At 40.2% G+C, this 72,089-nt stretch overlaps 4 protein-coding genes and 1 long non-coding RNA gene across 5 annotated transcripts in view; 1 reads left to right on the top strand and 4 right to left on the bottom strand.

Moving 5' to 3' along the window:
- Nucleotides 1-9,812: 9,812 nt before the first annotated feature.
- Nucleotides 9,813-17,709, top strand: LOC100888222. The gene is made up of 5 exons (XM_003728235.3): nt 9,813-11,051; nt 11,726-11,924; nt 12,906-13,088; nt 15,874-16,016; nt 16,844-17,709. The coding sequence occupies exons 1-5, from the start codon at nt 9,847-9,849 to the stop codon at nt 16,968-16,970; spliced, it is 1,857 nt and encodes a 618-aa protein (XP_003728283.2). The 5' UTR covers nt 9,813-9,846; the 3' UTR covers nt 16,971-17,709.
- A 5,521-nt stretch (nt 17,710-23,230) lies between these two features.
- On the bottom strand, nt 23,231-32,783 carry LOC100888799 (phospholipid phosphatase 6). Its single transcript, XM_030997914.1, has 4 exons — nt 32,725-32,783; nt 25,836-26,037; nt 24,586-24,703; nt 23,231-24,042 (listed from the first exon to the last, which is right to left on the bottom strand). The coding sequence occupies exons 2-4, from the start codon at nt 26,010-26,012 to the stop codon at nt 23,690-23,692; spliced, it is 648 nt and encodes a 215-aa protein (XP_030853774.1). The 5' UTR covers nt 26,013-26,037; nt 32,725-32,783; the 3' UTR covers nt 23,231-23,689.
- A 2,720-nt stretch (nt 32,784-35,503) lies between these two features.
- Nucleotides 35,504-39,013, bottom strand: LOC115929320. Its single transcript, XR_004066420.1, has 3 exons — nt 38,747-39,013; nt 37,392-37,541; nt 35,504-36,268 (listed from the first exon to the last, which is right to left on the bottom strand). It is a non-coding gene; the product is annotated as an uncharacterized LOC115929320 (long non-coding RNA).
- Nucleotides 39,014-40,858: 1,845 nt separating this feature from the next.
- Nucleotides 40,859-44,558, bottom strand: LOC105440913 (36.4 kDa proline-rich protein-like). The gene is made up of 2 exons (XM_030997340.1): nt 44,487-44,558; nt 40,859-41,863 (listed from the first exon to the last, which is right to left on the bottom strand). Exons 1-2 carry the CDS (start codon nt 44,556-44,558, stop codon nt 40,859-40,861), a joined length of 1,077 nt encoding a protein of 358 aa, XP_030853200.1.
- Nucleotides 44,559-70,192: 25,634 nt separating this feature from the next.
- LOC105447632 overlaps nt 70,193-72,089 on the bottom strand; it is a 3,198-nt gene continuing 1,301 nt past the window's right edge. Inside the window, exons 4-5 of the mRNA XM_030998032.1 lie at nt 70,932-71,177; nt 70,193-70,550 (exon numbers count right to left, since the gene is read on the bottom strand). The gene's annotated coding sequence lies outside the window, so the exon portion shown is untranslated. The remainder of the gene's footprint in view (nt 70,551-70,931; nt 71,178-72,089) is intronic.

Genomic DNA, 72,089 nt, shown 5'->3' on the forward strand with positions numbered 1-72,089 from the left:
TATGTTGTGCTATTTAATATGCCATACTTTCTCATTGGTTTAAGCTGCAATCATGAATGTACTAGTATTTGTATTCAATATAGCCAATCAGATGGGTTTACAATGTCATCATTTAATGTCATCATTTTGTGATGTTTTTCTTCCTTTTCAGAGCTCAGTTCCTTGATGGAAAAAGCTCATCAAATATTAATACAAAATTCCTATGCTGATAGTTTTCATGTTACCTCTGAATTAAATCTTGGGTGTTACTTCAAATGTAATTTTTGAATATGAAATACAAGCCATTTCAGTATTGAAAGCAACTGGAGTGCAGTTTGAATTAATGACAGTCATTTATATATCAATACAAATGATAACAAGATACGTAATTTCCCATGAACCAAATAACATCTTTATTTTGGGTGTTTATAAAGTCTTTTTATATTCATTGTGATGGGTAGAAAATTGTTTTTGTCATTTATTTTCACAGATAAAATTTATGGTTGACACATATTTTGAACTATTTCAAGGGAGGATTCATCGTCTATGGAGAATTATATTGTGATGATGATGATGATAATGAGTATGTTGGTAATGCTTATGATGATTATGATGATATTGTTGATGAGGATGATGATTATAATGGTAATGATGATGATGCTGGTGATGATAGTGATTTATATAAAAATGTGAGGGGGAGGGGCTATATGCGAGAAAACAGGATATCTTTGTAATTTATGATGCATCTAAACTCCAAAAAGTTGTATAGTGATGCCACTTTTAAAAATTAAGAATGACATGAACATTTCAAGAGCATTCTATAAAAAGGAGATAGGAATATGGGAAAAGGTAGTGTTTAAAAATGAATAGAAACTTTATATAGTATTCTGTTTAACACATGCAGACCCTAATGTAAATCATCTGCACATTTTTCTAATCGATCTGACTGCACGTACTACAGGGCTGAACTTTAATCACTTTTATTGTTTTATTATATGTACACAGGCATTCTATGTTTTTCTCTTTCTCATCTCCATATCGTATAGACTATAAAGGCACTCCCATAATCAGGGGAAAAATTACTTTATACATTTTGGGGGCTACTTTTCAAGCTTGCTTGCATGAAAATAACTCTCTTTGTTTTGTTTTGCATTGAAGTCTTGGGGGGGGGGGGGGCTCTTTTACAACTTTCGGGGGCTCCAAGGCATTTTCATCACAGTAGGGGTAATAGGGTTATGACTGTGTTTTAGGCGAAGAATTAGTGTTAAGATTAGGAATAGGCATGAGTTTGGGTTTGATTGTTTTATTATGTCTTTATTAATTGCAACCAAAACTTGGGGTTGGATTTCAAATACAAATAAAATACAGACGGACAGATAACAATGATAGAAAAAATGTATACAAGGTCAAATGAACTAGTTGTCGAGTCTATACCTATATTCATGGGTGACAAAACATGTGGATAGTGTAGGAAATTGATTGCAAAATAATTGTCTCTGAAGAGTGTATTGTACGACCTATATGCATTATCCGCTCAGGCAAGTATACTTACCTGACATGAACTATGGCGCCGATTGCCGTCCATATGTATCCATAATTGATGTCAGGTACTATCAATTTAATCTATTTAATTAGTTTATGTTCACCTTTACGTTCGGTACGGGCTTATCGCGAAAGATGACTGTCGTGTTAAAATGATCAGGGGACGACAGCACGGTGTATATAATCAAGCATCCATATTATTCTAAACATGGATTGACTTGGGGGGGGGGGGGCGAAAATACCCTCCCGTGCCGAAATCGACTAAATTAATTTTTGATATCACCGTTGAACTCTAGAAATGAAAAACCAAAATATTGCTGTCTTTGATGGGATAAAATTCGAAAAATTCGAAAAAGTGCACATACAAAATAATTTATAGCAAATACTCGCTAAAGACTGAAACAATAAGCTCTTGAGGGCCCAAGAGCACAGCGTTTAGACTAATAAAAATGCAAAAAAAATCTTTTCGCTCGGTCGCTAGCATCACTCGCATAATATCCTTCAAAACATACAAGTAAAATATTGTAGAAAATCTGTATTCAAGTGGTATCATGTAAGCACAGTTTACACTGTATATTTACAAGATCAGTGCTACAACAAAATGACTATTCCGCTTGCTCTTTTCAGTATTAAAGGAGTAACTACAACAAAGTGTATACATATTTGCCAGGCTGATATTTGCCATTTCAACTCCCATAGCGATATTCATACACACGTATATGACAGAGGCCTAGAGTGGAAAATAGAAATCCCATCCATGCCCAAGCTCCCTGCTAATACTAAAATTTACCTACTAAACTGATATTAACAACCCTTCGGACTGCAGACTAATTTCCAGCAAAGTAAAAGTGAAGTGTAAAAAAAAGGTATATTGCTTGGTTTTATACTATAGTTTTGCTAGGGAAAGTAATTTTCAATACAACAAAACTTCAAAAACAAGTGAGGGGGTAGCATAGAGCTATATAATAAGACTTATACTATAGCTTTATAGCAGGGTATTTATATGCCTACAATAATTTCCATGCGAATATAATTATACGAGATTGTCATGCATTCAAAGAGCGTGGGAAAGGAAAAAGTTCATCGATTTTTACAATCCAAGGAATGTTTACACTTACGTAGTAAGCCAACGAAGGGAGGCAGTTTTGTTTATGTCCTGTATAGAATAAGATCAATATTTCTCTTTTTAAAGCTATAGATGTCCCGGGCAGCACAATAGTAAACGTATCTTATACGCGGGAGAAATAGTAAAGTCTCAATTGGAAAACGTGTTTTGTACAAGGCATAATAATTGCGTTGTTTTCCGGCTATTACCCTCCACATTTTTAATTGAAAAAAAAAAGGTTATCCATATCCTATCATCCCACGCATTCTGAATCCCCAATTTGAAAAATTATTTCAACCGTCATTAATAACACATGAAAATGAAGAGTCCATTTAATAACTCCATTTCATGCTCTCCAATTATCCTAATGTAATGATCTCTCTCTCTCTCTCTCTCTCTCTCTCTCTCTCTCTCTCTCCCCTCTCTCTCTCTCCCCCTCCCCCTCTCTCTCTCTCTCTCTCTCCCCCTCCCCCCTCTCTCTCTCTCTCTCTCTCTCTCCCCCCTCTCTCTCTCTCTCTCACTTTCTGAATACACATATCACTCAGTCATTTAGGGCAGTATTGTCCCTGCTCTAGTCTTGTTCATCTTACACATTTGTGTTTCTCCTATTATCCTAGAATTTCCATTGTTTCATACTATCATTTATGTTAACATTTTTTTTTACTCTAAAATATACACGAAATCATCTTGCATATAAGTTTCATGCTTATTGAGTTGTCACCTTGTTTCATCTATCAACCATGTGATATTTGGTATGTAAAGTTTGTCTTCTTTGTGAAATAAAGAACACTGAAATGTGCAAATGTGTAGTTGAAAAACTTTCGAGTAATATTGGTGAACACAATTATATACCTTGATTATCATCAATTTTACCACCGTGGATTGCAGTGAGAATACACTGATTCTGTGTATATAATTATGAGCTCACTCTTTTTAATCTCACATCTTGCTACCGTGATGGAGCGCTTTAAGCACGAGCACGTACGAGATGTTGCTATGGAAACGGCTGACGCTCTAGTGTTTGCTATTCGTTTAATCCGAATGCTCTAAAAAGTCTCTCCGCATGCATGCATACGTGAATAGCAATATTATAGCAGTTCCCTCGAAATGATATCCTTTGAAAGGAAATTAAGTAATCCATATTCACCGTCACAAAGTCGGTTTGCAATGCATTATTCGCGTGTACAAATATTATAGGCCAATTATTCAATAAATCATTTTGGGGGCAATTTTCCTTATTCTATTGTACTGCCTTTAGAAATTACGTCTGGATTACGTACCATGCCACTGTTGTGTACTCACGTTTTCACATTTCAGTAGGTGACACCTCGGGATGATTTTTTAGAAAGTCTTAGCGATCGTATTATGATAGATTTACAATCTTTTTATATATGAACCTATAGGTTCATATATAAAAAGATTGTAAATCTTTGATTGAAGCAGATAGATTGCAGATAGATAGATTGTAGCAGGGCTCAAATTAATTTTTTGTCCACGGGGGCTCTTCCAACAAAAAAAGAGCCCACGTGAGTCTTCTCACGGGGGCTCTTTTAGTGCTGACGGGGGCTCTTATTTTAAAACAAATTTCCATTGAATTGGTACCCATGAAACTCCTAAATTCCTTGGTATTTTATCATTAATAATAATCAAATAATCCGTTTTTTATATAGCGCTCAATACACCGATCCAACGATGTGCCTAAGCGCTTTACAGATATATTATTACCCCGGTCATCGGATTCAGGCTTAGTACCCGCATACAATGTGTGCACATTTTCCACTCCCTGGGGAGCATTCTCATTTATTTAAGTCGGCATTTTCACTCTTTGAAATTTACTTGTTACATAGCTGAGAAGGGAAAAAAGAAGGAGAGAAAAAAGGGGAAAGATATATATATATTTTTTAAAGTGTTCCTTTCCCACTTGTATCACAGAGAAACAACAGTTTAAGTTAAGTCTAACATTAAAGTTAATTTGTTATTAAAATGTAGAGTACAGCCTTTGGCCTTAGGCCTAATTTAGGTCGTAACTGTTACTGTTTTTAAATCTAAAGTAAAATTAGACGGTTTTCATGGTTAGACCAAGTAATTCAGAATTATTTTTTTTTACCCGTCACTGAGACCAGGTCAATCAATCTTCTAGATCCATTATTAGGGTCTAACGTTAGTAGATAAGGTAGATGCAGGCGCGGATCCAGCGGGGGTGAGCGGGCCTTGCCTCCCCCCCCCCCCTTTCTGCAAGATAGAGAGAGAGAGAGAGAGAGAGAGAGAGAGAAGGAAAATAAGGGAAAGGGAAAGAGGAGAGAAAGGGAAAGAAAGAAGAGGAAGAAGAAAAGAAAAGGAGGAAGGAGGAAATCGGGGGGGGGGGGGCGAAAGGGCCTTGCCTCCCCCCCCCCCCCCAATAAAACAAAATAAGAGAGAAGGGAGGAAGGAAACGGAAAGAAAAAAGAAAAAGAGGAGATAAAGGGAAGGAAAATTGAGAAAGAAGTAAAGAAAAGAAATTTTCCCGCCAACAAGTTGCGGATGGGACTGGGGCAAAAGGCCTTTGCCTCCCCCCGCCCCCGCTAAAAAAAAGAGAGAGAAGAAAGGAAAAGGAAAAAAGAAGAGCTAAAAGGGACCAAAAAAAGAGGAAGAAGAAAAAAAAGGGTGAAAAGAATTTCGATGCGGTGTTCGAGTAGAATTCTGTGAGATGATGATATACTTTCTGACTCGTAGCTTGAATTGTCTCTATCCAGATATCTGTTGATAGTATTATAGAATATAGAAGCCTGAAATGACCTTCTGCTCGTAACCGACAAGTCACCGCATTATAAATTGCAAATAGTGTTCTACAACATGATGGTGGATGAAACTTTCTAATATTCGAAGATATATGACCTTCAGACCATATTTTTTCATTATTTTTTATTCAATCAATCAACGTCAAAGAATTGATTGATCATCGCTCTTCAATTTATTATTTCACCTTTGTATGTACTTTCATTCGTATGCATCACGAAAGAACACTGAATTGGATTCTTCAATCTTTGTTTTGATTAATTTCCTCCCCTTTCCTTCTCCCTGTTTAATTCTGATACAATTTTCAATTTTTTTTTTAATCAAGGCAAAATATTATTTTCATATTTTCGTCTTCTTTCTCTACTGATTTAATGAAACGTCAAAGCTTCCGCGATTCGCGCGGACGGGGGGGGGGGGGGTAAAATGAATTCCGACGAGGATTATTTTCGAGAACGATACAACGAAACGTCCCTGCAACATCTTTGCTGATCTTCTTCTCAATATTTATTTGTTGGTCGAGTTACATTATTTGTTGTTCTTTATATTTCAGAGAATTCTTTTCACAACGAAAAACTTCTCAATGTTTCAGTCCTTGCGCGATCGACTCCAGCTCCAGCAGATATTGGGCGTCAGCGTGCCTATCGGTACTACCGGCGCAGTATAGTGTAACAAATCAGTGTTTTAGTATTGGACGAAGATTAAGCATTTTCTGTTGTACGAGCATGCGCTATAGCAATATGGTGCATCGTTGATTTAGCAATTACCAAACTGAAGGAAAATGAGCATAAATTACATATTTTGATCATGTTGGTGCAATTATCATGTTTCTTTTGGGGATATTACTTGTATAGTAGTGATCTAATCAGGAATAAGGGGTTATACTGAAGATTATATGTGAAGATTTTATGGGATTAGCAGAAATGTTAGGTTGAAGTGTTGTTTTACTAACGAAGACATAATATTGTCCTTTTATACGGTTATGTAAAGGGAAATTATTTGTAAGGGTAGAATTGTGTATCTAGGGCTTTCCACTGCACTGTATCCGATACAGGCCAGCCTCACCGAGGCTGGCCTGATAGGTGGCCTGATAGGTGGCCTGATAGTTGGCCTGATAGTTGGCCTGATAGTTGGCCTGGCCCTACCTTTACTTGAGTCTTACATCTAGTCTACTACCAGTCTTGTACTTGTGCTGAGTTTACCCTGTATGTTGATTGGATCGCATTAAAGGATTTCTACATACAACTCATGATTGGTTTGATTTCTTGGAGCAGTGAAACCGTAGTTAGACGAATGGACGAGAATCAGTGACAAGTATTGACAAAGCATGATTGACTGCTCGAGGGATGTTCAATTGATTGATGATGTGCTCAAGACGTTTTTAGGTGACCGATTGCAGTCGATGGACGAATGATTGTTGAGATACGTGTGAGCAGTAAAATAATAACTCCAGCCATTAAGCTACGGGCATATATTTTGTCCAAACGGACGGAGAGCGCCTGGCCAGACACGGGCATCCTGACAAATACTACGTGTCAAGCCAAGGTGGCAGAATCGTGTCCGCCACAATATAGCCACTGCTGACGGCCGCATTAGCTGCACTGCGAGCTTCCGTCGTTTGTATCGGTAATAGGGCGCTTTAGTAACGAGACGGAAGGCAAAGAGGACGGGAGAATTCACTCAACCGAGATCAAATAATGTATGCAGTTCGGATTCTGTCTATTGAAATACTATTATTCTTATCAGGTGAATGAAATAATTTGTATTGAGGCACTTCACAAAGACTTATGCATTAAATTTGGTTACATTACGAAAATGACGGAAGGCAAAGACGAGGGTAACCGAGCAAAATAATCAATCTGCGCATGTGCGAACCAGAATTGTCTCCGTCTTGTTGATTTTCACGACCTGTCTCGGCCATAATAGCGTTCGTTCCCTAAACTCGACGGAAGAGTTGTATCGCCGTACAATAGACCATTTTCGTAATGTAACCAAATTAAATGCATACGTCTCTGTGAAGTGCCTCAATACAAATTATTTCATTCACCTGATACGAATAATAGTATTTCAATAGACAGAATCTTAACTGCATACATTATTTGATCTCGGTTGAGTGATTTCTCCCGTCCTCTTTGCCTTCCGTCTCGTTACTAAAGCACCCTATTACATAGAGATGGGAGAGAAAGCGCCATCTAAGTTCCATTTCATTGGTTAAAGGTTTGAAAATTGATACCCATTTTGTGTTAAAGTTATATAAGAAAAGATAATCTTTATTTTATAATTCCACGGGGGTGACTTTTAATTTTGCAATCGCCCCCGTGGGCGACCTGACGGGGGTGATTATGGAGCTCACGGGGGCGAATTGCCCATCGCCCCCGTGTATTTTGGGCGCTGCTACATAGACTATCATAATAATTGCCGACAGCCTCATACAATAGCTACACAATTCAAAGCTATGGCTTAGCGGAAAAGCAGTGGTCTCGTAACCGGGAGGTTCCAGGTTCGAAACCAACTTGCCCTTTGGTCTCTGTATTTGTATCACACACTATTTTAGGTTTCGTCATCTTATTTTATAGCCCTATCAAGAAAGCGATAAAAACATCGATAGTGATGATGTAATAATTAATGCCTCATTGATAGGCATTCGTTTTTTAATTACTATGTTGACGCATTATTGGTAGGCATCTGTAATTTTTTTTCATTTTTCGTCATCTTTTTAAATATTCATAATTATTTGGGGAAAGAAACCGTTAATATTAATATGTCTATTTATGTGCATGCAGTTAGCATCATACACAAGTGCTCTCTCTCTCTCTCTCTCTCACTCTCTCTCTCTCTCTCACACACACACACACACTCTCTCTCTCTCTCTCTCTCTCTCTTTCTATTATAAAGACAATGCTACTGGTTTTAAGCCTGTCCCTTTCTTACTGAATGCAGTCGGATCCAGGGTTTTAAAAATGAAAATGGGGAGGGGGAGGGGGGGGGGGGATAAAATTAACCGATAGCTTTAGCGCGTGGCGTTACCATGGTAATTATCGAATGCTCCAATCTATTACAGAGTTCAACGCGAAGTTAGTCAGCATTATCAATTCTGTGGAGCGTTTTCAACAGTTTTCATCCATAATCCTAAGTCATATAAATTATCATAATTGTTTCAGAATCTCTTCTTTATTGCTATAAGTTTGCGTTGATTCCGTTAAAGAAAATGTTTCAACGTTTACTGTATCACTAGCGTATTTTGAAGGAGGGGGCAGGGGGGGGGGGCACTTGGCCCTCCTGACAGGTGTCCGACCTAGAAACATAAATCCAGACTTCCTAGTGTAGTTAACGGTTTAGGAAGAATATTACTGTTAATCAAGATATAGGCTACATGAATTGCGTACATTATCAAAGAAATTATTTTACCTAATTTCTTCCTCAAGTCATTTCGGCCTATTAGTGTATTTTAACTTCATGCATATTCCGGAGGCTTCAAAGGTGGTTTAAATTTAATTTCCATTTCCCGGCATTACCTTGTAATGTGTTGAAGTTGTTTTCCTCTCTTGAAATCACAACCCCCGCCTTCTCTTTCCCTCTAGGGATATGCCGGGCATCAGGAATATTCGAATATCAAGGATGAAGAGGCTCCACTGTGCACTGTTAGCGATAATAAACCAAAGAATGTTGCCCATTGTTGCCATGTCAGGAATGCTCTTTCAACCCCTTTGGTAATCCTGCACAGTGATTAAAATCTTTCCTTTTGAAAAAGAGTGATTTGATTTGATTTGATTTACCAATATGAAAACATATAAATATATTAAAAAAATACATGATAACATGAGAAAATAACATTGGATGGATCGCCCTGCTCAGCTGTGTCAGTGCAGCACAGCTGTTGTACCGAGGGTCCAGTTCACAATACAAAACAAAATCTTGAGAGAAAATGATATATCACAAATTAAATTCTTAACATATTGGTATAACATAAAGACAATATCGTTTACACAGTATCATGTCCCCACCCACCCAAGAGAAAAGCCTAGGACCCACACCCACCCTGTTAATGATCAATATTACAATTATTCTTCTATTTCACGGGGAGATAGTTTTCAACGTATGTTTATTTAATAACCTTATGAATTCATTGTAATTTCGGGATGATTTCAAGTAGAAGGTATAGGCCTAATCCAGGGGGTGTACGTAGTGCCATTACTTATCAAAATTAGGACAAGTCATATACAGCTGGCTGTGTTCGGGCTATATTGTAAGGTTGAAAGAGACAACAAAAAAACAGTGGTAAGTATTTAATAATTCCACGTGATTACAGATTTTAAGGCATCATTTTCAAAGTACGGCGCCAAGTGGATGGCAGGCATCTGTCTAGAATAGATGCCGCCACGTGTTTGCTGCCACCGCTCTCTAATCTTTGTGCAATTGCGCTTGCGCAGTGACACAAAGTTATAATCATGGCGGCTGCTACCGTTGGAAATAAATTTATCTCATTGTTTGCAATTTTTCTTCTCCTCCGTGACGCGGGTGGAATTTTGCCGACACTAACAACTGTTGATATCAGTAGGGAAGTGACAGAGAAATGCGTCATTGCTGTGTTTCCCTCAAAAAATGGTAATTTACTGGAGATTGCAGACGAAATCGGGCAGCTTTTTCTTCCAGCGCAGGTCCGCGCTAGGACGCAGGGAGTTTCGGGGCCAGGGGATGGCAACAAACCGAGCACTGCGAACGAAACTCGAGTGACTGTGGGTATAATTGAAGAGCCATTTGGTCAAAATGATGATCGTGTGAGAATAAAGAATTCATTCTCTGAGTCAGAAAATGATGTGGTAATTGCCTTTCCACAGATCAAGAAGGACCGTACATGCCTGATTCCTCCTCCCAAATCGTTCTTGATAGGGGAAGCATATCATGGTCCAATCTCTAAAACACACTTGTTAGAATTTATCAATATTCAATGCCTTACTTATGTGGATGTTAGTGGCGGGCTGAATATAGAGGGCCTTCACAGGCGGGGTATTCTAGACACGATGTTCTACATGCGTTATCTACCAGAAAGTATAGAAATGACAGAGCTTTCAAGCGGAAAAGAGGACGGTGGTTATTGTTCAGATAAAGGGATAAAAAGGGAAAGTGGCTCCATGTCGGAGGAAGAAAATTGCCACAAGAAATCGAACCCTTCGGATTCAGTCAATGATGATATCCATTATTCTGATGATAGCCTTCAAAATGACAAACGTGAGGCTTTTAATCATCATGCAACCAAGTACAGTGGGTCAAATGCCCCGATGGCCGAGTGTGAGCGAATTTCTAGTCCATCAAAAGAAGACTTCATCAACTACTACCTGAAGCGATCTCGCCCTGTTGTGATTCCCAACGGAGCAAGGAACTGGCCGGCATTCTCTAAGTGGACCATGGAGTACCTACGCGAGTTGTACGGCGACAAGATGGTCCACATCAAGCTGGCTCCCGATGGTGTCTTTGAAGGAGTGGAACCGGCCTCGCTTTGGGAAGATTTCAATCAGTTTTCTGTTCCTGAGCAAGTGAGCAGTCAACTCCTGTATCCTGATCTTGTTGTTGTCAGACCTGCCACACAAAACTTGAAGTTCTCAGAGTTCTTGGACCTGATCCAAAATGTCAGCGATACAAAGACAAAAAAAAGGTTAATAGTATTTTGGTAAACGAAATAATCATGTATCTTGCTTCAAATTTAGTTTTCTCTATGAATTTGTTAGAATGTAAACCAAAAACAATAATGCTTTTTAACATTTGTTTGTGTCATGAAAAAAAGTAATGGAAAGGAATAGAAATAAATGAAAAATGTTCAAAGTCAGAGAAACATTAGTGAAAGTTGGAAAGAAAGAGTTCCTTGAAGTTTGAAGATACAAAGAGATCCCAGGTAAGATAACTGCATGTTCATGTAGTTTAGACATTTGAGAATCTCAGTAGACTGCATATATTTCATGTATTGTGTTTATACATGTAGATCTGAATCATTCTGTGAATAGAAGGAAAAAAGAAGAATAACACTGAAGATTTTCAGAGCAAGAGAACTCTGGGAGGCTCTAAAAGGTTAGAGGATAAAACTAAAAGGAAATCTCACTTTTCCATTTTGAAAAAGCCTTTTTAAACTTTGAAAGATTTTTTGTTGTTGTAATAGTTCTGCAAAATAGTTGCTTTAGACCCAACCCCCAATGATTTAAATTGCATTTTGTAAATTATATACATATGTTCTAACTTCTCTCAAATAAGGACTATTAAATGTAATGGTAGCACACAAAAAAAGGGGAACCTTAAACTCCCTTCTCCTATCATTTCCTTGAATTCTCTTTACAGAGATGAAGATCAGGCAAGAGTCTCGGCCTATCTGGAGTATTCCTCCATCCTATCACACTTTCCCCAGTTGGAGGAGGACGTTGAAGAACCAGCCTTCATCCAGGATGTCCTTGAGCGCCGACATCTCAACATCTGGCTCAGCGACGGCGACACTCTTGGAAAACTTCACTTTGACCCCTTTGATAACTTCCTGTGTCAGGTGTGTTTATGTAGGTCAAAGTTCAAATGTACCACTCACTGTACGATCTGACTGCCATTACATATTTGAAGAAATCTCTTCTTCTTCTTCTTCAAAATAATCTGCCTCCTTCACTGCTGAAGATTCTTGCAGATGTGTGCAAGTGTGTGGCGACATAGGGATGCCCAGGTGTGCAGGTGAAAGGTGTATATAAACATAGTGCCAGTAAAAAAATCAGTCAGTTATGGAAATTTAAACAAACGTTATCTGCCTGATTCAGGTTCTGATTTATTATGATTTTTAACAATCCAAGTTTGATTGCATTCTAGGCAGTAGAGGTGAGTTTGGCTTTAAAGTGTAGACATTTCGCAAAAATTGTCTAATGCCCCAACAAGAACCATTTTGGTTTTTTCTCCTAAAAGAAAGCTTGCAATAGAAATGTTTATTTATTGTTCATATGGCTATTCAGAACTCAATCATTTTCTTTATTTTGCATACTTTTGAATGTATTGCTCACTATGAACATAACTGACAAAGAAAGCGGACAAAATATACAGTTCCTCAGGTAGACAAAGGAACATCCCTTCACTGCTATTATGTAAAAATGTGTAGAACAGGTGTCACATGCATATTCACCTTTTTACATAATAGCTGTGAAGGGATGTTCTTTTGTCTACCTGAGGAACTGTATATTTTGTCCGCTTTCTTTGTCAGTCATGTTCATAGTGGCTATTGTAAATTCTTCAATAATCTGAATGTTGTCGGATCTTATTATGTAAAGATTTTCATAGCCAGGGAGCTTTTTCCTCAAAAAAGAAGGGGGATACCAGTACAAGAAAAAGGGATGAATCGTGAAATGAGACGACAGCATAATCAGTGCATGCATGACTTGCCCCCCCTCCCATCCATTTTCAGAAATAAGCTACATGTATGGTGTTGCTTAATGGCTGAGTAGATTCACCAAACATTTATTTTATTTTTTATTTTTATTTTTTTGTTCAGCTGCGAGGCAGGAAGGAGCTGACACTCTTTGAACCTCATAACAACACCCAGCTCTATGAGGCCCACATTCCTGAGGCTCTGCTAGGTTTTGATCCAGGCTCTCAGAGATTCCGGCGTAAGAAGCTGATGGATAGTACCTCTATGGTGATGTCTCCAGTGGACATTCATGACCCTGATTATCAGGTTTGTAAAGCTTTGTCCAGGGGGTGTTTCATAAAAACTTGTCATCAGTGTCAAATGAAAGTTTTTGTTATAATCCAATCCAAAAGATATTTGATATAGCGCCTTTTCCTTGCAGTTACAAAGCGCTGCACACACGCTCCACAATGTTTGGGCCACTTAAAAAAAAAAGTTAGACACTTCTCAGAGATCAGTAGAGTATGGTAATAAAGTAATTTCTAACAGAATAGATGTGACTTGAGTAGTGAAATCCTTGCTTCTGATTGGTTATCAGCAGCTTTGTCACCGATTTTTGTCGTTTGTCATTGAAAAGGCTTTGTGAAACGGGTCCCTGATGTGACGTAGTTTTGTTCTGTACTAAACAAAATCATTACACTTTTATTTTCCCTCAATTTTCAATCATTCATGCATGTGTTTGATTGATCGCAACTTCAAAAATCATTACGATCGTATTCTTGATCAGAATTTGCTCAAACTTTCACCAACCTGTTCCTCTCATTCTTCTGCTTCTCTTATAACCAACTTAATATCAGGATGGACTTCCCCTTTAAAGCGTGAAGTGGTAGGTTGTACGCCATGTGCTATTGTGACATTTATATCAAATATACCTCTCTGAATCTCAGCACACCTAGGAGGTGTTTCACAAAGACTAAGATCGACTTTAAGTTGGACTTAACTATGGCAGGCTGTTCATTCCACTAGTTCCTCTTAACATTCCTGGCATTAGTTTCTCAAGGGACTTACAAATTGGGGTCACAAATCTTCAGAATTTACCTTTTTTGATAGTTCATTGTTGATTGAAAAAACATTATCTAAAGATCATAATTGAGAGACCAATGGTGATAGCAACTAGTGCATAAATGGCCTGCCATAGTTAAGTTCAACTAAAAGTTGATCTTAGTCTTTGTGAAACACTCCCCAGGTGCTCTATTTTGTGGGCATGCATATTGGTCGATTTACTGAGAAGGACCGTACCTCCAGCACAATTGCTCATGCACATCTTTGAAATTGATTGTAATTGACAACATTGTGATAGACACATTTATCGTAGCAAAAAGAATGTCTTTGCTGCATGAACGTCTTCGGAGTTGGCCATGGTGGTAGCTGAGTGGTTTGATCACTTGACTAGGAATGCAAAAGGTCATGGTTTTGAACCCTGGCACGGCACTTTCAAGGTTTCAAGGTTCCTTTATTTTTCCACATATTGTAACATAATCAAATGAATGTGCAATATGTACAAATTCAATAATATAATATTAAACAATAATTATACAATTATCCAAATAAATCATTTAAGATTGGCACAGTCCGGCTTGAAAACATAGTGGAGGAGGATATTAAAAAAGCATGGATTGTATTTTATAGACCCCTTGAGAATAAAAAAAATAAATAAAAAAGTTAAAAGTGCTCGTCAATATGAATAGAAAAATAAAGGTATAAGAATGCTTAGGTAATCCTACACCGCCGCCCCCCCCCCCCCAAGGCTACAAAACAAAAAGGTTGTCTTTAACATTAATGTATACGCATAATTTTTTACAGATATCGGAAATAATAAGAAACGATGACCTTTCTAGCAGAGACTAGAAGAGAGGGAGAGAGAGAGAAAGATAGAGAAAATGGAAGATGAAGCATGAAGGATGGGGACATTACACACTATGGTTACTTTTGCGGTGTTTTGATCTTGCATCCCTGAGGAAAGCATTTTATCTTCATTGCTTCTCTCCACCCAGGCGTTCAATGAGTACATGGTAGGATATCAATGAGCTCATGCGTGCCCTTGGTGATTGGCTGGAATGCTCCCTGGAATGGAGAGGGTGTAAGCATATAATTACCGTTGGTGAAGGTGATGGGACACACTATCACTTCCGAGGCGATGTGGATGTAGCTATCTTCCCGAAGCGAAGCTGAGGAAAGATAGCGTATACATTCAGATCGCTGAGGAAGTGATAGTTTGCCATCGCCTGAAACCAAAAGGTGATTATTTGCTTTATATTCCACATCAGAAACATTTCACTTCTTCCGTCATTTTAGAGCAACAAGTCTTCATAACAGCTAGCAAACGGTGTATGATACGTACAGTGTATGCAGTATGGTAGTGTGACCGTATAGTTCGCACGTGACGAAAGTTCGCGTACGAACACTAAAAGAGAGCAATACGTATACAAACGTATACAATTAAACAAACTTTAAACAAACTTTTTTTCTCCCATCAATGATGGGCGAACTATCTTTCGTCACGTGATTTACTTTAGACCAATCGTAGAGCAAGATTCTTAGTATGTGGAATATAATACTGCATAGCGCAGAATTGTAATCTAATCTAGTGACTGGTACCTAGGATGTGTGATGGCGATAAGTGATAGAGCATTGGTCTTATAACCGGGAGTTTCTGGGTTCCAAACCAAGAGGATGCGCTAGTGCCCTTTGGTAGGGCAGTACTAGTAGTACCTAAACCTAGCCCTAAACTTAGCATAAAATCCAGTTGCAATTAACCCTGACACAAACCTGAAACCTTTGATGAATAAAGTTGCTGGAGCATGTACCTTGGATACCAGAGTCATGTGAACAAGCCAAATCAATTCAATTCAAATCATTTTATTCTTGAACATCGAATAAAACATCAGATTGTACATTCGTAAATAACCACATTTGAACAAGAAAAGGAGGGCAACAAAAAGTATACACTTGAAAATAGGAAGCCTCCAGATTATTACATTGTGTGTACCGGTACATGTCAGATGAAAATTGCCTTAAATTGTGTTTTAAAATTACTTGTTTCATTGAACAGAGATTTCCTGAATTTGGTGGAGCTCGACCTTTAAACTGCACTCTGACAGAGGGCGACATTCTCTTCATGCCAGCGTTCTGGTGGCACGAGGTACAGTCCTATCCCAATCAAAGGGAAGGGAGAAATCTAGCGGTCAATTTCTGGTAAGTGGTTCAGTGATCTTTGACAATGTTTTCTTCTGAGATCTTTTTCTCTTTTGCTGTCTATTCAATTTTTGATTTAATTTTAATTTTTATATTTTAAATTTAAATTTCAAATTGTCAGTTCTCAATTTTCAATGATTTTCAATTTCCATTATAAATGCAATATTATTTTCATTCTCAATTCTTGTTTGCCTGAATGGAAATTTGCTTTGCTCACATTTGACAAAATGTGAGATTTTTGCCTTTGACGCAGCACCCTTTTTTTATTGCCCCCAATAAAAAGTTGGAAGATAACAGAGTTTTTAGAATACCACCAAAGTATATATACATTTAAGTGATAGAACTTTAAATGCATCATTTAACAACGTTGAATCTGAGATGCATGGCCCTACGTGTTATCAATGTCTGTGATATGGTGTAACATTGAAGCCATAAAAAATTGTGCTTCAAAATGATCAAGAAGTGCCTCAAAAGTAAAAATCTTTGAGTGACCGGTTTTACCATACTCGTTTTCCCCAATACAGGTAGACTGTAGTGTTATGAAAACTGTTAGGCAAATGCAAACATTTTGTTTTGATTTCCAATCATAAATATCTTAATAATCAGACAGGCGATCGGCTTGTAAAAATCATTGGGTTCCTGACTGACCTAAAGGTTTATAATTATCATTGCAGCATGAGCTAAATCCAGGATTTTGTTTCAGAATCTGAGACAAAGTTACCAGATCCCTTTAAGAAAAATATCTTGTTACCTTGATAACTTGAAAATAAATGTCTTTCTCATTAGATTTTATAATTTGATATATCTTTGTATTTATGATTTTGCAGGTACGAGCCATTCTTTACCAAAGAATTTCCCTGTGCAGAGTGCAAGCTGGATGTCAACCCATATTACAGACATCTACTACACGTTGAAAATGAGCCCTTTAGAGAAGATGATCATTTCGAAGACTAGATGAAAGTCTTTCTTCAAATTGGCAACACTGATATTTTTCCTTTCACTTTTACATCATTCTAATGAAAAGTCATATATGTGGGAAATTAATGATAATAATAATAGCTAGTTCTTATATAGAGCTTTTCAGGACCGAAGGCCCTCACAAAGCGCTTTACAGATATACATATTATTACCCTGGTCATCGGATTCAGGCTTACCCCCACACAATGTATGCACATTCTCCACTCCCTGGGGAGCTTTTCAGCTGGGCCTCATTTTTACAAGCACACACTTGCTAATCTAAGCACATTAGCTTTCGCATCCTACCAGGTACCCATTTAACACATGGGTGGAGAGTGGCAAATGTAGATCAATGTTTTGCCAAGTTGAGATACATTCACTTGAATTGTAAAAAAACTAAAGTTTAAAACATAATCTTTCATGGGAAGCCAATGTCATATTTTTGCCAATATGTTCCTAATTTGAAGATTTATAAGGATTTATATTCTCTTCAAACTCCTGCAATGAAATATCATTTGGAAGTGCTGCAAAAACAGACCATGCATAAGAAAAATAGAATCATAACCACAGTGCATGTGTATCTTTTTGTCATCAGTACTATTATACTGTTAAAATTGTGGTAAAATGAGGTAAAAATGAATTCCAATGTGTTTCTGCCTGTAGCCCTGTAGAGATTTTATGACATCATTCCATTTATGTTTACTTTTTATAAAATATCATATCATTAGCATGATGTCAAAAAAAAAATGTGTGTATGAATGGCAAATTGGGAGGAAAAAAAGGACCCTACCAGGATTCTTTGATCTGAGTGCTTTCAAATACAGAAAAGTTAAAAAATAATTGTGTCAGAATATTATGCAGATGGTTTCTAAAGACATTATACAGCATCAATCGAGAATGAGGCCTTTGATAAATATATATCTGAAATTTCTCTCTTACTTTTACAAACTTTATTTCCACGTAATGTACATGAGGATTGCGATATAAATTGTACTGAGTATAAAATGTAGGCATACTAGGTAGTCTTTCATTCAATATTTGTAAAATGCACTCCTTTTTTTTCACTTTTTTGCTATTTTGTAACATGGGGCATAACCCAATGAAGATGAAGCACAGATGGAAGCATGGTTTTGATTTAAGATTTGATGTTTTTTTGAAAGTTTTATTTTTTAGCCTTTCTGTTCTACCAAAGTATGTTGTAAATTTCTTTCTTTCTCTTTAAATAGACATAGAACAATGGGATTAATGCTAGAAATTCATGAACCCAAATTGACTTTAAGAAGAGAATTAAACTCATCTTATTTTTAAGCCAGTTGAATACAATTAACTAGTTGTGGTTGTTATTTTTTACCTGACTGCTAAGAAAGCGTAAATGCTTGTATTGCAAGTAAGCAACCAGACGGCCGACGGCTTAAGGTCCTCTCCGAGGGTCCTGGTAATGAGGATTAATGCCTTACCAAATGGTGGTGTTTCATTTTGGTCAAATGTTGTCTGCTGAATCGGTCAAGGCAGTCCAATGTTCAGTTATGTGTACGAGTTCCCACTGACTAACACTATGCCACTTTGGATTAAGACTCTATTGAAATATCAAATACTGGAACTACCTCGAAAAATCAGAGATCAACATCTAAAACTGACCAATATTTTTCTCATTTCATGTTCGATGTTGGATCATGAATTCAAGGAAAAATAAACATCAACACAAAACAGTAAAACTATTAGCATTAAATCACTAATTGTATACCAATGAATTGAAGAATAAATGCTATCTTTGATTTTTTTTCCCCCATTTTAATCTTTCCATGACATTTATCCACTAAATATCATGTTAATGAGGCTGTACATGATGATAATCTAAATTTGATCATCGGCATGGATTTTGTTTTATATCTGAATCTGAAACGTTGAAGGAAATTGTTAGTTCTTTCTTTTTTTTAGTATGAAGACTTGTCTTCCAAATTTATTGTGGCCTTATAAATGACAAAAACATTTTGCTGATAATGGGACCCTTGCCCATGAACAAACTTGTCAGGATACTTTAAATCATTATGAATCTATGACACATCCAATGTTACAGTGGAAACTCATTATGAAAATTACATTGGGGCAATGCAATTCCTTTTTTTACAGTGAAACCTGTATATAAAGACCACTATAAAGAAGGAAACATGAAAAAGTGGTCTTCTTAAAGGTAGGTGGTTTTTATGTGCAGGTTTCAATGAGAAACCATATTCAAGGGAAACAAAAGATGTGGTCTTTCTATACAAGTGGTCTCTAAAGAGAGGTTTCACTGTTCCATGTATCTTGCTTTATCAGGGTAAAAAAAAGTCACTATAAAGAGCTTGGACCAGTAGAATTTCTTTGTTTTATCAGGTGTCTCATGATATCAAAGCTATTTATAACTAATTTCCAATGTACAGCACTTTATATTTTATCCTTTCAATATTTGTTATCCATAATTCAAGATGACTGGAACAAAACGCAGTGATGGATGTTGTTATCTATCCTTAGTAATCTTAAGTAGGTTTATGAAGAACATGGAAAATTTGTGACTTTTACCAACAGCACTTTTATTAATTATAAAACAGCATTTTATGATTGTGTTGTATGTATGCAATAGTACATGTAGTTTGATTATTACGTCAAAGGTTCTTTCTTATTATTTAGAAATTAAATATTGGGTGTCGTGCAGTGGTTAATTTATTTTCAAAATGTCATTAATAATATGAATGATATCAGTGTATCTTCGTTGTTATTTTTTTTATTATAAAGAAACTGGATTTACCAAATGCCTAGTTGAAGTATTATTTTTTGGTCGGTTTTGTGAATGAGGGGAAGAAAGAAGAGCTCTGTATTTTGATGAGCAAGCTGTTGTTTTTAGGGAAGCTTAGAGAAGGTTGAGTATAAGTAAAGATGAACAAAATAAATGAAATGAGCTTTCTGGTACTTATATCCTTTCAGTTTTGAAGAGAATCACAAAAGAAATGTCCCTTGAAGTGTGAATGCCCTCATATTTGAAATATGATGAGGAGAGAAACAGTTTGGACCAAACTTTCATGCCCCATGTGTGTAGTCCCACACACCCATTTATATGTGCCATCATACAAGTGACTTTCAGCACGACTAAATCAATTTTTTTATTTTAGCGATTCCAACACCTTATAGTACACATTATTTCTCATGTACTACATTTATACATAATCAACCTTTCTAAAAAGAATCTAGTGTTCTTTTTGAATTCCACAAGTGTATGACCAGGGCACCGTTTCATTAAGCTTGCTTTCAATAACAAGATACAATAACTGTTATTATCTACTGAAATCCTTAACTTTGATTAGCTAGGAGTAGATGTGTCTGAGACGTGGCAGTTATCAAAAACAAGTTCCATGAAACGGGGCCCAAGAACTCCAACTTCATCTATAAAGGCCCTACAGCAAAAATATTAATATTATATGTGTACATAAATGAATGGCAAGCAGGGTGGAAAAAAAAGAGGATGCAATGAACAAAGGACCGTATAAAAGGATATGTGTTGAGATACAGAAATGTGAAATGCACTGTATAAACTCATTTTACTTTGCTATGTTCGTTTTTTATAATAAATATTTTTTCTTTTCCTTTCCTTTCCTTTTCTTACTCTTCTTAACTTTAAAAAAAATGTCCTTTCCTTTATCTCCTGTCTTTCTTCTCTCTTGCAATTTTTCCTCTTCTTTCTTTGTAAAATTTCTCTTTTCTCCATACACTCTTTCCTTTCCTTTCTTTTTCTCTAGTTTCCTTGCTCCATTTCTCTCTCTAAAAAGTCTGTTTCTAATAAAGTGATGCTAGATGTAGACTTCCATTTCATGATGATCATTCAATACATGATTTAAGCCGCTACATTGCCACCACCTTGATCATTGCACAGATAAAATGAAGGGAGTAATAGATTCACTTCTTTTACAAATGATTTGCATTTAATAGAATAAAACCAATTTCATGGTTTTTGCAGGTAATTGCATAAATAACAATTTACTGATACAAGTACAAAGATCTATATAGTATTACTAGTGTATATACAGTTGGTTGGAGTTAATGTCTCCATCTTCATGTAACTTGTACAAATACAGTTAACTCTGCATAACTTGAAGTCGCAAAAGTCAAATTTTCCCTAAGTCGGTATTAATCTATTATGTAAAAATGTGTTATTTACACTTCCTATGGTATGTCAAACTTTGCATATTTTAACCCAAACTATTTTTTCTGCGGTCCCAACAGCTTCAAGTTGTACAGAGTTAACTGTTCATGTATTTTATTTCACAGGATTATTGGGCAAGCTATTTTGTGCCTTACATTACTGACCACATCTAAGGTTAAGTTCATCACTCATCATTGCATTCATTTCACAGCTATACTGGAGCTCAGATCAGACTATTTATGGAGTAAAATACTTGGTAACACTTGTCAATTTACGTTCACAACTGCACAGTACCTGGTAACTTCTTAAAGGAAAACCCAACCCAAATAGACATCTACTCTAAAAGAAAGCAGAAAATTCAGAGAAGCAAACTGATGAAAGTTTCAATTAAATCTGAGTATCTGACTGAATATTAGAAAGTTGTACCGGTAATCAATATAAGTATGGGCACTTCAAATTGGCTGAAGCGGTAATGTCAATGTGGTGTGATGTAGTGCAGGACTGCTTTCCCATCTGTTCCAACATATAAATTGACTAAAATTCGAATTTATAAAAAGTTCATTTCTCAGGAGGGTACATTCTTTTTAGAAGACCTATAATAATATTCTATCTCTGATATCTTTTGAGTAGTGCCCCAAGGCATCAGGAACTTACCAGAAAAACAGAAATTAATGGTATTTTTGTACATGGCAAATAGGAGATTTATCAACGTCCTACGTCACAATCCACTGACCGAACTACCTATTTGAGATTTGCATAGACTTTATTAGTGATCTCATATTTCAAACATTCATAACTTCATATTGGTCCGATTCATTTCAAACTTTTGCCATTCTGTTTCTGTTATTTTTCTGCTTCCATACAAATGAACTTATTACAAGGGTTGGATTGCCCTCTAAGGCTCGTTCAGATGTGACATTTGGAAAATTATGAGGTAAAAATGTAAAGCACTTCACATTCAAATCCTTTGCCATTCATCTCACACGTTCAATTCAATTTGATTTCGCAATATAAAAATCAAAATATACAAAGTAATGTTGACAAAAACATGGTGGCTTTTTTGCGGCGGTTTACCACATGCCTTAGACCTGCCTTATTAGTTGTGCAGTTGTGCACTGATTTGGGGTTTGGGCTGTTTCTAGCTAGTTTCTAGGGGTTTCTTGTGAAGCTTAGGCCTACACCGAAGTTCTTATATGGTGGATGGAATGAAAGAGATTTCTATTCATCCATATGGAACTGGGGTAGGGCACTCTGATTTGATTTGGATGGGGATATGCGGCTCAAGGCTCCAAATCATGGTCATTTTCATAAAAAACGAAAGGACTATGGATGAATAGTGATTTCAATTATTTTTCATCTGGGATTTGCACTTTACCAGGAATACGGCCAAGATTAAAAAAGTGGGGCCATTCCTAGGAACTTCTGACATAAAAATCATACTCTAGGCAATGTTATGGAATTTTTTGCAAACAAGCAACCGAATCCAAAGAGTGTTTGATATACATGTAGCGCCTTTTCCTTGCAGTTACAAAGCGCTTCACAATTTGCTTCATGACGTACGGAGTATAAGGACGGATTTAAGAATGAAATCAACACTTTCAAAAACACCAGTTGAGCCAATATAAAAATACATGTACATGTATAACAATTGATGCTCTCAAACAGATTAAATGGGCCTTCAAAAGTTTCTTGAACTGGTCCAGAAATGTAGCAGTCTTCAGCGTGGTGGGTAGCTTGTTCAACAGCCTTGCAGCAACCAAAGGGGAAGCAATGTCTCTGGTACGTTTCTAGGAGTGAGGCTCAGTCAACCATGAAAAAGATGAAAGACGTGCAAGGTGAGTATGGGGGTGATGAACCAGGCAATTACTGTTGTATTCTGGACACTGTTGATTAAGAGCCTTGTACATTAATAGCATGGTTTTGAGGGCTCGTCTCAATATACTGGCAGGCAGTGTAGTTCATATCACAAAGGTCTGGTATGGACCCTGATAGGTGCAGAGCATACAAGCCGGGCTGCTTGTATTCTCTGTACCATACAGGTATACTGTATTAGGCGAGTACCCCCCCCCCCTCCCTCCGCCTCCGCCCCCTTCCCCAGATGGAACTTTGTAAGACTAAAAGCATATTCATGTTTCATTATGCAGTGTACCAGAAATCAAAGTTAACTTTAGCAGAAACAGGAATCCTTCTTACAAAAAGTTAATGCATAATCTTGCAAAAAATACATCTCTCTGTTAGTTTTTTAAATTACATTGGCCTTCTCATTTGATAATGGCTCTTCTTTGTCATTCTCTAAGCATGCCATAGGGCATCACAATACTGCAATATTGCATGGATTTCCTTTCACAGTATAAAAGTTACATACATGTTGATACAAAGTTAATTATCACAAAATTGAAAGAATAATGGCATACATGAATCCTAATCACAGAACTGTTTCTGGTAAAAATGAAATACTGACATTCATGAAGGTAATATTACACTGTACTTTTTATGATTGCAACATTTTATGACAGGTACGATATCAATGGCTGGCTGGAGATCATAAATCCTCTGTAAGGTCCCACGTTTTCCAGTTCCTTTGTATAAACAAGCCCTGAAGTAGTCCAATGATAGTCCCACATATAACATCGCTCCAGTAGTGTCGGCCGAGGAGCACACGCGAGATGCAAACAGCGGACATCCATAGCAAGAGGAGAAATTGCATAAGAAGCGGTAACGTGAATGTTGTTACGAAGAAATAGAACACAAACCCTGCCCTCGTGCAGTGGCCTGAGGGGAAGGAGTAGTTATCAACGGAGACGGTGAGGAGCATGTCTGGCTTGTTCAAGGCTGGGCGAGGGCGCCGCACAGTTCCTTTTAAGATGAAGCTGACGAGCAGGTCTAGCAGCATTCCTGTGAGAGAGGCAATCACAATGATATAGAAGCAGATTAATAAAAGTAAAGAAAAAGACACAATTTTTAAAGAGTTGGTAACAAAGTATAAATCCATTTCACTTTGATGAAGTGGCAGACCACTCTCCTCTTTGCTCCAACTTTACTTTTCCACCTGTTACCTCTGAGAGATCAAATCACAACATAACTCATACCTTTTGTGGTACTATAGATGCATATTCTCTCACTGGATTCAACAGTCCCCTGAAATTTCCCTTCAAGCCGCTGTCACACACGACAGTAAACCACCTATAAGAAAAACCACGGCAGCTAATACAAGCATAAAATGTGTCCAAAATCTTTCTCTTACCACAAACAGATGTCATACATGTATATGCTCAGACGCATCTTTGAGTTGTGCATAGCTCTTATTCTTCCCCCCCCCCCCCTTCACTTGCCATTCATTTTATATATAAAATGGTTTTATTCTGCCACATGGGGCATTTTCCAAAGAGATTAACATTCATATGTGTTCAAGCCCCAATGTGGATACGCCTTTCTTACCGAGGACTAGGTTTGCAGTCGGATTGAAGACAACTGAGTTCTTGGAGAGGTAAGATTGATAGAGGATCGCCAGTAAGATGGTGAACCACGGAAGGCCATGCCCAGAGATCTCAAGACCCTTCAGAATTAAAAAACATAAGATATAAGAAAATTAACTAAGAAATAAAATAGGCTACAGAATACTACAAATTTGTGGTGAATTACATTCCGGTACCGACTTATTTTAAACAAGCAGTCATATTAGCATTAACTGAACATCGTCACTACCTTCTTACTACTATTACATTCATATTATTACTATTACCCTTTAATATAATGCTATGAATGACATTCGTATACAAGTAAACTATTACCTTCATTATTATCGCTATTACTTTTATCACTATTACCTTCAAATACATTGTGTAAATGTACCTTCATATTAATTTTATCTTCATATTGCTATTACCTTCATATTACTATTAATTTTACATTTACCTTCATATTGCTATTACCTTCATATTGCTATTACCTTCACATTTACTTTCACATTTACCTTCATATTACTATTACTTTCACATTTACCTTCACATTTAACTTCATATTGCTATTACCTTCATATTACTATTACTTTCACATTTACTTTCACATTTACCTTCATATTACTATTACCTTCACATTTAACTTCATATTGCTATTACCTTCATATTACTATTACTTTCACATTTACCTTCACATTTAACTTCATATTGCTATTACCTTCATATTACTATTACTTTCACATTTACCTTCACATTTAACTTCATATTGCTATTACCTTCATATTACTATTACTTTCACATTTAACTTCATATTGCTATTACCTTCATATTACTATTACTTTCACATTTACTTTCACATTTACCTTCACATTACTATTACTTTCACATTAACCTTCACATTACTATTACTTTCACATTTAACTTCATATTACCATTACCTTCATGACTGGACGAAGCCGTCCTGAGGTGGATTCCTCGGTAGCACATATACCCCACCGCTATTCCTATTACCTTCATGACTGGACGAAGCCGTCCTGAGGTGGATTCCTTGGTAGCACATACACCCCACCGCTATTCCTATTACCTTCATGACTGGACGAAGCCGTCCTGAGGTGGATTCCTTAGTAGCACATACACCCCACCGCTATTCCTATTACCTTCATGACAGGACGAAGCCGTCCTGAGGTGGATTCCTGGGTAGCACATACACCCCACCACTATTACTATTACCTTCATGACTGGACGAAGCCGTCCTGAGGTGGATTCCTTGGTAGCACATACACCCCAACGCTGGGTCCATTGCCGGTCATACTGCAGTATATTCTCCCACCAAGAGGATGAACCCGGAGGAGATCTTCTTCTCGGTTTCTTCATATTCATCCGATCGTTGTGCTCCTTCTTTGTCATGATGGTGTTGCTTGTAGATTGAGATCTAAAGTGTGATAAAAGTTTAAAGCCAAATTGGAGTAGATCTACTTCCATAAGTTCCAGTTTAACTTCATCTTGAGAAAATATTTTAAAATCGTTGTGAATGTTTATCCTATAATGATTATAAGCTGTGGTATACCGTATAGCCTTTATAGGCCGGCAAAATGTAAACATAAATAGTGGAAACTTTCTGAAAATGACTCATCATGAGAATCGCAAAAATGGGTATGTACAGTTGTACACATTCACTATGAACATGACGGACAAAGAAAGAGGACAAAATATACAGTTCCTCATTCTACCCTTTAACAATTGCTGTGGTAGACAAAGAAACATCCCTTCACTGCTATTATGTAAAAATGTGTAGAACAGGTGAATATGCATGTGACACCTGTTCTACACATTTTTACATAATAGCAGTGAAGGGATGTTCCTTTGTCTACCACAGCAATTGTTGAGGGTAGAATGAGGAATTGTATATTTTGTCCTCTTTCTTTGTCCGTCATGTTCATAGTGATAGAACAACAATGCAGGGTATGCAGGTAAACAAAGTCTCGTCTAGTCTTTCTGTTGATACCTACAATAATTATATCTGTCTGTAAGAACCCAATTACAAAACACACACGGCCGTGCACGACTCAAATAGTCAGAGGCTAATGCCTTAGTGGTAGCATTAGCATCTAGACTAGCCTTAGAGTAGACCGAAAGCTTCAGTCTCAGATAATGGTATCGACGGTTGTTTCGCTGAGAATACATCGGGGGGCTGTTTCTCGAAACCGTCATAACAACAAGTTCAACGACATCTCGACACTGTCGCGCAACTTGTCAGCTAAGTGTTTGACAAAGCCGTCTTTGCCAAGATAAGCAACAGCTTCCGCGACAAGTGAGTTGTCACTCCTCCAAACCTGTCATATCTTTTTTAATTGCTGTAAACTAGTGTAAGGCGCCACCACAAGTCAGTTTGTTGCTATTCTATGGGCCGCGAAATATAGGATTACCGTAGTTTCAATATCATTTTGAGAAAATTATGAATGATTTCGGAACGTAATTCTCTGGGATGCTCATTCTTTATAAAGCATGAATCCCTTAGCATTGATCTACTACGAGGCTCATACTGTTCACTTGTCTGTCATTTTAGTTTCAATAATATTTGGAAGGTGACCTACTCATTGCCTTATTGGTCATATTTCATTGACTATCTATTCATTTGGGGAGGGGGGGGGGTGGAACTGAATTAGCCATGTACGTGCATGTAGGCTTATGGATAGGCATTTTGTGGACGTTCCTTAGGAATTTTGAAATTTAATTCACATTTTCTTCTTCCATTCAAGCCATTATTATTGTAAGCAAACCAGAGTACCCTTAATTGAAAACAGCAATGTTTTATTTTCATCATTATCATTTCTGGTAAACAAAGCTGATAATTGTATAACATGAAATGCGCAATGGGAATGAACCTTGAGTTATTAAATATGCCCATTTAGGCTATCATTTTATCTCCATATCTTCTATTTTCAGGTGGAGAAAGAACGGCAGGCCGAAGAGAAGGCGAAATGGTTTCTTGAAGAAGAGCGATTATGATCGCTAAGAAAACTTTGGAATTGAAAAAACAAAAGAAACTAGATGGAACTTCGACTGCGCGCAGTCGAAAATGATGCCTCCGTCATAGAGCAAGTTTACAAACCAAAAAGCAATTTCTCATATACATATATGACCCTTTGATCTTTGACCTCATGACCCTAAAATGTACTCAGTTCATTGGCTCTGCAAGATGTCCTGAGTTAAATAGTAATCCATCTGTCAGTTCTAATGAGAATGCGTTCACAAGCTATTTTTGCATACATAATGAGCCCATGACATTTGACCTTTGACCTCATGACCCAAGAATCTACTCAGTTCATTGGCTCTGCAAGATACATCCATGATCTAAGTTTGGCAGGAATCCATCAATCTGTTCTAATGATAATACGATCACAAGCTATTTTTTGCATACATAATGAGCCGCATGACCTTTGACCTTGACCAAGACCCCAAAATCTAATCAGTTCATTGGCTCTGCAAGTAACATACATGACCTAAGTTTGGCAGGAATCCATCAATCGGTTCTTGAGATAACGCGATCACGAGCTGTTTTTGCATACATAATGAGCCCTGTGACCTTTGACCTTTGACCTCGTGACCCCAAAATCTAATCAGTTCATCGGCTCTGCAAGATACATACATGACCAAAGTTTGGCAGGAATCCATCAATCGGTTCTTCAGATAACGCGATCACGAGCTGTTTTTGCATACATAATGAGTCCTGTGACCTTTGACCTTTGACCTCGTGACCTCAAAATCTACCGTATTTGCCGGCGTAAAGGCCGCACCCCCGCATAGGCCGCACCCCCGATTTTGACATTAAAAAAAAAAAAAAAAAAAAAAAAAAAAAAAAAAAAAAACGTTTTTTGTTTTTGCTTTTTTGTTGTTGTTTTGCTGCCGAAAACCCACGCGTGGAAGGACCTTCATTTAACATCGAGGTGCAGTTAAAGGCGCTGATTTGTGCTTGTAAACTTGTCACAAATAATAGTAACAATGTCGTTTTTAGAAGAATGTGTAAGATCATTAATGTTAATTAAAAACAATAAAGTACCTATGGTACCAGTGGTGTACCTTGTGGTACACCATTTGTTATAGAAAAAAATTTGAGGAACTATTATTATAAACTACATATTGAGATCTATAAGAAAGATTACTTTCAAACCAAGATGACAGTCAAATTTTAGTGTTGTTGTAGTTTCCGAGTGGTGAGTCAACACACTGATTACTGAGCTGGGAGACATTGCCAGGCATAGCGCCATAAATCGAAACTATAAAAAAAAAAAAAAAAAAAAAAAAAAATTACTCTTTCGCCGCATAGGCCGCACCCCGACTTTTTGATATTTTCTCTTCCAAAAATACTGCGGCCTATACGCCGGCAAATACGGTAATCAGTTCATCGGCTCTGCAAGATACATACATGACCAAAGTTTGGCAGGAATCCATCAATCGGTTCTTCAGATAACGCGATCACGAGAACGGGACGTACGGACGGACAACCCGAAAACATAATGCCTCCGGCTACTTCGTAACGGAGGCATAAAAATAAATTAAAAGTACAAAATCAGTTGTATGCCTGTTGCCTAAATGTTGCGTTTCTTTGGATGTGACGGATGGAGAGCGAGAAGAGCTCCTGAAAATGATATATATGACTGAGGGAGGAGAGGAAGAGAGAGGGGGATGATTGCCAGGGCCCCAGGGGTAGAAGGTAGAAGTGAGAGAGTCAATGGTGGGAAGGAAAAAGAGAGAATATGGTGAGCGAAAGCCAGAGGGAGGGAGAGAGAGAGAGAGAGTGGGGGGGGGGGGGAGCATGCGATAAGATAGAGATAGTGTTATGTAACCCTGTAAGTTGGGGCTCAGATCGGATCGGAAGATCGGAGCGACACCCTCGCACCTATGATCAGTATCGGATCGGAAGATCAACTAAAAAAATCGGCTGATTTTTTTTGATTTTTTTTTTAAATGACGAAAATTTTCAAGTTTTTGGCTATCAAATGCTCAAAAAAATTCACGGCTAGGTTTATTTTGTCATTTGGAGTTGTTGTAGACCATGTTTGTTGATATTTAGTGCATTTTCATGACTTTGAAATTAATAATATTGGATTATAATGTAGGCATGCATTATAATCCAATATGGCGGCCCGCATGTTTTGCCTCTTCTCTTAGACCAATATTATTAATTTCAAAGTCATGAAAAGGCACTAAATATCAACAAACATGGTCTACTATTTTAGGAGAATGTAGGCCTAGATCTAGGCCTAGATTCTACATAGGTCTAGGTCTAGTACTAGTAGACCTATATTTTTTTTGGTACACTTTTAACCCCAAAACTTGTTTTGGGGGTATTTCGGGATAAATCTAGGCCCTAATGTACTAATGGATCGTGACAAAGACTAGATCTAGTTTAGCTGATAGTATCGCGATATGTCAATATCATGTCTGTCATGTCTCATGACTCATGTCATGGTTTTGTGAAATAGGACGCCAACAAAGATATGACTGTCATGGTGTTGGTTTCATGAAACGGGCCCATGGCTCCTCTGACTGCCTCTATACATAGACTGAAGTAGGCTTACGGTGTAGGCCTAGATGATCTGGCCGATGATCTATAGACTCTATCTAGACTATGTATAATCATGGCCTGGGTAATCAGGGGCGGCGATCCCGGGAGGACGGGGGGGACCCCCCCCCCCCCCCCCCCCCGGAAAATTTGAAAAAGTGCAAAAAAAATAATGTACAGCAAATACTGACTAAAGACTGCAAACACACTATTATGCTTTGGAGAACCGAAGAGTGCAGCATTTAGACATATACAAATGAAAAAATCTTCTGGCTCGGGAGCTAAGCTCCCTCGCATATCCTTCAAAATGTTCAAAATGTAGAAAAGTGAATGTGAAAAATATAAATTGTTTCTTTTCATACTATAGTTTTCCTAAGGAATATAATTTGTAATACAACAAAACTTCAAAACCTGTGAGGGGGTAGCTGTCCGCACCTTCACCCCTCTCGTTCACTATTCTCACTCACTCGGGCTTGGGGCAGTTCCCCCCCCCCCCGATAAAATTCAAATGTGGTTTATTTCTAATTCGATACCAGTGACTAATTTACAAAAGTTGCTGAAATGGCATGATTTTCTCTGAGCTTCCGGGGGCTCTGCCCCCTTACCCCCACCAGGGCCCTAAGCGAGCCCTTGGATGATCATCTGATCGTAATTTAATGTCTAAAACCGTTGAGCTTCTGAGGGCTTCGCCCCTGGGCCCACTCCAATTAGTGACCTGCATGCAAGTGTCACAAATAAGGTATCAAAATATGCTCATCTGACCCTTATTCAATGCCTAAAAACTCTGGGGGCCGTTCCTCGAAACCGTCATAACTACAAGATCAACGACATCTCGCCACTGTCACGCAACTTGTCAGCTAAGTGTTTCACGAAGCCGTCTTTGCCAAGATGAGCGACAACTTCCGCGACAAGCGAGTTGTCACTGCTCCGAACCTGTCATATCTTTTTAATTGCTGTAAAGCGCCATCACAAGTCAGTTTGTTGCCATTCCATGGGCCGCGAAATGGACGATTAGTTTTACTATCATTTTGAGAAAAATATAGACGAGTTCGGTACGTAATTCTCTGGGATGCGAAATGCAAATGTACAAAAGTGAGAATACAAATTATACAGAAACTTTAAAAAGCTGAATATAAACATTAAATCACAAATCATTAAACTATAACATATAAATAAGAGAGGTAAGAATGTTACACACCGTTTTCCATAGTTGATCCAGTCTTTTCTTAGGATACCGTCATACCTTTGGGGCCTATGTGCATTATTATTCCCTCTCTAATTACTTCTTCCAAATTATATTTTCAATATCAAATCAATTATATCACGAGTATTTATGAGACTCTAGAATAAAAACTGGCTGAGAAAAGACATGTTGCCTAAAATTCCTCGTCACAATAAACAAAAAAGTACGTATTGATAAACTATCACATTACGGTATCCTTCAACTAACTTTTGATTCGACCGTCGAAAAAAAACACTCACCGGTTTTTCTTCAATTTAAGAATCTTTACAGAAATATGCAAATTGTTTGATGATGTAAATATGATAATGACACTATTTATTATTTATTTTAGGAGAATTTATATGTATATATTTCTTTTGGAACAATTTTAGCCCCAAAACTTGTTTTGGGTTATTCTTGATAAATCAAATGGATCCTGACAAAGACTACGTTCTTGAGCTGCTAGTATCGCGATATATCGATATCATGTCTGTCATGGCTTTGTGAAACGGTTTATCCGCTTCATGACATCTCCGTAGGTCGCCGACAAAGATATGACTGTCATGGAGTTGGTTTCGAGAAACGGCCCCCTGAGCTTCATGGGGCTCTGCCCCTTGACCCCCAACGGGCTTTGCCCCTGGACCCCACGCCAATTTATGCGCCACTTGCTTTGCTCTATCTGATTCTGATCGCAAATACTTTACGGTTTATCCGCTTCATGACATCTCCGTAGGTCGCCGACAAAGATATGACTGTCATGGAGTTGGTTTCGAGAAACGGCCCCCTGAGCTTCATGGGGCTCTGCCCCTTGACCCCCACCGGGCTTTGCCCCTGGACCCCACGCCAATTTACGCGCCACTTGCTTTGCTCTACCTGATTCTGATCGCAAATACTTTAGCCCCCCCCCCCTCCCACTTTGAAAAACGTTCCGTGGGGCCTGCATGTAACATGTAAGAGCGGTGATGATTCAAAAAAATTCTCCCCCCTCCCCCCCCCCCAATTTTTTTTTTGCTCATTATGCGTTTCGTCCCCCCCCCCGGTCATGAAAAGAAATCGCCGCCCCTGTGGGTAATACTAGTTACTCTAGTAGGAAAGGGTCGATTCAGCCAAGACGAGCAACGGGCGCGCCTTTCCCTATCCCGCCGGAGCTCCGGGTGCGAAGGAAGGACAGAGTCGGTATTGACCCCGAAACTGAACTGGGCCGGGTGCCAGATATTTGCGCTTGTCTGCCTTGCACTTGTGATCAATTTTTTAGCAAAAGCAACGAACAACATTGATCAATATGATACTTCTATGAAATCACCATAAATTAATAAAAGTATGACGCTCACCTTCTATTTCTAAGTTTCTGAGTTGAATCGAGTGTCGGTACGTTCGGTAATAGACCGTGTAGTCGCGCTCGTTGAAACTGGCGACCAATAGGAAAGAGGCTAGTCACCAATAATGAGCCCTATAGTATCTCTAAATCGTACAATAAAAAAGGGAAAAGAAAATTGTGCACTTGTCGGCTGACGGTAACGGCATTATAGATTAGATTAGTGTTATTTAGGGTACGCATATGCATGTTCCCTCCTTTTGAAAACACCCCCCTAAGTCCGGTGTGTAAAGTCAATACGGGCCGGATTTTTGTGTACTACGAGCCGGTGCGTGAAAAGTACCCTTTTACCGGACATTTGGGGAACGTATACACGCATGGTATCCCTCTGTTCACGGAGTGGGGAGGGGGGGGGGGGGGGGGGGGGGGGGTTACTAAACACTATGATCGTATGATCTTTAAACTAAATTTTGAGTACATAATTGGACAAAATGCGCTTTATACTTTCAGCACATTTTTTTGGAGGGCCCTCGAAAATTAGAAAATTTGCACCCCCCCCCCCCTTGAGCGCCAGGGGGGGGGGGGGGGGGGGATCCCCCAAAAAGCTAAAAACCACGTGTTTTTACATGATTTTTCCCAGGGGGGGGGGGGAGGCCCCCGCCCCCTGGATCCGCCACTGTATGCATGCATTAAAAGTATATAATGGTCTTCGTAAGGGTTATATTATAAGGATGTATGTACAGAGAGAGCAAAAAGATAGAGAGAGGGAGGGAGGAAAAGTAAAAGCGAGAGAGAAGGAAAAGGATAAGGAAAAGAGAAAATGACGAGAAATTAAACTCCTAGACCGCTTCCAACACCTCTTAGGAAAGTCATTTTTAATTTTCAGAGTAAAACCAGAGGTAGAGGTAGGGTGAAGGGGTGGTCAAAGTAGTGTGGAGGGGTGGTAGAAGAAGGGATGTAGAAGGTAGGGTAGAGACGTGGAAGAGAGGCGGTACAGCCCAGATAACAATGCGACGTTACGCCAACGTGGGGCCAACGTAAGCTGTTACGTTGGTCCAACGTCGCCAACATGATGTTGGGCCCACGGCTTTCTTGCCGGCGGGCCAACGTTGGCCCGACAGTGACAAAATGACATTAAGCCAACATCGGGCCAACGTTATGCCGACCCCTATCCGACCATATGTGCCGATGTCCTCCCGACATTGAACCAACGTTATGCCAACCTCTTTTCCACCGTATGCCGACGTCTTTCCGACATTGGACCAACGTCGTCCCAACCCTTTTTAACCATGTGCCGACGTACGACCAACGTTATGCCAACCCCTATCCCACCATGTGCCGACGTTGTTCCGACATTGGATAAACGTCATGCCAACCCTTATCCCACCATGTGCCGACGTCTCCTCGACATTGGCCCAACGTTATACCAACCCCTTTTCAACCATGTGCCGACGTAGTTCCGACTTTGGACCAACGTTATGCCAACCCCTATCCCACCATGTGCCGACGTCGTGGGCTGTTACGTTGCGCCATCGTCGCCAATGTGATGTTGGGCCAACGGCTTTCTTGCCGGCGGGCCAACGTTGGCTCGACAGCGACGAAATGACATTAAGCCAACATCGGGCCAACGTCCCCCCGACGTATGACCAACGTCATGTCAACCCCTATCCCACCATATGCCGACATAGGACAAACGTAATGCCAACACCTTTTCCACCATGTGCCGACGTCTCCCTGACGTAGGACCAACGTAATGCCAACCCCTTTTACACTATGTGCCGACGTCTCCCCGACGTTGTCCTAACATAATGCCAACCCTTTTCGCACCAAGTGCCGACCCCTCCTCCACCATGTGCCAATGCTAGACCAACGTTATGCCAACCTCTTCTCCACCATTTGCCGACGTAGAAGCAACGTTATGCCAACCCGTATCCCACCATGTGCCGACGTTGTACCTCCCCTTTCCAGTTCATGCCAACATCCTTCTGACATTACCAACACCAACTCAAAAAACATATTCACACCAACATCGGTCGTCCGTTCATAAGAACATCGTTAAGATCATACTACATCGGACATGTACAATCATTCAAACACATGCATCACAACGTGACAAGGAAAAGCCAAGTAGTTTAAGATTGGATTAAATAAATAAACAGAGCAAAATCCACAAAATGAAGATAGTAACAATTTCAAAACTTGACATCCCTCCAAAACAAAAGAACAAGGAAAATAAACTGATTTTGTGATAAAACATACTTTATTTTATGTGTAATAATAAACAAACTGTGGTAAATGTGAATACAATTATTGTACATCTTTCTTTTGTATTTTCGTTTGAATTCGAAAAAGATGTAAACATAGTTTAAAGTTCAAGGTATCTCAATGTGTCACAATATAGGCCTACTATCAATGAATGCTAGGACGATAGGAGCTGTTATAAAATGAATTGTCGCTTACACGTAACACAACATAACATACTGAAATTCATTGTACGAATATAATAAACAATCCTCGCAACTTCCCGAGTAAAACAAAACAAACTTTCTGGCAGACGAACACGATTGCTTATGACAAGATTCCTCTACATATGTACAGCACAAAAATATAAAGAAATGAATAAAGTGTCCACCATTTGCATACCAAGAACTGGGCAATTAATGTAAACAATGTTCCATAAAAAATTAAAAAATAAATTTCAGAGAAATTGCCAACATTTTTTATGCTTAGGCATTTCAGAGATGCTGATACATTTCGTCGCCATATCTATTGTTAGGAGGTGTTTTTTCTATGTGTTTTAGGAGGGATAGTATACATTGCTTGAATGTGTGAAGTAAAGCAATCGCTAAATGTTTATATAACAAGAGAGGAAATTTTAAAGTGAAGTAAGAAAGAGCAGAGCTTGTAAAGGGAAAAACACAAGTTTCTTCACTCTGATATACCACTTTCAATATTTCTTTAAATTGAGAAGAAGGTAGTACGAAAAACATTCAGTCACTTAGATATATGAAACATTTTTTCTTACCTTTGAAATTCTTTATAGCATGCATTTAGTTGACACGTTATACAGGCATTCAAATCAATTACGACCTTCTTCGACTCATGGTATAGCTCTCTTTTTAAAATTGGGCAATTAGTGAAATTTCACCACAATAAATAACAAGTAAACATGCATAGCACACTATTTAATAACAAAAGTTATTGTTTATGTTTGTGTACAAAACATAATGCCTGCAGAGCTGGCTAGCAAGCACCGTAGCTTGCCTAAGCGGAGATCGTTCTTGATATAACATCACTAATCCTTTGGTCAATCATTCCGAGGAACTCTGAGAATTGTAAGGGGCGGGGTCCACCATTAGACGAGCAACTTGGAGAGGTTTTCAAAAAATTGTAAAAAATATAAGGAGGCATTTATTTATGAAACAATTGTTATTATGTTGCTTTAAAAGGGTCTTGATACAAGACATAAAAGTTTTAATTTCCTAAGGCAATTGACCTTTAAAGAACGGGTTAGTCGGAATCAAAATCTTGTCTAGCTTGTGGTGGTACAACTTCGACATCTGCGGCAAAAAAAAAGAAGAAGAAAGAAACCAAACAAGATTTAAAAGCAGATTATGGAAACATCACCTTGAAATAGTACGGATATTAATCAAATAGTACGGCATTCAAGGGAAGTAGTCCTGAGTGGCACATCCTCCCTAGTTTTGATGAAATTTCATGGATAGAAGTACTTTGTCATGAAAATAACTTCGTTCAAACTTTAGAGCGAATGACCCAGACGTATGGAAATTAGAAAGGAATGGATTTCTTCTATTTTTGTCTTGTTTAATTAGAATAGCATCAAACACTCTTCTCAACAAAGGAAATATACATTTGAGGTAAAATGGCAGTAATATTCTTCAATAGAAAGAACCAATTTATAGTATCTGTTTGCTCAGTGTTGAGATGCTTGATTGATAACAGTTTAAAGCCCCTCTTAAGTGTTGGATCCCCAAATTAGCCAAAGAATAGATGGCACAATCTCACTTAAATGGTATGATGTAAAAGACGATGTCATTAACACCCGGACACTTCTGCAAATAGAATATTGCCCTAACAAATGTGTTTGAAGTAGAATATGGATGAAAGAATACAAAATTTTCTGCATACAACACAAAACCCTTAGTAAGTTTGTATTCTTTCTAATTTTTAGGACAAATGTTTGAAGAAGAGTGGCATTTTCTTTCACATCATTATAACATTGAAGTGAAATGTGAAGCTCCCAATACTTTTTTTGTATTTATGTAAGCTCCCAATACTTGAGAGAGCTCGAGGGGCTTCAAAGTAGAAACAAAAACACAAAGCTATATCGTTAGTTGCTTATACAAGAAACAAATCAATTGACTGTGTTTTGTTTTTTGTGGCACCCTGCATTCAGAATTGTTTCCAAAAAAATACTGCTATAAGCAGTATTTCATGATTTGTTGTTGTTGAATAGTTTTGTAAGTGATCACAATGCAGTTTCTCAATATAATCAGGAAAAAGATACTAGCATCCGTTAGCAGCTATGTCCTACACAAACGTACATTAATCCAGTACATTTGTACTTTGTGTGCAGGGCACAACTATAACGAATACTAAGAAGTGCTATCCTGTCTACATGTATAACTAAATACAAAATGAATAAAATGCCAAATGACATACCCATATTTCTGAATGTTGAGGTCAATGGGGTCGTTGGGGTCGACAGTGTTCTGGAGGTTGATGGGGTCGATGTCGAGGGGTCCTTGGTGCTGTTGATGCTGTTCTGGATGATCGAGGTAGGGGTAGCTGGATCTGAACGGGTAGAGGAATCTGGAATTTGTTGTGAAGTTGACGATATGAAATGCAGGATTTAATATTTAAATTTCAGAATTGTAGGGATTATGGGAGAAAAAAGTATTGGGATTTGGAAGAGCTATATAGAATTGAATGTATTAATAAAGAACGTCATAATTTAAAAATAAATAATTAGAATATTTACCTTTAGTTCAAATTATAGCAATTTAATATACATGTGCATAAACAATAAAAACTAATTTGAAAATGAGAATAAAAATGCAGCAATAATCAAATTTGTGAATGAAAATTGTGAATGAAAATTATGGGATCGATCAGTGTTGCCCCCGCCCCCAATAGTTTTTCCTATTTACTATTTGATCAAATTGAGGTTCTTGTGGCCAATTGCGACTTTAAATGATTGCAAATGCCAAAATGAGGGTAATTCCCACCAGCTACCTCTTTCACATCACACTCACAATCCACTAAATGTGTTGATACAAAGTTCTTGCATATTTTGGCAGACTTGGCACACTCCCTTGTAAGATTTCAGGAGGCTAGAAACATGTACTAGCGGGATATCTTAATTCACAGCCGAATCTCGTAATTTATTCCTTTTCGAACTGAATCATCATCAGCATATATTGAGCTACTACAGAGTATATAGTATAGACCTACTTCTAAATCTGAAAGTATCAGAGACTATAATATCATTTAGATATGCATAAAAAATGATGCGTCTTCCCATTCAGCTCTATTTGATTCAATTGGTCTTTCCAACAATGCATCAGCACCTTCAACACTTGTAACACCAACAGATTCACAATCATTTGATTCATGGTCGATATTGCATATTGGGATGAACATCATCACTGTCACGGACGCTGCAACATGATGCATCAATACATTACCTAGGTCTAACTCTAAGTCAGGAACATATTAACATTTATCACGGCAAACACTCAATACATCTGATGCCGACACTTCGGCCCCCATCATAGCCATCATAGCCATCACTCACACTTCAATTGCACGCAGCGGGTGTGCATGCTAAGCGTACGCCGAGCACTCACTCACTTTCACTTTCATTTGGACAGGGAATTATCAATGATTACTTTAACAATTTCTCATGCTATTTCCCTCGCTTTGTGACGAGGAGTTCTCACACTATACAATTTATAAGTTTCACGCGACATGCTCACAAAAATAACGTTGAAAGAGAAAGAAAATCATTCATTTACCATGCAGTGTTGGTACTCCCCGGCAACTGATCCAGACAAATGGACAGGATATGGCTGACGTACGTTGCATTTGCATGAGCACATGGGCATGCGCACGCATGCATTTTTTTTACCCGGATGTAGCGGTACTAGGTCGTATTTGCTACGTTGGCCCAACGTCATATAGCCAACCAATATATACATGCACTATTTATCAGTAAAGATGGAGACGATATAGACCAACGTTAAGCCAAGGTTGGCCCAACGTCGCGTATATTAGCCAACATATCCACCATTTATCAGTGAAAATGGCGACAATGGACCAACGTTCAGCCAACATTGGCTCAACGTCGACTAGCCAATTAACAACCACAATTTATCAGTAATAATTGAGACGATGGACCAACGTTCAGCCAACATTGGCCCAACATCGAATGGCCAGCCAAAAGCCAACATTTAAAATTTAAAATTGAGACGATGGACCAACGTTCAGCCGACGTTAGCCCAACGTCGAACAGTCAACCCAAAGCCACCATTTAAAATAAAAATTGAGACGATGGACCAACATGAAGCCAACATTGGCCCAACGCCGAATAGCCAACCAATAGCCAACATTTATAAGTTAAAATTGAGACGATGGTCCAACTTTCAGCCCACATTGGCCTAACGTCGAATAGCCAACCAATAGCCACCATTTATCAGTAAAAATAGTGACAATGGACCAACGTTCAGCCAACATAGGCCCAACGTCGAATAGCCAACTAATAGCCACCATTTATCAGTGAAAATGGCGACGTTAGCCCTACGTCGAATAGCCAAACATAAGCCAACATTTATCAGTAATAAATGAGACAATAGACCAACGTCAACCAACATTGGCCCAACGTCGAATAGCCAACCAATAGCCAACATTTATCAGTGATAATTGAGACGATGGACCAACATTTAGCCAACATTAGCCCCACGTCGAATAGCCAACCCAAAGCCACCATTTATCAGTGATGGCGACAATGGACCAACATTGAACCAACAATAGCCCAACGTGGAATAGCCAACCAAAAGCCACCATTTATCAGTGAAAATGGCGACAATAGACCAACGTTCAGCCAACATTGGCCCAACGTCGAATAGCCAACCAATAGCCGTCATTTATCAGTGAAAATGGCGACAATGGACCAACGTTCAGCCAACATTAGACCAACGTCGAATATCCAACCAATAGCCACCATTTATCAGTGAAAATGGCGACAATGGACCAACGTTCAGCCAACATTGGCCCAACGTCGAATAGCCAACCAATAGCCACCATTTATCAGTGAAAATGGCGACAATGGACCAACGTTCAGACAACATTGGCCCAACGTCGAATAGCCAACCAATAGCCACCATTTATCAGTGAAAATGGCGACAATGGACCAACGTTCAGCCAACATTGGCCCAACGTCGAATAGCCAACTAATAGCCACCATTTATCAGTAAAAATGGTGACAATGGACCAACGTTCAGCCAACATTGGCTCAACCTCGACTAGCCAACCAAAAGCCAACATTTATCAGTGAAAATGGCGACAATGAGCCAACGTTAGCCCAACGTCGAATAGCCAACCAATAGCCAATATTTATCAGTGATAATTGAGACGATGGACCAACGTTCAGCCAACATTGGCCCAACGTCGAATAGCCAACCCAAAGCCACCATTTATCAGTGAAAATGGCGACAATGGACCAACGTTCAGCCAACACTGGCCCAACGTCGAATAGCCAACCAATAGCCATCATTTATCAGTGAAAATGGCGACAATGGACCAACGTTCAGCCAACATTGGCCCAACGTCGAATAGCCAACCAATAGCCACCATTTATCAGTGAAAATGGCGACAATGGACCAACGTTCAGCCAACATTGGACTAACGTCGAATAGCCAACCAATAGCCACCATTTATCAGCGAAAATGGCGACAATGGACCAACGTTCAGCCAACATTGGCCCAACGTCGAATAGCCAACCAATATCCACCATTTATCAGTGAAAATGGCGACAATGGACCAACGTTCAGCCAACATTGGCCCAACGTCGAATGAGCCAACCAATAGCCACCATTTATCAGTAAGAAATGGCGACAATGGCCCAACGATTAGCCAACGTTGGCTTGCCGACTGCGACCCTTCCGACCGTGGCCGACGTTGGCCCAACGCCGTATCGTTATCTGGGAGGTAGGTCGATGGAGTGTAGGTAGGCGGATAGAGGAAAGGTAGGGTAGAGGGAGGACAGCAAGGGTGGAGCGGGTGGAAAAGGTATGGTGGAGGGGTGGTAGAGGTAGGCTTGAGGGGTGGTAAAGGTAGAGTGGAGGGGTGGTAGAGGTAGGGTGGAGGAGTTGTCGAGGTAGGGTGGAGGAGTTGTCGAGGTAGGGTGGAGGGGTGGTCGAAGTACTGTGGAGGGGTGGTCGAGGTAGGGTGGAGGGGTGGTAGAAGTAGTGTGGAGGGGTGGTAGAAGTAGGGCGGAGGGGTGGTCGAGGTAGGGTGGAGGAGTTGTCGAGGTAGGGTGGAGGGGTGGTCGAAGTACTGTGGAGGGGTGGTCGAGGTAGGGTGGAGGGGTGGTAGAAGTAGTGTGGAGGGGTGGTAGAAGTAGGGCGGAGGGGTGGTCGAGGTAGGGTGGAGGAGTTGTCGAGGTAGGGTGGAGGGGTGGTCGAAGTACTGTGGAGGGGTGGTCGAGGTAGGGTGGAGGGGTGGTCGAAGTAGTGTGGAGGGGTGGTAGAAGTAGGGCGGAGGGGTGGTCGAGGTAGGGTGGAGGAGTTGTCGAGGTAGGGTGGAGGGGTGGTCGAAGTACTGTGGAGGGGTGGTCGAGGTAGGGTGGAGGGGTGGTCGAAGTAGTGTGGAGGGGTGGTAGAGGTAGGGTGGAGGGGTGGTCGAGGTAGGGTGGAGGGGTGGTCGAAGTAGTGTGGAGGGGTGGTAGAGGTAGGGTGGAGGGGTGGTCGAAGTACTGTGGAGGGGTGGTAGAGGTAGGGTGGAGGGGTGGTCGAAGTAGTGTGGAGGGGTGGTAGAAGTAGGGCGGAGGGGTGGTCGAGGTAGGGTGGACGGGTGGTCAAAGTAGTGTGGAGGGGAGGTAGAATGATGTAGAGTGGATGGAGGGGTGGTACGGTCTAGGGAGGAGAGGTAGAGTGGATGGAGGAGAGGTAGAGTGGATGGAGGAGAGGTAGGGTAGATGGAGGAGAGGTAGGTTGGATGGAGGAGAGGTAGGGTGGATGAAGGAGAGGAAGGGCGGAAGGAGGATAGGTAGGGTAGATGGAGGAGAGGTAAGGTAAATGGAGGAGGGGTAGGATAGAAGGAGTAGAGGTAGGGTAGAAGGAGAGGTAGGGTAGATTGAGGGGTGGTAGAGGTAGGGTGGATGGAGGAGAGGTAGGGTGGAAGGAGGAGAGGTAGGGTGGATGGAGGAGAGGTAGGGTGGATGAAGGAGAGGAAGGGCGGAAGGAGGATAGGTAGGGTAGATGGAGGAGAGGTAAGGTAAATGGAGGAGGGGTAGGATAGAAGGAGTAGAGGTAGGGTAGAAGGAGAGGTAGGGTAGATTGAGGGGTGGTAGAGGTAGGGTGGATGGAGGAGAGGTAGGGTAGATAGAGGTAGGGTGGAGGGGAGGTACAGGTTGGGTGGATGGAGGGGTGGTAGGGTGGAAAGAGGAGAGGTAAGGTGGAAGGAGGAGAGATAGGATGGATGGAGGAGAGGTAGGGCGGAAGGAGGAGAGGAAGGGTGGATGGAGAAGAGGCAAGGTAGATGGAGGGGTGGTAGGGTGGAACGAGGAGAGGTAAGGTGGAAGGAGGAGAGATAGGATGGATGGAGGAGAGGTAGGATGGAAGGAGGAGTGGTAGGGTAGATGGAGAAGAGGTAGGGTATATGGAGGAGAGGTAAGGTGGATGGAGGAGGGGAAGTGTAGATGGAGAGGAGGTAGGGTGGATGGATGAGGACAGATGTAGAGTGGATGGAGGGGTGGTAGAGGTAGGGTCTAGGGAGGAGAGGTAGGTTGGATGGAAGAGAGTTAGGGTGGATGGAGGAGAGGTAGGGTGGATGGAGGAGAGGTAGGGTGGATGGAGGAGAGGTAAGGTGGGATGAGGGGAGGTACGTGGAGGGGAGGTAGATGTAGAGTGGATGGAAGGGTGGTAGAGGTAGGGTGGATGGAGGGGAGGTAGGGTGGCAGGAGGAGAGGTAGGGTGGAGAGGGGAGAGGTAGGGTAGATGGAGGAGAGGTAGGGTAGATGGATGAGAGGTAGGGTTGAAGGAGGAGAGGTAGGGTGGCAGGAGGAGAGGTAGGGTGGAGAGGGGAGAGGTAGGGTGGATGGAGGAGAGGTAGGGTGGATGGAGGAGAGGTAGGGTGGATGGAGGAGAGGTAAGGTGGGATGAGGGGAGGTACGTGGAGGGGAGGTAGATGTAGAGTGGATGGAAGGGTGGTAGAGGTAGGGTGGATGGAGAGGAGGTAGGGTGGATGGATGAGGACAGATGTAGAGTGGATGGAGGGGTGGTAGAGGTAGGGTCTAGGGAGGAGAGGTAGGTTGGATGGAAGAGAGTTAGGGTGGATGGAGGAGAGGTAGGGTGGATGGAGGAGAGGTAGGGTGGATGGAGGAGAGGTAAGGTGGGATGATGGGAGGTACGTGGAGGGGAGGTAGATGTAGAGTGGATGGAAGGGTGGTAGAGGTAGGGTGGATGGAGGGGAGGTAGGGTGGATGGAGGAGGGGTAGGATAAAAGGAGGAGAGGTAGGGTGGAGGGGAGGTAGATGTAGAGTGGATGGAGGGGTGGTAGAGGTAGGGTCTAGGGAGGATAGGTAGTTTTGGATGGAGGAGAGGTAGTGTGGAGGGAGGGGAGGTAGGGTGGATGGAGGAGAGGTAGGGTGGAAGGAGGAGAGGTAGGGTAGATGGAGAAGACGTAGATGGAGGAGAGGTAAGGTGGATGGAGGAGAGATAGGATAGATGGAGAGGAGGTAGGGTGGAAAGAGGAGAGGTAAGGTGGAAGGAGGAGAGATAGGATGGATGGAGGAGAGGTAGGATGGAAGGAGGAGAGGTAGGGTAGATGGAGAAGAGGTAGGGTATATGGAGGAGAGGTAGAGGTAGGGTCTGGGAAGGAGAGATTGGTTGGTAGTGGATGTAGGGTGGTGGTAGATGTAGGATGGTAGTAAAATGATAGTTGAAGTAGAGATACGACTGTGTCGGGAAAGGGTTCGAAATGAAGGTAGCAGATGAAAGACTTTCACATACACAAACACACACATGCTCTCATTATAAACATCTAAAACGTTGAGAAGCTTATTTCATTGGAAATAAAAACAGAGACAGTAGTAAGCATTTTAAAATTTAAATTTATCTTTGAGTATTACATTTTGTATTACATCACAAAGGTTAATAATGACAAACTATTTTCTTTATTTGTGAATTAAATTCATATTCTTTCTCAACAAATTGGTAATTCGATCATAGAGTTATACATATTGTTACATTTTTGCATTGGGTCAAGGGAAAATATTAACATATTATACTAATGACGCATATATTACATTTGCATTTTCGAGAGTTTCAATGACATTGACATTGTTCGCAAACAAATAGTCTCAGTAAATTGTGTAGGATGCATCCATTAATTGATAGTTACGAGTATTGTATTGAGACACAAACAATGATATTACCCAGGGGCGTCAATCCTAAGGCTAGCAACTAATTTCAGAAGTGTCTGTATACAGAACATACTAATGCAATGTCTGCCCGAACGATGGATTGACGCCCCTACCCACACCGATGTGATTGGAGATGTCATGAAGACATTTGATAAGTGTCTCCTCTCCCCCATCATACCTGTCATGTGGGTCCTACATGGCACATAAAGTACAGTTACCATGGTTACAGGTGGCAAGAAGAGTATACCTTGATAGATAACTACACTATCATGCAATAGTACAGATATTGGATGACTGTTGGACAGAATGATCATCATGCCCAATAAAATAGACATCACCCTAGTACCAAATGGAAATAATCCTTAAGATTGTGGAACTCAAAATCTAATTCTTGTATCATCAACCGACTTTGATGGGATGAGGATTTAACTATTGATGAAATTAGAAGGGGGTAAATGATGGGGAAAGGTGATGATACTCCTCATATGAGTCTTTGCCCCTCCCATATTAGTCGAATGTGGTATATTTGGGAATAGGTACTTTATTGCCCCTCCCCCATAGTGTAATAATGGGAGGAGCCCATCAATGTAGGAGCACTGCTTATATATGCCACTAGCTAGGCTCCTCCCTGTCACTGTATATATGCATGGGTATGCAGGGGAGGGACTCATTTGAAGATAATGTTCCGCGTCCCCCCCCCCCCCCCATCTAGCTTACAACAGATAATGAGAGGAGCAATTGATTGAAGCTCCTCCCTATCTGTATATATGCATGGGTATGCAGGGGAGGGACCCATTTGAAGATGATGTTCTGCGTTTCCCCTCCCCTTCTAGCTTACAACAGATAATGAGAGGAGCAATTGATTGAAGCTCCTCCCTATCTGTTGTGTTAAGGATTGTTGTACAGGGGAAGGGTAAATTTTGACACATTTTGCCTTTTTTTAAAAATCATCCATTGACTCAGGATGGGGGTATTCCCTACCACTGTCCTCTAATTCCTTTGGTTTAGCTCAACAAGGAGGGGCTCTGTCCTCCCATCCTTACCCCCTTCAATATTATTAATAACAAATTATGACCAAACGCCCCGGCCCCTTAAAGGGCAAAGGCACTATAGTTCCAAAAGAGAATCCCAGTATACCTTGCTTGCCACCTGTAGTAAAAAATAAAAAATGATTTTAAAAAGGTGCAGGTATTTCAATGCTAAACCATCCACTGTATGCAAACAATAAGGATATCTCTATCCTAAAACCACCAAAAACCAGTTGGGGGAAAATGTGCGGAAGAACAGGCTACATACTGCCTGGCTGCACCAAGCTGGTATGTCCTACAAGATTAACGTATCTTCATTGTTATGTAAAAAGAGAGAGAGAGAGGGGGGATGTATTGACTTGATAAAAACATGTAAGCCAATTTGAAGAAACACTATTAATTTCTCCTATTCCCCTCTCTCTTACATATTCTGCTAACATCTTCGAATCACATCTTGAACATAAAAATATGTTGTAATAGTGGAACATTGATTACCAATACGACAAACAATGTTGTATGGTAGGAAAGTATCTACCAATAAAACTATACTCGCTCATATAAATATACAGTGGATGGCACTATACCAGTCATACATTCTTTTAACCATGGAGACCAACAAATATTATTCATGAAAGCTGTCAGTCATTATGTAACCACGTTTCTCATATATCATATTTCTGTAAAGTGTTTACAGACATCGCAGATGTATAGGCACTATAGTATTATACCACCATTATAGTGCAAAAAAAAGATGTTTTGAGATGGACAAAACATGGAGCATTACAAATTGCTATTTACATGAACAGGCACCTTGCCTGTTATATCTCCCGGTATAAACCACAAGATGAAGCAGACGAGACTGCTTAGAGAGAACGTGAAGTTGTATGGCATGGTTAAAAGAGTGAATGCAATTTACGGTATAGCTACGATTGTGACAGTTCCTAACTCACCAGTGGTACATACGTATGCATCCATGAATATGGTACATACACCAAGCCAAGCTAACAAGCAAGCTTAGGCCAGGCTTCAGGAGGACTACAGCCTCCATCCTCATCAAAATGAGGGCTCCTGGATCTGTTAACAGGAGAATGTGGGGACCTACAATCAAATTATATTACAGTATGAATTGTTCTAACAATTATAGAATGATATGGGATATAAGAGTTCCCAACATAATATGGTAAATTAGAAGTGTCGTTAATACAATATCAGGTATGGCAATCATCCCTTTACAGATATAAGTACATGTACATTTAAACAGGAAACTTGCGTTGCCCTTTTAATCTTTTCATATTCAAAATTAACAATGACATAGCTCTTTCACAACAAAGGATTCAGCTTTTTTTAAATTTGTTTATATCAATCTACATTATGATAACAAGTATAAAATGATAACTAGTATGACAACCAGTTGAGAACAGAAAGTATGATAACTTAAATATGATAATAAAGTATGTAGTACTCCAACTGAGTTCATGATATCAATTATCAAAATATCAATATCAATACTGAAAAAATAAGAGTTCAACAATTTTTGTACAAGAGCAAATACTTGAATATATGATATATACAAATTGATTATAAAAAAACAATGTATTAATTTCTATATTTATGAGTTGTAACATACATACAAAATTTCCCACTTGCAAGGTACAATAAAACTTTTTATGCCAGGAATATATTGTGTTATGTTTTTTTTTTAGTTCTCTCACAACACTAGGAATTAAAGCATGGCACAATGATGTACAATTTTTTATTATTTGTTATGGTATTATTACCCAACTTAATTAACACTTCCACGTCTGGAAATGAAAAAAAAGTTGCTGATGCAAAAGAGTTTACTCACCCACGTCTGGGTTCATACACCCTATTGCATATTCAGGATTATATTACCTGCTGAAACAAAGAAAGATTTTGAAATGCTTTTTTTGTGTGCAATTTAACGAACAGTTCTTCCATGTATAATTCCATATTGTTGTGCTGAGACTCATAAGCAACACGTGACTGAGAATAAATTCTATCTTCGACTTCGTTCCCGAGATGGAATTAATCTCAGATCAGTGATTTTTCATTTTCCTTAAATTTATCTATCTGGAATTCTCTGCTTAAATTTTGCAAGTAGGATGCTTAATAATAATTTTAAAAAATCAACTGCTTAGGCTTTAGATGCAAGACAAAGAAGACATTTCGTACAATAAGAAAATTCGTACATTCATATAGAACATTTTACATTTCATTGTACTTTGCATAGCCTTATCAAAAAACTTTACAAATGCATACATATGAAAATTAATTTCTAGAATTTTGCGTTACTGCTACAATAGTAAGAAATACTGTTCAATTATTTAATGCCACTGTTACTAGTTACCATACATTTACAAATATTACACTATAGAATGAAAGAATATAAGCCATGATTATCGAGGTGATCATGAAATAACATCACATAATTATTCAAAACAATCTCATCAATCTGGTTTAATCATTTCATGCCTTGTTTACACTTTTTTGATTATTTCAAAACGGTTTATTAACAATAAATGTCACAGCCATGTGACCGAATAGACCAGTTCATGATTAGTACAATATGTCTGAAATGACCCCGAAAAATCCACAGATCTTCAAAACATGAAGAGGTCCCACTTTGTACATTTTGAAATATTCAATCCTACAGCGATGGAGGTGCTACATATTTGTTTCGCCCCGGTTTCGCCTTTTCAAAGAATACTTCCACCTGTGTATCATGGAGTGCACTGCTTGGGCATGAATAAATAATGACTACATAACTTTCATGAGCAACTATCCAGTATTTCGTCTCCGTGTATTACACAATATGTTCTGCAATGACCTTTATCTGCTCATGCTCAGACTGCAACTGTATGTCAGAGCTAGAGATTATCTTACGATATGGTGATTGTGGCAGGAACTGTTACCTATTATCATTAATAATGCAACGGGTACTGTGAACAACATGGTACTCTTTTCAATAGGAATATGCAGGTTGCTCTAACATAAATCTGTATTTAATTACTGATTTTTACAGTATTTTCTTCTTTATTTGTTTTGTCTGTTCATCATTTAACTACTTAGGCAATAATGTACTGGTAAGATACATTTGTATGTATGTATGGCACTGAAAAGGCTATGCTTTAAAAAAAATCCAGATATATTAGATTGAGTATCGACGAGCAATATACAGGTCCCAAATATAAAGAAAATATGTAGTAACTAAATAAAAAATTAGAAAAATTCGAGACATTTGAGTTTTAATTACATAGAAATAAAAGGAAAATGGAGGGGGTTGGTGCTGTGATTAATATAAATATTTAACAGGAAATCGATTTTAATGAGTCAAAAATAGTCCATGCATTGGGATACTAGCAATCTTGCCATAATTGTGATGGAATCTACATGTATAGGAAAGTTTTAAAATATAATATCTAGATTTAAAAGTCCTATTATACAAAGAGTAAGAGAGGAAAACGGGGGGAGGGGGCTATTACTCAATCTGAAACCTAAATAGCAGTTTAAAGTATATATATTTCTATAAGTGTAATTATAGTGTAATGGACAGAGAGAGAGAGGAGAGAGGAGACATAGATAGAGAGAGAGAGAGAGAGAGATAGAGATAGAGAGAGAGAGAGAGAGAGAGAGATAGAGATAGAGAGAGAGATACAGACAGAGGAGGAGGGGTAGGGGAGAAGGCAAATAAATTCACAGGAATAATAAAGACCCCATCCATTCAAATAAAATAATATTGAATACAAGAAATACAAAGATGTGCATTATTTCCGGATTAAATATAAATAGTGATGCCACAGTTTATGATACATTATTCAAACAACAAATAAATCTAAATAAAATTAGAGCGAGTAAGAGTGAATAATTCTTGTTTTCAAACTGATATACAGTATTCAAACGAGCAAATAATTAAGAGTAAAACTTTCAACTATGACGATAGGATTATAATGATTTCTTGTGAAACTGAGAAAATACTATAGCAAAACATGCTAAAACAGTAACTTAAATGAAAACAAATTCGGAAATCAATTTTTTGAGAAGAACGAAGATCCCAACACTTATGCAGACCCTTTTCAGTTTTGTTAAGATGAAGATGGGGTATGGAACGGGTCTCTAACATTCCTGGGTGAAAGTCATGTAAAAAGCTTTCCAAATTTGGTTCCATTCGCACATATTCCTATTGGCTTCATTTTACAGTTCTGTATTAAATTATGTATCAAACAATTACATAATAAAAACAGATTATAATTGATTTGAATCTGGCATTAATAATAATAATAATAATAATATAATAATATAATAATAATATGTTCTTGTATAGCGCTCAGGTCAGTCACACACTAAAAGTAATATGTATAATCTTAGTTACAAACAAGAATCAAATTGGAAATCATAATTCATTCAGGGGTCACCATCTCCCGGCCAGTAATGACCTATGACTAACACCTTGAAATAAAAAAAAACAGTTACAATTTCACGAAAAGAAAACTAGCAACTGACAGGGAGTGCCGTTCGCCCACAATTAAAGGGACAGTGCCAATAGGCTCATCATTCACAGGTTACCATCTCCAGCCAGTAATAACCTAACCTAGCACCATGAATACCACCCCCCAAAAAAAAAAAATATATATATATATATACATCTAATGTCTAAAAATAAAAGAAAAACTAGCACATGACTGGGCTTGCCGTTCGCCCACAAGCTAAAGGGCAGTGCCCCATAGGCTAATCATTCACAGGTCACCATCTTCCAGCCAGTGAAGACCTAACCTGAATATCCCCGCCCCCCAAAAGAGTAATATCTTAAAATGTGAGAAAACTAGCACATGACTGGGCGTGGATGTTAAGGTTAAAAGTCGGTCCCCAGACGTGAATAATCATATCTAATTAATACACGTCTGTAAAAACCCAAATACACAAACACACACACGCATGCCGGTCGCCCACAATTTAGGGGAAATTGCCAAGTAGGCTCAAAATTGACAGGTCACCATCTCCCAGCCAGTGAAGACCTAACCTAGCTCCATTAAAAAAAACCCGATAAAAAAATAAAAAAATGTAATATCTTCAAATGTAAGAAAATTAGCACATGACTGGGCGTGCCGTTCTCCCACAATTTGAGGGACGGTGCCCGGTAGGCTCATAATTCACAGGTCACCATCTCCCAGCCAGTGAAGACCTAACCTAGCACCATGAATAGGCCCCCCCCCCATCCCTCTCCCCCCCAAAAAAAATGTAATGACTTAAAACGAAAGAAAACTAGCACATGACCGGGCGTTCCGTTTGCCCAAAATTAAAGGGACAGTGCCAATAGGCTCATCATTCACAGGTTACCATCTCCAGCTAGTGAAAACCTAACCTAGCACCATGAATACCCCCCCCCCCCGAAAAAAAGAAGAAAGTAAAATAAAAAAAACTAGCACATGACTGGGCGTGCCGTTCGCCCACATTTTAAGGGACAGTGCCCAGTAGGCTCATAATTCACAGGTCACCATCTCCCAGCCAGTAAAGACCTAACCTAGCACAATGAATAGCCCCCCCCCCCATCCCTCCCCCCAAAAATGAAAAAAAATGTAATGACTTAAAATAAAAGAAAATTAGCACATGACTGGGCGTGCCGTTCGCCCACAATTTAAGGGACAGTGCCAATAGGCTCATCATTCACAGGTTACCATCTCCAGCTAGTGGAAACCTAACCTAGTACCATGAATACCCCCCCCCCCTCCAAAAAAAAAGGGAAAAAAGAAGAAAGAAGAAAATCTTAAAATAAAAGAAAATTAGCACATGACTGGGCGTGCCGTTCTCCCACAATTAAAGGGACAGTGCCCCCAAAGGCTCATAATTCACAGGTCACCATCTCCCAGCCAGTGAAGACCTAACCTAGTACCATGAGTACCCCCCCCCAAAAAAAAAAATGGAACGAAGTGGAATCTTAAAATAAAATAAAATTAGCACATGACTGGGCGTGCCGTTCTCCCACAATTTAAGGGACAGTGCCCAGTGGGCTCATAATTCACAGGTCACCATCTCCCAGCCAGTGAAGACCTAACCTTGTACCATAGATACCCCCCCCCCCTCAAAAAAAAAAAAAAAAAAAAGAAGAAAGAAGAAAAATCTTAAAATAAAAGAAAATTAGCACATGACTGGGCGTGCCGTTCTCCCACATTTTAAGGGACAGTGCCCAGTGGGCTCATAATTCACTGGTCACCATCTCCCAGCCAGTGAAGACCTAACCTTGTACCATAAATACCCCCCCCCCCTCCAAAGAAAAAAAAAAGAAAAAAGAAGAAAGAAGAAAAATCTTAAAATAAAAGAAAATTAGCACATGACTGGGCGTGCCGTTCTCCCACATTTTAAGGGACAGTGCCCAGTAGGCTCATTATTCACAGGTCACCATCTCCCAGCCAGTGAAGACCTAACCTAGTACCATGAATATCCCCCATCCCTCCCCGAAAAGATGAAAAAAAAATGCAATGACTTAAAATAAAATAAAATTAGCACATGACTGGGCGTGCTGTTCTCCCACAGTTAAAGGGACTGTGCCCCAAAGGCTCATAATTCACAGGTCACCATCTCCCAGCCGGTGAAGACCTAACCTTGTACCATGAATACCCCCCCCCCCCTCCAAAAAAAAAAAAAAGAGGAAAGAAGAAATATCTTAAAATAAAAGAAAATTAGCACATGACTGGGCGTGCCGTTCTCCCACAATTTAAGGGACAGTGCCCAGTAGGCTCATAATTCACAGGTCACTATCTCCCAGCCAGTGAAGACCTAACCTTGTACCATGAATACCCCCCCCCCCCTCCAAAAAAAAAAGAAAAAAGAATGAAGTGGAATCTTAAAAAAAAAAAAATTTGCACATGACTGGGCGTGCCGTTCTCCCACAGTTAAAGGGACTGTGCCCCAAAGGCTCATAATTCACAGGTCACCATCTCCAGCCAGTAAAAAACCTAACATAACACCATGAGTACCCCCCCCCCCCCCCCCGAAAAAAAGAGAAGAAAGAAGTAAAATCTTAAAATAAAAGAAATTAGCACATGACTGGGCGTGCCGTTCTCCCACAATTTATGGGACAGTGCCCAGTAGGCTCATAATTCACAGGTCACCATCTCCCAGCCAGTGAAGACCTAACCTAGTACCATGAATACCCCCCCCCCCCTCCCTCCCCCCCCCCCCCAAAATGAAAAAAAATGTAATGACTTAAAATAAAAAAAATCAGCACATGACTGGGCGTGCCGTTCTCCCACAATTTAAGGGACAGTGCCCAGTGGGCTCATAATTCACAGGTCACCATCTCCCAGCCAGTAAAGACCTAACCTGGTACCATGAATACCCCCCCCCCCCCATCCCTCCCCAAAATATGGAAAAAAAATGTAATGACTTAAAATTAAAGAAAACTAGCACATGACTGGGCGTGCCGTTCGCCCACAATTAAAGGGAAAGTGCCAACAGGCTCATCATTCACAGGTCACCATCTTCGGCCAGTAAAAACCAAACATAACACCATGAATACCCCCCCCCCCCGAAAAAAAAAGGAGAAGAAAGAAGTAAAATCTTAAAATAAAAGAAAATTAGCACATGACTGGGCGTGCCGTTCTCCCACAATTTAAGGGACAGTGCCCAGTAGGCTCATTATTCACAGGTCACCATCTCCCAGCCAGTGAAGACCTAACCTAGTACCATGAATATCCCCCATCCCTCCCCCCAAAAATGAAAAAAAGAAAAAAAAAAAAGAATGAAGTGGAATCTTAAAAAAAAAAAAAAAATTGCACATGACTGGGCGTGCCGTTCTCCCACAATTTAAGGGACAGTGCCTAGTAGGCTCATTATTCACAGGTCACCATCTCCCAGCCAGTGAAGACCTAACCTAGTACCATGAATATCCCCCATCCCTCCCCGAAAAGATGAAAAAAAAATGTAATGACTTAAAATAAAATAAAATTAGCACATGACTGAGCGTGCCGTTCTCCCACAGTTAAAGGGACTGTGCCCCAAAGGCTCATAATTCACAGGTCACCATCTCCCAGCCGGTGAAGACCTAACCTTGTACCATGAATACCCCCCCCCCCCTCCAAAAAAAAAAAAGAGGAAAGAAGAAATATCTTAAAGTAAAAGAAAATTAGCACATGACTGGGCGTGCCGTTCGCCCACAATTTAAGGGACAGTGCCAATAGGCTCATCATTCACAGGTTACCATCTCCAGCTAGTGGAAACCTAACCTAGTACCATGAATACCCCCCCCCCCTCCAAAAAAAAAGGAAAAAAGAAGAAAGAAGAAAAATCTTAAAATAAAAGATAATTAGCACATGACTGGGCGTGCCGTTCTCCCACAATTAAAGGGACAGTGCCCCCAAAGGCTCATAATTCACAGGTCACCATCTCCCAGCCAGTGAAGACCTAACCTAGTACCATGAGTACCCCCCCCCAAAAAAAAAATGGAACGAAGTGGAATCTTAAAATAAAATAAAATTAGCACATGACTGGGCGTGCCGTTCTCCCACAATTTAAGGGACAGTGCCCAGTGGGCTCATAATTCACAGGTCACCATCTCCCAGCCAGTGAAGACCTAACCTTGTACCATAGATACCCCCCCCCCTCAAAAAAAAAAAAAAAAGAAGAAAGAAGAAAAATCTTAAAATAAAAGAAAATTAGCACATGACTGGGCGTGCCGTTCTCCCACATTTTAAGGGACAGTGCCCAGTGGGCTCATAATTCACTGGTCACCATCTCCCAGCCAGTGAAGACCTAACCTTGTACCATAAATACCCCCCCCCCCCCCCTCCAAAGAAAAAAAAAAGAAAAAGAAGAAAGAAGAAAAATCTTAAAATAAAAGAAAATTAGCACATGACTGGGCGTGCCGTTCTCCCACATTTTAAGGGACAGTGCCCAGTAGGCTCATTATTCACAGGTCACCATCTCCCAGCCAGTGAAGACCTAACCTAGTACCATGAATATCCCCCATCCCTCCCCGAAAAGATGAAAAAAAATGCAATGACTTAAAATAAAATAAAATTAGCACATGACTGGGCGTGCTGTTCTCCCACAGTTAAAGGGACTGTGCCCCAAAGGCTCATAATTCACAGGTCACCATCTCCCAGCCGGTGAAGACCTAACCTTGTACCATGAATACCCCCCCCCCCTCCAAAAAAAAAAAAAAAAGAGGAAAGAAGAAATATCTTAAAATAAAAGAAATTAGCACATGACTGGGCGTGCCGTTCTCCCACAATTTAAGGGACAGTGCCCAGTAGGCTCATAATTCACAGGTCACTATCTCCCAGCCAGTGAAGACCTAACCTTGTACCATGAATACCCCCCCCCCTCCAAAAAAAAAAGAAAAAAGAATGAAGTGGAATCTTAAAAAAAAAAAATTTGCACATGACTGGGCGTGCCGTTCTCCCACAGTTAAGGGACTGTGCCCCAAAGGCTCATAATTCACAGGTCACCATCTCCAGCCAGTAAAACCTAACATAACACCATGAGTACCCCCCCCCCCCGAAAAAAAAAGGAGAAGAAAGAAGTAAAATCTTAAAATAAAAGAAATTAGCACATGACTGGGCGTGCCGTTCTCCCACAATTTATGGGACAGTGCCCAGTAGGCTCATAATTCACAGGTCACCATCTCCCAGCCAGTGAAGACCTAACCTAGTACCATGAATACCCCCCCCCCCATCCCTCCCCCCCCCCCCCAAATGAAAAAAATGTAATGACTTAAAAAAAAAAAAAATCAGCACATGACTGGGCGTGCCGTTCTCCCACAATTTAAGGGACAGTGCCCAGTGGGCTCATAATTCACAGGTCACCATCTCCCAGCCAGTAAAGACCTAACCTGGTACCATGAATACCCCCCCCCCCATCCCTCCCCAAATATGGAAAAAAAATGTAATGACTTAAAATTAAAGAAAACTAGCACATGACTGGGCGTGCCGTTCGCCCACAATTAAAGGGAAAGTGCCAACAGGCTCATCATTCACAGGTCACCATCTTCGGCCAGTAAAAACCAAAACACCATGAATACCCCCCCCCCCCCCCGAAAAAAAAGGAGAAGAAAGAAGTAAAATCTTAAAATAAAAGAAAATTAGCACATGACTGGGCGTGCCGTTCTCCCACAATTTAAGGGACAGTGCCCAGTAGGCTCATTATTCACAGGTCACCATCTCCCAGCCAGTGAAGACCTAACCTAGTACCATGAATATCCCCCATCCCTCCCCCCAAAAATGAAAAAAAGAAAAAAGAAAAAAAGAATGAAGTGGAATCTTAAAAAAAAAAAAAAAATTGCACATGACTGGGCGTGCCGTTCTCCCACAATTTAAGGGACAGTGCCTAGTAGGCTCATTATTCACAGGTCACCATCTCCCAGCCAGTGAAGACCTAACCTAGTACCATGAATATCCCCCATCCCTCCCCGAAAAGATGAAAAAAAATGTAATGACTTAAAATAAAATAAAATTAGCACATGACTGAGCGTGCCGTTCTCCCACAGTTAAAGGGACTGTGCCCCAAAGGCTCATAATTCACAGGTCACCATCTCCCAGCCGGTGAAGACCTAACCTTGTACCATGAATACCCCCCCCCCTCCAAAAAAAAAAAAAAGAGGAAAGAAGAAATATCTTAAAGTAAAAGAAAATTAGCACATGACTGGGCGTGCCGTTCGCCCACAATTAAAGGGACTGTGCCCCAGAGGCTCATAATTCACACGTCACCATCTCCCAGACGGTGAAGACCTAACCTTGTACCATGAATACCCCCCCCCCTCCAAAAAAAAAAAAAAAAAAGGAAAGAAGAAAAATCTTAAAATAAAAGAAAATTAGCACATGACTGGGCGTGCCGTTCTCCCACAATTTAAGGGACAGTGCCCAGTAGGCTCATAATTCACAGGTCACCATCTCCCAGCCAGTGAAGACCTAACCTAGTACCATGAATACCCCCCCCCCCATCCCTCCCCCCAAAACGAAAAAAAACGTAATGACTTTAAATAAAAGAAAATTAGCACATGACTGGGCGTGCCGTTCGCCCACAATTTAAAAGACTGTGCACCAAAGGCTCATCATTCACAGGTCACCATCTCCGGCCAGTAAAAATCTAACATAACACCATGAATACCCCCCCCCCCCCCGAAAAAAAAAGGAGAAGAAAGAAGTAAAATCTTAAAATAAAAGAAAATTAGCACATGACTGGGCGTGCCGTTCTCCCACAATTTAAGGGACAGTGCCCAGTAGGCTCATCATTCACAGGTCACCATCTCCCAGCCAGTGAAGACCTAACATAGTACCTTGAATACCCCCCCCCCCCCCCTCCAAAAAAAAAAAAAAAAAGAGGAAAGAAAAATCTTAAAATAAAAGAAAATTAGCACATGACTGGGCGTGCCGTTCGCCCACAATTTAAAAGACTGTGCACCAAAGGCTCATCATTCACAGGTCACCATCTCCCAGCCGGTGAAAACTTAACCTAAAACCATGAATTCCGCCCCCCCCCCCAAAAAAAAAGAATGAAGTTGAATCTTAAAATAAATAAAATTAGCACATGACTGGGCGTGCCGTTCTCCCACAATTTAAGGGACAGTGCCCAGTGGGCTCATAATTCACAGGTCACCATCTCCCAGCCAGTGAAGACCTAACCTTGTACCATGAATACCCCCCCCCCCCCCCCTCCAAAAAAAAAAAAAAAAAAGAGGAGAGAAGAAAAATCTTTAAAAAAAAGAAAATTAGCACATGACTGGGCGTGCCGTTCTCCCACAATTTAAGGGACAGTGCCCAGTAGGCTCATAATTCACAGGTCACCATCTCCCAGCCAGTGAAGACCTAACCTAGTACCATGAATACCCCCCCCCCCCCCATCCCTCCCCCCAAAAATGAAAACAAATGTAATGACTTTAAATAAAAGAAAATTAGCACATGACTGGGCGTGCCGTTCGCCCACAATTTAAAAGACTGTGCACCAAAGGCTCATCATTCACAGGTCACCATCTCCGGCCAGTAAAAATCTAACATAACACCATGAATGCCCCCCCCCCCCCGAAAAAAAAAGGAGAAGAAAGAAGTAAAATCTTAAAATAAAGAAAATTAGCACATGACTGGGCGTGCCGTTCTCCCACAATTTAAGGGACAGTGCCCAGTAGGCTCATCATTCACAGGTCACCATCTCCCAGCCAGTGAAGACCTAACATAGTACCTTGAATACCCCCCCCCCTCCAAAAAAAAAAAAAAAAAAGAGGAAAGAAGAAAAATCTTAAAATAAAAGAAAATTAGCACATGACTGGGCGTGCCGTTCGCCCAAAATTTAAAAGACTGTGCACCAAAGGCTCATCATTCACAGGTCACCATCTCCCAGCCGGTGAAAACTTAACCTAAAACCATGAATTCCGCCCCCCCCCCCCAAAAAAAAAAGAATGAAGTTGAATCTTAAAATAAATAAAATTAGCACATGACTGGGCGTGCCGTTCTCCCACAATTTAAGGGACAGTGCCCAGTGGGCTCATAATTCACAGGTCACCATCTCCCAGCCAGTGAAGACCTAACCTTGTACCATGAATACCCCCCCCCTCCCAAAAAAAAAAAAAAGAGGAGAGAAGAAAAATCTTTAAAAAAAAGAAAATTAGCACATGACTGGGCGTGCCGTTCTCCCACAATTTAAGGGACAGTGCCCAGTAGGCTCATAATTCACAGGTCACCATCTCCCAGCCAGTGAAGACCTAACCTAGTACCATGAATACCCCCCCCCCATCCCTCCCCCCAAAATGAAAACAAATGTAATGACTTAAAATAAAATAAAATTAGCACATGACTGGGCGTGCCGTTCTCCCACAATTTAAGGGACAGTGCCCAGTGGGCTCATAATTCACAGGTCACCATCTCCCAGCCAGTAAAGACCTAACCTAGTACCATGAATACCCCCCCCCCCATCCCTCCCCAAAAAATGAAAAAAAATGTAATGACTTAAAATTAAAGAAACTAGCACATGACTGGGCGTGCCGTTCGCCCACAATTAAAGGGAAAGTGCCAACAGGCTCATCATTCACAGGTCACCATCTCCGCCAGTAAAAATCTAACATAACACCATGAATACCCCCCCCCCGAAAAAAAAGGAGAAGAAAGAAGTAAAATCTTAAAATAAAAGAAAATTAGCACATGACTGGGCGTGCCGTTCTCCCACAATTTAAGGGACAGTGCCCAGTAGGCTCATCATTCACAGGTCACCATCTCCCAGCCAGTGAAGACCTAACCTAGTACCTTGAATACCCCCCCCCCCTCCAAAAAAAAAAAAAAAAGAGAAGAAAGAAGTAAAATCTTAAAATAAAGAAAATTAGCACATGACTGGGCGTGCCGTTCTCCCACAATTTAAGGGACAGTGCCCAGTAGGCTCATCATTCACAGGTCACCATCTCCCAGCCAGTGAAGACCTAACCTAGTATACCATGAATATCCCCCATCCCTCCCCGAAAAGATGGAAAAAAAATGTAATGACTTAAAATGAAATAAAATTAGCACATGACTGGGCGTGCCGTTCTCCCACAGTTAAAGGGACTGTGCCCCAAAGGCTCATAATTCACAGGTCACCATCTCCCAGCCGGTGAAGACCTAACCTTGTACCATGAATACCCCCCCCCCCTCCAAAAAAAAAAAAAAAAAAGAAAGAAGAAAAATCTTAAAATAAAAGAAAATTAGCACATGACTGGGCGTGCCGTTCTCCCACAATTTAAGGGACAGTGCCCAGTAGGCTCATAATTCACAGGTCACCATCTCCCAGCCAGTGAAGACCTAACCTAGTACCATGAATACCCCCCCCCCATCCCTCCCCCCAAAACGAAAAAAAATGTAATGACTTTAAATAAAAGAAAATTAGCACATGACTGGGCGTGCCGTTCTCCCACAATTTAAGGGACAGTGCCCAGTGGGCTCATAATTCACAGGTCACCATCTCCCAGCCAGTAAAGACCTAACCTAGTACCATGAATACCCCCCCCCCCCATCCCTCCCCAAAAAATGAAAAAAAAATGTAATGACTTAAAATTAAAGAAAACTAGCACATGACTGGGCGTGCCGTTCGCCCACAATTAAAGGGAAAGTGCCAACAGGCTCATCATTCACAGGTCACCATCTCCGGCCAGTAAAAATCTAACATAACACCATGAATACCCCCCCCCCCCCGAAAAAAAAAGGAGAAGAAAGAAGTAAAATCTTAAAATAAAAGAAAATTAGCACATGACTGGGCGTGCCGTTCTCCCACAATTTAAGGGACAGTGCCCAGTAGGCTCATCATTCACAGGTCACCATCTCCCAGCCAGTGAAGACCTAACCTAGTACCTTGAATACCCCCCCCCCTCCAAAAAAAAAAAAAAAAAGAAGAAAGAAGTAAAATCTTAAAATAAAAGAAAATTAGCACATGACTGGGCGTGCCGTTCTCCCACAATTTAAGGGACAGTGCCCAGTAGGCTCATCATTCACAGGTCACCATCTCCCAGCCAGTGAAGACCTAACCTAGTATACCATGAATATCCCCCATCCCTCCCCGAAAAGATGGAAAAAAAATGTAATGACTTAAAATAAAATAAAATTAGCACATGACTGGGCGTGCCGTTCTCCCACAGTTAAAGGGACTGTGCCCCAAAGGCTCATAATTCACAGGTCACCATCTCCCAGCCGGTGAAGACCTAACCTTGTACCATGAATACCCCCCCCCCCCTCCAAAAAAAAAAAAAAAAAGGAAAGAAGAAAAATCTTAAATAAAAGAAAATTAGCACATGACTGGGCGTGCCGTTCTCCCACAATTTAAGGGACAGTGCCCAGTAGGCTCATAATTCACAGGTCACCATCTCCCAGCCAGTGAAGACCTAACCTAGTACCATGAATACCCCCCCCCATCCCTCCCCCCAAAACGAAAAAAAATGTAATGACTTTAAATAAAAGAAAATTAGCACATGACTGGGCGTGCCGTTCGCCCACAATTTAAAAGACTGTGCACCAAAGGCTCATCATTCACAGGTCACCATCTCCCAGCCAGTGAAGACCTAACCTAGTACCATGAATACCCCCCCCCCATCCCTCCCCCCAAAACGAAAAAAAATGTAATGACTTTAAATAAAAGAAAATTAGCACATGACTGGGCGTGCCGTTCGCCCACAATTTAAAAGACTGTGCACCAAAGGCTCATCATTCACAGGTCACCATCTCCCAGCCGGTGAAAACTTAACCTAAAACCATGAATACCGCCCCCCCCAAAAAAAAGAATGAAGTTGAATCTTAAAATAAATAAAATTAGCACATGACTGGGCGTGCCGTTCTCCCACAATTTAAGGGACAGTGCCCAGTGGGCTCATAATTCACAGGTCACCATCTCCCAGCCGGTGAAGACCTAACCTTGTACCATGAATACCCCCCCCCCCTCCAAAAAAAAAAAAAAAAAAGGAAAGAAGAAAAATCTTAAAATAAAGAAAATTAGCACATGACTGGGCGTGCCGTTCTCCCACAATTTAAGGGACAGTGCCCAGTAGGCTCATAATTCACAGGTCACCATCTCCCAGCCAGTGAAGACCTAACCTAGTACCATGAATACCCCCCCCCCCATCCCTCCCCCCAAAACGAAAAAAAATGTAATGACTTTAAATAAAAGAAAATTAGCACATGACTGGGCGTGCCGTTCGCCCACAATTTAAAAGACTGTGCACCAAAGGCTCATCATTCACAGGTCACCATCTCCCAGCCGGTGAAAACTTAACCTAAAACCATGAATACCGCCCCCCCCAAAAAAAAAAGAATGAAGTTGAATCTTAAAATAAATAAAATTAGCACATGACTGGGCGTGCCGTTCTCCCACAATTTAAGGGACAGTGCCCAGTGGGCTCATAATTCACAGGTCACCATCTCCCAGCCGGTGAAGACCTAACCTTGTACCATGAATACCCCCCCCCCCCCCTCCAAAAAAAAAAAAAGGAAAGAAGAAATATCTTAAAGTAAAAGAAAATTAGCACATGACTGGGCGTGCCGTTCTCCCACAATTTAAGGGACAGTGCCCAGTGGGCTCATAATTCACAGGTCACCATCTCCCAGCCAGTGAAGACCTAACCTAGTACCATGAATACCCCCCCCCCCCATCCCTCCCCCCAAAAATGAAAAAAAATGTAATGACTTAAAATAAAATAAAATTAGCACATGACTGGGCGTGCCGTTCGCCCACAATTTAAAAGACTGTGCACCAAAGGCTCATCATTCACAGGTCACCATCTCCCAGCCGGTGAAAACTTAACCTAAAACCATGAATTCCGCCCCCCCCAAAAAAAGAATGAAGTTGAATCTTAAAATAAATAAAATTAGCACATGACTGGGCGTGCCGTTCTCCCACAATTTAAGGGACAGTGCCCAGTGGGCTCATAATTCACAGGTCACCATCTCCCAGCCAGTGAAGACCTAACCTTATACCATGAATACCCCCCCCCCCCCCCTCCAAAAAAAAAAAAAAAGAGGAGAGAAGAAAAATCTTTAAAAAAAGAAAATTAGCACATGACTGGGCGTGCCGTTCTCCCACAATTTAAGGGACAGTGCCTAGTAGGCTCATAATTCACAGGTCACCATCTCCCAGCCAGTGAAGACCTAACCTAGTACCATGAATACCCCCCCCCCCCCATCCCTCCCCCCAAAAATGAAAAAAAATGTAATGACTTAAAATAAAATAAAATTAGCACATGACTGGGCGTGCCGTTCTCCCACAATTTAAGGGACAGTGCCCAGTAGGCTCATAATTCACAGGTCACCATCTCCCAGCCAGTGAAGACCTAACCTAGTACCATGAATACCCCCCCCCCCATCCCTCCCCCCCCCAAAATGAAAACAAATGTAATGACTTAAAATAAAATAAAATTAGCACATGACTGGGCGTGCCGTTCTCCCACAATTTAAGGGACAGTGCCCAGTGGGCTCATAATTCACAGGTCACCATCTCCCAGCCAGTAAAGACCTAACCTAGTACCATGAATACCCCCCCCCCCATCCCTCCCCAAAAAATGAAAAAAAAATGTAATGACTTAAAATTAAAGAAAACTAGCACATGACTGGGCGTGCTGTTCGCCCACAATTAAAGGGAAAGTGCCAACAGGCTCATCATTCACAGGTCACCATCTCCGGCCAGTAAAAATCTAACATAACACCATGAATACCCCCCCCCCCCGAAAAAAAAAGGAGAAGAAAGAAGTAAAATCTTAAAATAAAAGAAAATTAGCACATGACTGGGCGTGCCGTTCTCCCACAATTTAAGGGACAGTGCCCAGTAGGCTCATCATTCACAGGTCACCATCTCCCAGCCAGTGAAGACCTAACCTAGTACCTTGAATACCCCCCCCCCCCTCCAAAAAAAAAAAAAAAAGAGAAGAAAGAAGTAAAATCTTAAAATAAAAGAAAATTAGCACATGACTGGGCGTGCCGTTCTCCCACAATTTAAGGGACAGTGCCCAGTAGGCTCATCATTCACAGGTCACCATCTCCCAGCCAGTGAAGACCTAACCTAGTATACCATGAATATCCCCCATCCCTCCCCGAAAAGATGGAAAAAAAATGTAATGACTTAAAATAAAATAAAATTAGCACATGACTGGGCGTGCCGTTCTCCCACAGTTAAAGGGACTGTGCCCCAAAGGCTCATAATTCACAGGTCACCATCTCCCAGCCGGTGAAGACCTAACCTTGTACCATGAATACCCCCCCCCCCTCCAAAAAAAAAAAAAAAAGGAAAGAAGAAAAATCTTAAAATAAAAGAAAATTAGCACATGACTGGGCGTGCCGTTCTCCCACAATTTAAGGGACAGTGCCCAGTAGGCTCATAATTCACAGGTCACCATCTCCCAGCCAGTGAAGACCTAACCTAGTACCATGAATACCCCCCCCCCCCCATCCCTCCCCCCAAAACGAAAAAAAATGTAATGACTTTAAATAAAAGAAAATTAGCACATGACTGGGCGTGCCGTTCGCCCACAATTTAAAAGACTGTGCACCAAAGGCTCATCATTCACAGGTCACCATCTCCCAGCCAGTGAAGACCTAACCTAGTACCATGAATACCCCCCCCCCCATCCCTCCCCCCAAAACGAAAAAAATGTAATGACTTTAAATAAAAGAAAATTAGCACATGACTGGGCGTGCCGTTCGCCCACAATTTAAAAGACTGTGCACCAAAGGCTCATCATTCACAGGTCACCATCTCCCAGCCGGTGAAGACCTAACCTTGTACCATGAATACCGCCCCCCCCCAAAAAAAAAAAAAAGGAAAGAAGAAATATCTTAAAGTAAAAGAAAATTAGCACATGACTGGGCGTGCCGTTCTCCCACAATTTAAGGGACAGTGCCCAGTGGGCTCATAATTCACAGGTCACCATCTCCCAGCCAGTGAAGACCTAACCTAGTACCATGAATACCCCCCCCCCATCCCTCCCCCCAAAATGAAAAAAAATGTAATGACTTAAAATAAAATAAAATTAGCACATGACTGGGCGTGCCGTTCGCCCACAATTTAAAAGACTGTGCACCAAAGGCTCATCATTCACAGGTCACCATCTCCCAGCCGGTGAAAACTTAACCTAAAACCATGAATTCCGCCCCCCCCCCAAAAAAAAGAATGAAGTTGAATCTTAAAATAAATAAAATTAGCACATGACTGGGCGTGCCGTTCTCCCACAATTTAAGGGACAGTGCCCAGTGGGCTCATAATTCACAGGTCACCATCTCCCAGCCAGTGAAGACCTAACCTTATACCATGAATACCCCCCCCCCCCCCCTCCAAAAAAAAAAAAAAGGAAAGAAGAAATATCTTAAAGTAAAAGAAAATTAGCACATGACTGGGCGTGCCGTTCTCCCACAATTTAAGGGACAGTGCCCAGTGGGCTCATAATTCACAGGTCACCATCTCCCAGCCAGTGAAGACCTAACCTAGTACCATGAATACCCCCCCCCCCCATTCCTCCCCCCAAAAATGAAAAAAAATGTAATGACTTAAAATAAAATAAAATTAGCACATGACTGGGCGTGCCGTTCTCCCACAATTTAAGGGACAGTGCCCAGTAGGCTCATAATTCACAGGTCACCATCTCCCAGCCAGTGAAGACCTAACCTAGTACCATGAATACCCCCCCCCATCCCTCCCCCCAAAACGAAAAAAAATGTAATGACTTAAAATAAAAGAAAATTAGCACATGACTGGGCGTGCCGTTCGCCCACAATTTAAAAGACTGTGCACCAAAGGCTCATCATTCACAGGTCACCATCTCCCAGCCGGTGAAAACTTAACCTAAAACCATGAATTCCGCCCCCCCCCAAAAAAAAAAGAATGAAGTTGAATCTTAAAATAAATAAAATTAGCACATGACTGGGCGTGCCGTTCTCCCACAATTTAAGGGACAGTGCCCAGTGGGCTCATAATTCACAGGTCACCATCTCCCAGCCAGTGAAGACCTAACCTTATACCATGAATACCCCCCCCCCCCCTCCAAAAAAAAAAAAAAAGAGGAGAGAAGAAAAATCTTTAAAAAAAAGAAAATTAGCACATGACTGGGCGTGCCGTTCTCCCACAATTTAAGGGACAGTGCCTAGTAGGCTCATAATTCACAGGTCACCATCTCCCAGCCAGTAAAGACCTAACCTAGTACCATGAATACCCCCCCCCCCCCCCATCCCTCCCCAAAAAATGAAAAAAAAATGTAATGACTTAAAATTAAAGAAAACTAGCACATGACTGGGCGTGCCGTTCGCCCACAATTAAAGGAAAGTGTCAACAGGTTCATCATTCACAGGTCACCATCTCCGGCCAGTAAAAATCTAACATAACACCATGAATACCCCCCCCCCCCGAAAAAAAAAGGAGAAGAAAGAAGTAAAATCTTAAAATAAAGAAAATTAGCACATGACTGGGCGTGCCGTTCTCCCACAATTTAAGGGACAGTGCCCAGTAGGCTCATCATTCACAGGTCACCATCTCCCAGCCAGTGAAGACCTAACCTAGTACCTTGAATACCCCCCCCCCCCTCCAAAAAAAAAAAAAAAAGAGAAGAAAGAAGTAAAATCTTAAAATAAAAGAAAATTAGCACATGACTGGGCGTGCCGTTCTCCCACAATTTAAAAGACTGTGCACCAAAGGCTCATCATTCACAGGTCACCATCTCCCAGCCGGTGAAAACTTAACCTAAAACCATGAATTCCGCCCCCCCCCCCCCAAAAAAAGAATGAAGTTGAATCTTAAAATAAATAAAATTAGCACATGACTGGGCGTGCCGTTCTCCCACAATTTAAGGGACAGTGCCCAGTGGGCTCATAATTCACAGGTCACCATCTCCCAGCCAGTGAAGACCTAACCTTATACCATGAATACCCCCCCCCCCCTCCAAAAAAAAAAAAAAAAAGGAGAGAAGAAAAATCTTTAAAAAAAGAAAATTAGCACATGACTGGGCGTGCCGTTCTCCCACAATTTAAGGGACAGTGCCCAGTAGGCTCATAATTCACAGGTCACCATCTCCCAGCCAGTGAAGACCTAACCTAGTACCATGAATACCCCCCCCCCCCATCCCTCCCCCCAAAAATGAAAAAAAATGTAATGACTTAAAATAAAATAAAATTAGCACATGACTGGGCGTGCCGTTCTCCCACAATTTAAGGGACAGTGCCCAGTGGGCTCATAATTCACAGGTCACCATCTCCCAGCCAGTAAAGACCTAACCTAGTACCATGAATACCCCCCCATCTCTCCCCAAAAAATGAAAAAAAAATGTAATGACTTAAAATTAAAGAAAACTAGCACATGACTGGGCGTGCCGTTCGCCCACAATTAAAGGGAAAGTGCCAACAGGCTCATCATTCACAGGTCACCATCTCCGGCCAGTAAAAATCTAACATAACACCATGAATACCCCCCCCCGAAAAAAAAAGGAGAAGAAAGAAGTAAAATCTTAAAATAAAAGAAAATTAGCACATGACTGGGCGTGCCGTTCTCCCACAATTAAGGGACAGTGCCCAGTAGGCTCATCATTCACAGGTCACCATCTCCCAGCCAGTGAAGACCTAACCTAGTATACCATGAATATCCCCCATCCCTCCCCGAAAAGATGGAAAAAAAATGTAATGACTTAAAATAAAATAAAATTAGCACATGACTGGGCGTGCCGTTCTCCCACAGTTAAAGGGACTGTGCCCCAAAGGCTCATAATTCACAGGTCACCATCTCCCAGCCGGTGAAGACCTAACCTTGTACCATGAATACCCCCCCCCCCCCCTCCAAAAAAAAAAAAAAAAAATTTAATGACTTTAAATAAAAGAAAATTAGCACATGACTGGGCGTGCCGTTCTCCCACAATTTAAGGGACAGCGCCCAGTAGGCTCATAATTCACAGGTCACCATCTCCCAGCCAGTGAAGACCTAACCTAGTACCATGAATACCCCCCCCCCCCCATCCCTCCCCCCAAAACGAAAAAAAATGTAATGACTTTAAATAAAAGAAAATTAGCACATGACTGGGCGTGCCGTTCGCCCACAATTTAAAAGACTGTGCACCAAAGGCTCATCATTCACAGGTCACCATCTCCCAGCCAGTGAAGACCTAACCTAGCACCATAAATAGCCCCCCATCCTTCCCCCCAAAAATGCAAAAAATAATGTAATGACTTAAAACGAAAGAAAATTAGCTCGTGACTGGGCGTGCCGTTCGCCCATAATTAAAGGGACTGTGCCCCAGAGGCTCATAATTCACAGGTCACCATCTCCCAGCCAGTGAAGACCTAACGTAGTACCATGAATACCCCCCCCCCCCCATCCCTCCCCCAAAACGAAAAAAAATGTAATGACTTTAAATAAAAGAAAATTAGCACATGACTGGGCGTGCCGTTCGCCCACAATTTAAAAGACTGTGCACCAAAGGCTCATCATTCACAGGTCACCATCTCCCAGCCAGTGAAGACCTAACCTAGCACCATAAATAGCCCCCCATCCTTCCCCCCAAAAATGCAAAAAAAAATGTAATGACTTAAAACGAAAGAAAATTAGCTCGTGACTGGGCGTGCCGTTCGCCCATAATTAAAGGGACTGTGCCCCAGAGGCTCATAATTCACAGGTCACCATCTCCCAGCCAGTGAAGACCTAACCTAGCACCATAAATAGCCCCCATCCTTCCCCCCAAAAATGCAAAAAAAAATGTAATGACTTAAAACGAAAGAAAATTAGCTCGTGACTGGGCGTGCGGTTCGCACACATCTTAAGGGACTGTGCCCCAAAGGCTCATCATTCACAGGTCATCATCTTCCAGCCAGTGAAAACTTAACCTAACACCATGAATACCCCTTCCCCCCCCCCCCCCACAAAAAAGGAATATCTTAAAATAAAAGAAAACTAGCACCTAAACGGGGTTGCCTTCCACCTTTAACTAAAGGGACAGTGACCCGTATGCTCATTATTCACAGGTCACCATCTCTCAGCCAGTAATTACCTACACCTAACAACATGAATAACCAAAAGAGATTCAATTTAATGTCTCAAATTGAAAGAAAAATAGCAACTGACTGGGCGTGCCGTTCACCTACAACTTAAGGGAGAGTGCACCGGAGGCTCAGCATTCACAGGTCACCATCTTCTCCCAGCCAGTAATGTCCTATCCTAACTCTATGAATACCCCAAAAAGATACAATTTAATGTCTTAAAATGAAAGAGAACTATAGGACCTGACTAGGCGTGCTGTTCACCTACATAGTGTTCCCATCCCTTCTGTTTCATGGTACAGTATTCGAATAACTAAATCTAGATTAAAAAATGAATGAATGTAAAGAAAAATAAAGAAGGAATCACACTTCCTGCTTTTCATGCGATATGCAATAGTATTCCACTAGCTATTCAATATTTAAATGAGATGTACAGTATTTCATGAACAAAGAATGTTAAATCATAATATATATATATATATAGAGAGAGAGAGAGATACAGACAGAGGAGGATGGGTGGGGGAGAAGGCAAATAAATTCTTGCTTTGAATTGTATGTAACCTATTCAAACAAGCAAAATAGATTTGATAAGTCATAATCATAAATAGTGAGCGAGAAAGTGGGAGAAATTGTGAGAGATAGGAAGGGAGGGAGAGAGAGGGGAACAGAGGATGGGTCTTGATTTAGAGCAGAAACATATATAGAAAGAAGAAAGAAGAAAAATAAAGACCAAGACATAAACAAATACAAATAAATAGAAAGATAAAATGATACACAAAGAGGAAAGAATGATATAAAAAATAACATGCTGTATTCGAACAGGTCTTTTCAGAACTACACGCTTCACTCTTTACTCTATAACCTTCGTGATCTCCTCACAACCTTCTCAATCTCGATTTTGTTTTTGTCTCAATTTTACGGAATGACCCTTAAAGATTCAATATTGTTAGAGGATGTAAGGAGCTATTAGAAAATTCTACTATATCGAGAAACATCCCTGCTGCAATGGAGAGAAGGGTAAATCAAAGAGAGCATTGGACAAGATAAACAGCTGCAGGTTAACAAATACTGAGAATTATTGGATAATAACAAAAGACTGAAAGAGGGAATCACAAATTTTGTAGAAGTTATATACAGTGCAATAGTAAGTTGTCTATTTTTTTATTTAAAAAGAGTTATAGAGGGAGGGGGATGTATCAATAGGAGATGGGAGGGAGTTAGTATATTCACACATGCAAGTGAGAATTTGATAGGTCATTTTGAAAAGGATAGGGTGTGCATGAAGGTACTTTTGTCACAAATCTGAAGTAGGGCCTACTGTATTAAATCATTTAATTTATTTAGAATTGAGAAGAAAACCCCCCCAAAAAAAATATTGTATTATATATTAAAGACCATCAGCTCGTGATGTCAAGAAATATGTTTTAATGATAAAACTGCTTGCCATAAGATCGCGCCAGCTCGCAACAACTCGAGGCTCCAACTCGGCTAAGTGGGAGCCCTGCTTAAGGTGACTTAGATTAAGTGATTCCTTTTTTTCTTCAAATTGTAAGATGTCGGGAATATGCACCCCTTTAAAAGATAGGATTGAGAACAATCCGCGACAAAAAGAGAAACAGAATGGGATTTGTTATAAGTATGTAGAACCTTCATATGCATACATTGGATATAATGTATAAGAAATTTGGATCAAATAAAAGTAATTGCAAATAGGAGAAGCTGAGATTTAACCTATTTGTTTCAATGGACTGGACAACTTTACCAAGAATTTTATGATCAATAATACTTGATGATTAAAGTGGTTTTACTGTTTGAAACTTCGCATTTCTAACCCTTTTTATATAAAAAAATGTATTCTATTCAATTCAATCATTTTTTTCATTTTATATTTTGTATGCTTCATTTTACTTAACTTCTTAATTTGATATTTTAAAAATAGTATTTCATTTTATTAGTTTAAAACCATTTTCGTATAAGTTCATTAGTTGTTGGAATCTTCTTTTCTAATTATTTTGTGCATTTCCTGATATTCCACATAAAAGTACAATCTATCCGCAAGTACCGGTACACATCCTATAACAAGCCAGTTTGTAATTGCAGTCTAAATTTATTTTAAAATGTGCAAAATGAGGCACTACAGTACTGCATACATGCTCATGTTTAAATATTCATTTTATTTCATGCACCATTATGATATTTCATGATACACAGGTAAAGTTGTATATCTATAAATTGACATATTAGGGCATTCACGTGACCCCTTTACTTTAAGGATCATGTTGGGTCTCTCCATGTTCAGGTATTCAGTAAATATTTTGTGCTAATTACAAACTGGGTAATTGGAAAACTCCTGCCGCGTCTAGCTCTTACAACAAGATACAAATTGAAATATCAATACAACTGCTTTTATGAGAGGGATGATTGCAAAACCTAATAACTAAGACTTACAAAAGAAGACAACTTCTGAATCCTCGTTATAACAATATAATGTATATTTTAAAAAGACTGTCAACTAAATATTCACAAGTTCTCAACTTAGTAACCAACGTGTCAAACTCATAGATATACACGACTCCTATTGGAAGGTATGGGGGTAAACAGATCTGGTGAGTAGGAACATATTGTCACAAGGTAGACATTGAAATACCTGCATACCTACGACGTGTGTGCGCGTCCCACGGCGAGGCCTGATCTGTGGAATAAAGAGGTAAACAGAATGCTGTATTAGGCATCTCAAAGGAAATATGATGGGGCAGATACAATCTTCAAACTCAAAGACAAATTATGACATTTTGTTAGGTATAGTATATAGCAAGTTTATACGTTCATTTCAAAATAGATTTATTTACAAGTATCTTGAACAAATATTAAAATGTTTTCCACCTTTCGGCCCTACATTTACTAACTATAAAATAAAGGAAACATAGCAGTTGCATACTCTCCAAAATGATGAGGACATGTGCAAACAGAAGCAAACATGAAGACTCACCATGTACTGCTATAATGTTATAAAGAACTAATTACTATTTCAAACATACACTGTATAAAGCCTAATAATGAACAGTAGACATACCTTCTTGGAAATAATTTACAGGCGGTCAAAGAAAGAGAATGGCCTCCAGCGTCTACCTCGACTGACCACACCCAGTCTTTCTTGACCACGATAGTGCAGCGGGTCTGGTTTTGAGTGACCATGCACTACCCGTCTCGGCTTCCTCCCTACTACTCCTATAGCAAGGCGTTTACGTCCCGAGAACCTCAGCAGTGTTCGACCAAGTATCCCCCCTCGGTCTCCCCCCTGCTGCTTCTGCGAATCAGTCTGTAGGAAAGAAGAACAAAGTGAGTTTAAAAAAAAATCATTCATACTAAAAGTGGAAGTCTACCCTGATATCAAGTTGGTTGTAATTAAACCATAAAAATGAGATAAAGAAAGTAGTGCAATATCAAATTAAAAATATGAAAGTTATGAATATGTTAAGCTGTTATGTAAGCTCCTCTCCTACTTGCTCTGTACAGATTTTTTATTTTATTTTTAATTCTCTTAGTTATTGATGACGGAATAGAAACGTTTCATACAGGGGTTGTATAAAACCAAACTTGCAATGATTATACTTAGGGTTAATATATGATTGAAACATTTCTTAAGTGAAAATAAACGTTTTTAGGATTTTGGGGGGAAAGGACACGGGGAAAGGACACGGAGAAAGGACACCGGGAGGCGGGCTTACGTCACGTGATACGTCAGAATAGCCAATTATGTTTGATTGCTTGCTCCCATAATAACTTTCTTATTTTCAATCGGTTTATTCTCAAACTTTTACCGGCCTGTTTCTCTCATTTATATGCTTCTATTAAATCAACTTCATATCAGGGAGTACATCCCCTTTAATTTCATTATGAGCCAGATGTTTGGTTTCATACTTCTTTTTAACGTACTTGACAACAGAATATGCATTCAGTATAATTCATTTTCAGAACCCCCTATATATAAATGGCAAATAACATGTTACTGTTAAGGCCCTTTAGGGGTCGATGATAAAAGAAACATTGAAACCACCTCGGCTCACATTGTTTCAACTAAAGATAAACAGTTGATGCTATGTTGGTAAAGTTTGGGCAGATTCACAAGTCTTCAAATTTGAGATCTTTTGTTAAGGTACATAATTATATTTTGAATACATTGTATGCTCGTCTATTTTTTTTTCGCAGGGGGGTGGAGTATTGTTATAAT

Source organism: Strongylocentrotus purpuratus, unplaced genomic scaffold (genome assembly GCF_000002235.5).
Source record: "Strongylocentrotus purpuratus isolate Spur 01 unplaced genomic scaffold, Spur_5.0 spur5_scaffold_4, whole genome shotgun sequence".
NCBI classification, from domain to species: domain Eukaryota; kingdom Metazoa; phylum Echinodermata; class Echinoidea; order Camarodonta; family Strongylocentrotidae; genus Strongylocentrotus; species Strongylocentrotus purpuratus.

Coding starts and splice junctions, on each gene's coding strand:
- LOC100888799 (XM_030997914.1), bottom strand. CDS start 26,012: ATGACAAAGAAGGAGCACAACGATCGGATGAATATGAAGAAACCGAGA. Junction 24,704..25,835: donor GGCTTCGTCCAGTCATGAAG/GTAATAGTAATA, acceptor TTAATTCTGAAG/GGTCTTGAGATCTCTGGGCA. Junction 24,043..24,585: donor GACTGCAAACCTAGTCCTCG/GTAAGAAAGGCG, acceptor CCTCTCTCACAG/GAATGCTGCTAGACCTGCTC.
- LOC105440913 (XM_030997340.1), bottom strand. CDS start 44,558: ATGACAGGTATGATGGGGGAGAGGAGACACTTATCAAATGTCTTCATG. Junction 41,864..44,486: donor CTCCAATCACATCGGTGTGG/GTAGGGGCGTCA, acceptor TCTCCTCCCTAG/ACCGTACCACCCCTCCATCC.
- LOC100888222 (XM_003728235.3), top strand. CDS start 9,847: ATGGCGGCTGCTACCGTTGGAAATAAATTTATCTCATTGTTTGCAATT. Junction 11,925..12,905: donor TTGATAACTTCCTGTGTCAG/GTGTGTTTATGT, acceptor TTTTTTGTTCAG/CTGCGAGGCAGGAAGGAGCT. Junction 16,017..16,843: donor AATCTAGCGGTCAATTTCTG/GTAAGTGGTTCA, acceptor ATGATTTTGCAG/GTACGAGCCATTCTTTACCA.